General features: G+C 35.2%; 2 protein-coding genes across 2 annotated transcripts; one reads left to right on the top strand and one right to left on the bottom strand.

Annotated features, from left to right (window-relative positions):
• Positions 1-133: 133 nt before the first annotated feature.
• LOC103517663 (palmitoyltransferase ZDHHC18-like) lies at positions 134-49,205 on the bottom strand. The gene is made up of 8 exons (XM_017447537.2): positions 49,187-49,205; positions 4,949-5,044; positions 4,111-4,248; positions 2,953-3,104; positions 2,579-2,651; positions 2,222-2,266; positions 1,474-1,631; positions 134-322 (listed from the first exon to the last, which is right to left on the bottom strand). Exons 1-8 carry the CDS (start codon positions 49,203-49,205, stop codon positions 164-166), a joined length of 840 nt encoding a protein of 279 aa, XP_017303026.1. The 3' UTR covers positions 134-163.
• Positions 49,206-49,235: 30 nt separating this feature from the next.
• LOC103517664 (GS homeobox 1-like) lies at positions 49,236-49,859 on the top strand. The gene has a single exon (XM_008482709.1). It carries the CDS (start codon positions 49,236-49,238, stop codon positions 49,857-49,859), a length of 624 nt encoding a protein of 207 aa, XP_008480931.1.
• The last annotated feature ends 7,080 nt before the right edge of the window (positions 49,860-56,939 follow it).

Here is a 56,939-nt window from a genome sequence, read left to right on the forward strand (position 1 = left end):
TTCTTTTTGAGTAAAACTGAGAAAATAATGAACTATACTCATTATATGGGGTTTTTACAAACATTTTCCCCCAGATGGGAATAAAAAAATGGCAGATAGTTTTGGCCATATATTTTATTTAGAAAAAAAAAGATTGTTTTCAGATGTGAAATGATAACGGTACTCAGTCGAATAGAGAATCTATTGAAAACTTACCACTCATATGTGAAAGCCCTATGGACTCAGCTCCCATAGGATAATGTACAGTAGGCACTGTGACTTGAGAACGGTGGCAATCTCCTGGAGAATTGCTGAACTGAGCTTGACTATTCTCGTGAGTATTCTGAACAGAACGAAACAAAAAAACCAATTCATATTAACATTCCAGCAAAGGTTCACTGGTTCACCCCTGTATGTATTATTATCCCATCAAATACTGCTCAGATAGACTGCTCAGATAAAGGGACTTTTCAGTCCTATTCGGGCAGGGGAACAAAGTATTCTATTCTATAACCAACCACAGAGGTGTAGTGGTTAGCGCGGTGAACTTTGGATCTGGAAGTTGGTGGTTCGAGTCCAAGTCAAGTCATAAGATTCATCTAGGTGTAATAATAACTGGGGAATGATATTTATGACGAGCATTTAACAATGCTCAACACAATCAAAACGCCTTTTTTCTATTAAGGAGCGCGGTAGCGCTTCACTCCGCCGAGTCAAAGCAGTTTGACAGCTCTACTGAGAGATATTATACCCCCTGAAGATGCCGTAACTGGCGAAACCCGGTATGGTAGCGAATAAAATAATATTGTAAAACAAAAAAAGCGATTAACTACAATATAACCTTATTAACTACAATTTGAGAGCGATCTGTTTTTCCTTTTCCTTTCCCCTATTGATTTTAATTTGTTTTACCAAGTGTTGTGTATACCCTTAAAAGTTCTAACTTTTTAAGATATTATACGCCACATTATGTACTAGTCTACTTACCTTATTAACTACAATTTGAGGATAGGAAGGCACTGTGTCCACGCTGTCCAAATTGTTCATTTTCAGCTTACAAGTACCCTGATTATTATTGGCAGAGCGGTGCTTATCACTTAGATGCTTCACAGTCTTGTTTTCTGGTAATACAACACCTCTCCGATCTGGAACGAGAGAAACGAAATCGGTCTTAAATAGAAATTTATCATTACTTTTTTTCTAATTAAGCAAGGTCTTTTTACTGAATTGTTAGTTGGATGTATTATTCTTTAACGCTTTAACCCATCAAATACACGAGACCTTGTTTAGACCACTGGGGTAAAGGGACTTTTCAGTCCTATTCGGGCAGGATAAACAAGGTATATTCTACTCTATTCTACTTGTTTGTTTTTTTTTTTTTTTTTTTTTTTTTCCCCTGTTGATTTCAATTTGTCTTACCAAGTGTTGTGTATACCCTTAAAAGTTCTAACTTTTTAAGATATTATACGCCACATTATATACTAGTCTACTTACCTTATTAACTACAATTTGAGGATAGGAAGGCACTGTGTCCACGCTGTCCAAATTGTTCATTTTCAGCTTACAAGTACCCTGATTATTATTGGCAGAGCGGTGCTTATCACTTAGATGCTTCACAGTCTTGTTTTCTGGTAATACAACACCTCTCCGATCTGGAACGAGAGAAACGAAATCGGTCTTAAATAGAAATTTAACATTACTTTTTTTTTCTAATCAAGCAAGGTCTTTTTACTGGATTGTTAGTTGTATGTATTATTCTTTAACCCATCAAATATACGAAACCTTGTTTAGACTACTGGGGTAAAGGGACTTTTCAGTCCTATTCGGGCAGGATAAACATGGTATATTCTATTCTACTTGTTTGATTTTTTTTCGTTTCAACTGATGTGTATATTTTATTTATAATATCATCAAACTGGAAACATACTACACTATGCCATGGGATATTATATCCTCCGAGGCCGAGTGTGTATCACACTAGGCTAGCACGCCGGAGGTCCCGAGTTGGGGGTGCATTCAGCCTCGTGAGGACAATTGAGTAGCTACTTTAATCGAGTAGCGACTAGTGGTGGCATTACCTGTGCAAAAGATTATCGAAATATGAAAATTGATTGCAAAGGAGGCACTTAGTAATGCTGTGATATCCACAAAAAGTTGTGAAGAGACTTTGCTTTAACACAAATAAATTCACGAAAAGTGCGGATTCGTTCTTGGAACAGGACCGCCGGGAAAGAAGGCTTACCTATTAAACTCATCGGGAGAGGTCCACATAGGACGTGACAACAGTACTATTTATTTCTTCCTTGATATTGGTTCAACAAATGATTTATTTTGATCATGTAAAATGGTGTACCCAAGCACTTACTTATTCATTATTTTGTGGGTACCTTCCTAATTAATTAGGTAGGTATGCTAATGATGTAATTGCAGTGCAATAGTCCTAAACTAAAATGGACGCGGCACATAAGGGATCAGGAAGAGACCGCCTTAACATAATAATAATGATGTAATTAATCATACTAATGGTCCTTTATGTGTAAATCAGTACAAACCCAAAGCAATATTTCCTATTTGATTGATAACAGTGACTGACAACAGTTGGAGCAAGCATTGCCATAGCTGTATGGATTGAAACTAGCCCGACCTCGCCTACTCGTGAAAGAACCTTTGATCTGGAAAGAAAAAAAATAGAAGATTTTACACTTTTGATTATTGAACAAAGCTCAAAAAGTTCATTTTTACAAATAAATTGGTACCTACTCTGTCTAACGTCATCCTAGTTAGCTTAGTTGGTAGCGCGTCTGCCTTGTAAGCGCCGCGGGTTCGATTCCCGCCCGGGGTGAATTTCATATATTGTTCGTTTTATTGCTTTATTTGGATTTTCGAATTAGGAGATGTAGTCCCTTTATCTGAACAGTTTAATATTGCACCTCTATTTATCATACCAAAGACATTTACAGGGAATTAACTTACGTCTTCATTGGTGGTTTGATTAGAGGCAGCCAAATAGGTATGAAAGCCGGCCAAACCCAGCACACTCCACACTGAAGAGAAAGTGACCGCCACTACCAACACGGAAGTGGGAGACTCTCTTACTGCGTCAAACACTAGTCTGCCCTCCGCCACTGAAAAAATAATAATAATAATAAAAAGTTTGTTTATTAGACCCGTCGCATATTAGAAGCGTAGTCCCGCGACTTTTAATAGCGCGTAGTCGCCTCCAAAACCAAACCTATGAAAATGATAGGACTCTCTATCCTAATGGTAGAGGTTGCCCAAGGCAATCATTTTGACCTTTGTTTGTAATTTCTTGTATCTGTGTACATTGAATTATAAATCATAACCAATAAAGAGTCTAAAATCTAATAAATTACGGTTGAATTACTCCCATAAAAACTCTTTAAGACTTCCAAAAAAAATACAGTCGGCCGGGAATCGAACCGGGACTTCCGGTGTGCCAGCCTAGTATGATACCGACGGAGATTACTCAGTTCCAAGACAACTATTTACGGAGAGATTCAAGTCTATGTCTGGGGTTCTGCAAGATTAAGACAATGGAGCAGTTGCAAATGGGTAAAAATTATAAATAAATGTTCGATTCCCATGTAAAAAGTTGGGAAAAATCCAAATCCGAGGTCAAAACTCCGAAAAAATAACTGTAAAAGTTCGAAAATTCAATTTTTATTTTCCGTTCTAATGAAAGAGTTCAAAGATGTGTGACGTCAGACTTTACGGAGTTGTTTTTTTCGTCCGCTAGGTAGCGCCAGTATGCAAGCACGCTTGCGGAGGAGCAGAAAGAAATGCGCAGAAACACATTATTGTGTTGCCTGCGAGGGAGCTTTGCTCGGGACATTTGATGTGACGTCATCGTGTACGGGAGCGTATGCCGTGACGTCAAAGTTCACGATTTACCGGTATTTTTTAAATCGATTTATCTCGGGATCTATAAGTTGTAGGAGAAAAAGAAAAATTCCGTTGGTCCTCATTTTTCCTGCTCTATGACTTTGAAACATCACCCAAGTAAGCGCAACTGATATATTAAGACATGATAATTACTTATGTCTAAGCTTCTATGCATACTCGGTAACTAGAGTCCAAAGACATAAAAGGAAATGTCAAGGCTATACTTACAAATAGACAGATGAGCGACTGAGCAGCAGAAGACAAACACAATGTGGAACGAAAGGGACACTATGAAGGCATAGAAGAACCGATAGTTCCTCTTACCCACACAGTTCCCGACCCACGGACAGTGGTGATCAAAATGATCTGAAACAGCAAAGAAATAGAAGAATGTGTAAGGAAACAATAACAGTGGTGATCAAAATGATCTGAAATATCAAACAAATACAATAAGCAAGGAAATAATAAGAAAGAATAATATATCCTAGCAGTGGCGATAAAAATGATAAGGAGGGGGGTTTGATGCAAAAAAAGACTTATAGGCCATAAGAATGTATTAAACCCCTCAATCACTATAGATATTTTGGTACATTCGCTTCGACATGTCTCCAAACTTGATCTTATTTGTGCAATCTTCACTTGTTTAGACCCAATATTTGAGCAAATATCGCATACCCACTCAAAGATTTCGTGAGTACCAGTACTATAGATATTTTGGTACATCATTCGCTTTGACATGTCTCCAAGCAGTCCAAGCTTGATCTTATTTGTGCAATCTTCACTTGTTTAGACCCAATATTTGAGCAAATATCGCATACCCACTCAAAGATTTCGTGAGTACCAGCCTTACCAAGCCAACTAGGTAGGAGGCCTAAGTAGATTACAATTAGCTGAGTTTCATTTGAGTTCCCTGATCCATGATTCATCATAAACAATGAAGAAAAAAACACTAGGTATAAAAGGAAACTGACTTGACTCGTTTCATTCCTTATCTGCTAATTATTAGCTACATGAAATCTACATCCTTTCACCCTAGACCAGTGAGGAATTCCTCGGTAATACTTACCCACACAGTTATCACAAATACTGCAGTGTGAAGCTCTAGGTGGGCGAAATATTTTACAAGTGAAGCAGTATTTCAGAGAAAGGTCAAATATAGGTTCTTAGGATTTAATTTAATAGTAATAGGACATTTGAATCATGTTTTACACAAACATGTGAAATGACGGCCTCCTGATCCATGATTCATCATAAACAATGAAGAAAAAAACACTGGGTATAAAAGGAAACTGACTTGACTCGTTTTAAGTATTCCTTATCTAGAATTATTAGCTACATGAAATCTACATCCTTTCACCCTAGACCAGTGAGGAATTCCTTGGTAATACTTACCCACACAGTTATCACAAATACTGCAGTGTGAAGCTCTAGGTGGGCGAAATATTTTACAAGTGAAGCAGTATTTCAGGTGAAGAGGGGAGCTTGTTAAAGTTTGAAAGTTGTGAAGAGGTTTTTCTCCTGGACTCAGCTCTCGTGTAGCTAATCCCCCTCTCCCTTTGAATAAGGTAGATATTCAGTCAATTACCATAGAGTGTGTTGTTGAAATGTAGAAGAGTATAATGCTTTCGCTTTGTAATGCCCTCTAATTAGAATAAATTCCCCTCTACACACTTTTCACAACAGAATCGAACGAAAAGAAAAGAGAATCGAAAATTTTTCCTATTTAGAGGCTCCCGCCACGTGGCTATTGATTTTCATTCGTGTTTTATCGAATAATGAAAATTCTATTGGCAGGAAGTGACGTGCAACCAACATCCGCACAGGAACGGCGTTAAAGGTTTCCGTTTAAATTATAAAATCATTTAATGTACGTGTAAACACATTATTGGGAGCTAGTCGTGTATAATCTACACTCGTGAACGGCGAAACTGGGCGACTAGGAACAAAATTCTTGTTTTTTTTTGTTTTTTTTTTGTTTTTTTTTAACATTTTATGTTTTTTTTATGTTTTTTTAAAGAGGTTTGACAGAGGGAACTGTAAATGCTATGGTCTTATCGTTCCGAAATCGAATCTTATTTATATTATTATTATTATTATTTTTTTTTTTTAATTGGATCAAGAAAACAGTTTTGTGGCAGAAAAGGTCAGGCAGCAAGTCAATTTAGAAAATTAATTTATTTTTATTTAATATACGTTTTTCATATTTTCGCCAAAGTCCCATTATGCCAACAGTTTCAAACACAGAAAGTACGCTTTGGTAAGTCACAAGTTTCAAGTCTAGAGAGAACACTTTCCCACGTACAGGGGTGTAGGAAGAGTACAAAGTTCCAAAATTTCCCTCACACCATGGGACTTTTTCTCATAATCCAGGTGTTAAATTCTCAATCGTTGATCTTGAGCACACAGTTAACAAATAGGATATCGTAATCGCACAATGCCAAAAAAAGATCCATGAAATGGACTTCTAATACGAATAGTCAATGTAAGAGGATGATGCTAAGCCCATTTCTTTGTTGCTTTGCTGTAAAACTTAAGAGATGGTTTAGGTTTTATGAGTATGATCTTGTATTGAACAACAAATTGATGACCTTGTAACTGTGGGCCGGTTGTATGGCCCTTTTAAAAATCTCCAGATATCCCTGACAGCTTTCAGAAGTAGCTACTTACCTACAATCTGAATCACATACAGTGGCGTAGCGTGGTCTAACTCCAAGTGTAGGGCGGACACTAATTTCTATCACAATATCTATCTAATAAGAATACAATAATAATTCAAAGTCAATATTTAAGGGTATTCGAGTGGAATTTTTGAGTGTAGGGCCGCCATACACGCCCTACATGGACGCTACGCCACTGATCACATATAGAAATCACGGAACACGGAAATATTTACCTACGTAGTATCTTTTGAAAAATAGGTAATAAGTATGTAACAAACTTGTTGAAATTAAAGTTACGAGTAACCTGTTGAAAATAAATTTAAATCCTTTTGAACTTTCGAATAAAATGCTCGTCACATCCCAAAAGTTTGTTTGGGCCATAACATGAGTATTCCAGTTCCAAAAACTCGAAAAGTGGATATTTTAGTCGACATCAAAGTTGAAGTTTTGTTTGTCCATCTACACTTTTTAAGTGAGCAAAAGAAGTCACAATACATCTTTTTATGATGGACGAAAAAAAAAGAACATAAGTTGAAATATCTCCTAATAACACACTATTTAAGCCACTTGATTGCACATTTTCAAAACACACATTTGGAGAAACCTTAATTTTTAACATTCAGTTGTAAATAAAATTAAATATTAATAGGAGTGTTTAGATCTATTTTCGTGGTACAGTACATGTGTTGACAATAATGTACAGCAACATTTTGCTATCTTGTTCATGATCATAAAAAGGGGGGTCGAAATATAATCAGCTAATGGAAGGGTATGTACTAAGTATATTATAGCTTTTAATCACTTATGAAACTTATAATAGATATTTATCCATAGGGGAATAAAAAAAATATAATAAAATAGACAAATTGAAAAAAAAAAAATGAAAGTAAAAAGTTAACTTGGTGTTAAGGGTTTCATAGACTAACACGGAAAATTATGGTTCATGAATTGCAATAATAGATACCAGAAAAGATAATCCAGAAATAAATTTGCTCTTTGCATCTGATTTGTCTTCTAAATATTATACTGGAAAATAAATTAACAAACTCTGGAGGTTGATGGTTCGAGTTAAAGTCAAGTATGTAGATATGCCAGCAGAGATCGAGAAAAGAGATTTATCACAATAAAAAACTTCGGAGCTGCAAGAGTGACATCCTGGCGATGGCTATAAAATCCAAGTTTTCAATATTTTACTGCATTTTATATTTTCTCTCGTAATTGTCACAATAACTAATATAATTTCTAAACAAATATGGGAGTTAAATTTCCTATAATAATACTGTAACCTGTCACTGTAACAAACACCTAGGATGAAATGTTTGTACCTAGAGTACAAACAGACATAATCCAAGGTATGTAAACACATAAGTACCAGCTGTAAAACCTCTATCAGCCTCAACGATCAACCTCTTTGAGAGATAACGTTTTTGGGCGTTCAAAGGTAACACACGGTTGCGGTATTTTACATGGGCAATTTTGGAAGTGTGTTACATTGCTTAATGCCACCACAAACTGTAAATATGCGGCATAACGAAGGTCAGTGTTGACAGATTGATATACATGTTGCATACAGTCGGTTGAGAAACGAAACGGCATATGAATTCGAACAATAAAAGCAATTGAATTGAATGAAGCACTTTTCAAATACAGGAGAGAAAAATAGGAGTTAGAAAAATCCAACACTGATATACATATATGTAGAAAATAAAGCTGTCACCTTTTTCCCGAATGCCTGCTTCTCACGTTTGGCACACCTAGGAGGAGGAGAATACAGGTCGATAGACTGGTTTGTTTTTGAAGTGCTCACTTCTGCACACTGAAGTGAAGAGCAAAAAGCTCACACACCTACGCAGCTTCGGGTTGAAAAGGCAGAACAAGTGGGCTTTCTATTTCGAAAGCCACAATACATAGGTACCTAAAATATCTATGTAGACACGTGCACGTGAGCCAGAAATATGTAGGCATATTAGGTATGTTGAACAATTAACCACCACATTTACGAACGTAGCCCTCTTTCTCCTCTTCCCTCCCCATCCTCATACTTCTCGGTCTCCTTTTCCTCGTCCTCTCATTTTTTCATAATACGAGAAAATTAAACTGCTGAACAAAAAAATGTTCTGGATTGAAAAACAAAATATTCCGAATGCAAAAACATTTAAATCTTTGGATTTCCCTCTTTCTCCTCCTCCCTTTCCATCCTCATACTTCTCGGTCTCCTTTTCCTCGTCCTCTCATTTTTTCATAGTACGAGAAAACGTTACGAGAAAATTAAACTGCTGAACAAAAAAATGTTCTGGATTGAAAAACAAAATATTCCGAATGCAAAAACATTTAAATCTTTGGATTATGTTTGTCACATTTCACTTCATAATATTATTAGACTTTCCAGACCTAAAAAATTTAGCCTCATGCAATTCTAAGATTAAGTCAAAACTTAGAATTCTCAGACGTCCATCAAGTTCCCAGATAAGAGACACCTATCTCCTGTTATTACTATTTTCATGGAATTTTGTAATAATTTATTATTCGTCCAACTTTAACACTCTTCCAATTTTAGAATTCTCAGACGTCCATCAAGTTCCTAGATAAGAGACACCTATCTCCTGTTATTACTATTTTCATGGAATTTTGTAATAATTTATTATTCGTCCAACTTTAACACTCTTCCAATGTTAATATTCAAGTTTCCATTTTCTTTCTGAAACTTAATTCGGAGCTGCAAGAGTGACATCCTGGCGATGGCTATAAAATCCAAGTTTTCAATATTTTACTGCATTTTATATTTTCTCTCGTAATTTAATTTTACGATACTCTGAAATATGAGACAAGACAAAGTGTTACTGAAGACATAAAACTCAGAGGTGTCTGCAAAGTGTTGGCGTAACCAAACTTCGGCCAATAGGGGCTTCTGTTCAGAGTAACCAAAGTGGGACGAGTCAAACCATTTTCCAGTTTTTCTGGGACGTTCTGGGAAAAGTTTGACACTTTGGTAAGAGAACAGACGAAGCATTAGAAGAAGAAACAAGAGAATAGTGATAAAACAGTACAAAATACAAGAAGAGCTATCTATGTTGGCGTAACCAAACTTCGGCCAATAGGGGCTTCTGTTTAGAGTAACCAAAGTGGGACGAGTCAAACCATTTTCCAATTTTTCTGGGACGTTCTGGGAAAAGTTAGACACTTTGGTAAGAGAACAGACGAAGCATTAGAAGAAGAAACAAGAGAATAGTGATAAAACAGTACAAAATACAAGAAGAGCTATCTACTGCCTCGTTCTTGGTGGTGTAGTCAACACCGTAATCCGGAGGGCGTGGGTTAAATCCCGGCAGAGGCAGGTATAGGATTTTTATAGTCAGCTCCCATGGCGTAGTGGTCACTGCACTCGCCTTGCACGCGGGAGACCCGGGTTCGATTCCCGGCGGGGGGGTCAAGAAATTTGTATCAAGCAAATGATTGACTCCGTGACTGGATGTTGCGGGGCCCACTCAGCCTCGTGAGGATAATGAGTAGCTATGACATATAAATGCGCATAGCGACCGGTGTCAGCGTGGTAGGTAAACATTGGATGTTGGGATTTTTGAGATATTGAGAAAAATCCTACAATGCTGCAGTGAGTACCAAGAGTTGTGATATAATAACACAAAGAAACAAAATAAAAAAAGAGGCAGGTATAGGATTTTATCCTCAACTTCGTTCAGAATTTGACCACAGAAAGAGTAGTAGCCTACTGCTGATTTTAGGGACTCTTTAATCCAACTATCTGAGAAGTATTATTATGATTATCATTACATTTTTTACACGAAAACATACCTATAGGTAACATAGGCCTATCATTTTTCTTTCTTATGATTGGACAGACCTATTAATCTTCTTCAAAAACACTTGAATATTTCCTTTGTAATATGTCTTTGATGTTTCATTTATGAGGGTTAAATGAGCATTCATAGTAAAAAATTAAACATGATGTTAACCCACCAATGCATCATTGGTTCTTTCTTATGATTGGACAGACCTATTAATCTTCTTCAAAAACACTTGAATATTTCCTTTGTAACATGTCTTTGATGTTTCATTTATGAGGGTTAAATGAGCATTCATAGTAAAAAATTAATCATGATGTTAACCCACCAATGCATCATTGGTCTTTGAAGCTAGGGAATTTTTTTATTTATTCTCATTAATAGTTTTAATATTATGTATCATCATTGGTCTTTGAAGCTAGGGAATTTTTTTATTTATTCTCATTAATAGTTTTAATATTATGTATTATTTTGTTGAAAAAAAAAAAACTAAACGTAAACATCCCTGAAGCAATTTTCTTTTATTATACACAGCACTGAGAGAGATAAAAGAAAAATGGTGATAGGGTGCCACTATAGATAGGGTGGAAGAACTCTATTAATGGGTTATTTCCCCTGATTTAGGTTGTTGGAATGCTATATTACAGTGTCAAGCTTGCCGATATAACTAAACGTAAACTTACCTGAAGCAATTTTCTTTTATTATACACAGCACTGAGAGAGATAAAAATGGTGATAGGATGCCACTAGATAGGGTGGAAGAACTCTATTAATGGGTTATTTCCCCTGATTTAGGTTGTTGGAATGCTATATTACAGTGTCAAGCTTGCCGATATTAGGGTTCCGGAACCCAGTCACTCGATTGAGCTTCCGGCACCCTAGTTTTTTTTTCTGAGTGTACAGTCAAACCGACTCACCAAGGGTTAACAAAGGCGAAGTTACACACACTCATAAAATATGCTCACTCATGATTAAGATAGACAGGTCAGAATGACAAATTCTTCTTCGAGGACCTTTGATGAGAATGAATACGGAATTTTGTGTGAAACATTTCGTCATTGAGCATACTTGTAGCTTTTAATAGCGATTTAAACGGAAAAAGAAGACACTGAACATTTGAGGTGACAAAAAAACTTGTCTTTATTGTTCTTCAATAGGTGTAAAAAGTGATATAGGGGCTTGGATCTCGAACACAGGAAGGCGCGGATTCAATGCCCGGTCAATACTCAAATCCTAGGGGTTTTTTTTTTAATTTCACCACAGAATGTCCAATGAATGGCGGTCTGAGCGTGGAAAACCTCAAGACCTAGGTCTCTCAAACGATCTAACAGAACTCGGTCTGAGCCTTTTTTGCCACACACATCAGGCCGAAAAAATTAAATCACTCTCTTGGGGAAGACCTTTTTGAAGCCTTTACTTTCATAGATGTTCCGTTTTGCATGACTACTTTCTCAGACGTCCATGAAGGACCCATCAGGATGTTCTGAGCAGGTTGCCATCTACTGATATTATTGAAAGAATTTTACCTTTCACAGGTTGGACTTATCATTTTTTCCCTCTCTTTTTTCATTTCCAAATGGGGACTAAGAGAGGAAGGTAAAATGGAGAAAACTATACGGAGCGATACCAAATGGGTATTATAGATATCATATTACCTCAATCAAATTGTCCATCCAATGGGTGTACTAAAGCGTAAAATGGGGTACTGTTGAATTCAGGTGTACAAGGTTATGTATTCTTCAACGATTTGAGGTCTGTTTGACAAACTGTTGACAAATTGAAGGGAAAGACAAGGAAAAAAAAGGAGAAAGTGAGAGAAAGAAAGATAGAGAGAGAGAGAGAGAGAAGGAAGAAAGAAAGAGAAATACAGAGGTAATAATCTCAAATAAAATTTTCTTTTTGTCTGTATACATTGCTAAGAATCGTGAAATTTTTATGCCCAAACATAGTCGACCGGCCGTCGATCGACGAGGTGAATCTATGTTGTCGAGACAGTGTGGACGGTTCAGTCGACATCGATCGATGCGTCGACTATGTGTGGAGACACCTTTACTCCTCCTGCATCAGGTAACCCGAACCCAAATAGATATGTCTGTATCTCGTAATATGATGGAAAAAATTCCGTCTGTCTGTAACTGTAAGTAGTGGGATAGCCACGCGTCTTTCGGGTACAGAGGTAGCACAGACATAGAAAGAAGAAGAATAGAAGTAGAATTGGAAGAAGTAGAAGAAGAAGAAAAAGAGGAAGAAGAAGAACGAGAAGAAAAGAAAAAGAAGCAGAAGAAGAAAAGGAAAAAAGATGGAAACTTAAATCCAACTTTTCATTTGTGATAGTTTTTTCATTTTCTTTTTCATATTTTTCTACACAAAGTATCGAGTGTGTATAATAGTGCTCGTATTTCTCTCTCCCTCCTTTTCTTTCTCTTTCTTTTCTCTCTCCTTCCCTCTTTCTCTTCTCTCTCCTTTTCTCTTTCTTCGTCTGTCTATTCTCTTTCCACCTCCCTCCCCCATCTCTCATTCTGTTTTTCCTTTTATGTGTATTTCTCTTTGTTTAATGCATTAAAAGATCAAAGTATTACTCAGGACGACTATTTTTATGACATTGTCCCGCATAGAATATATCGTCTGTCTATTCTCTCTCCACCTCCCTCCCCCATCTCTCATTCTGTTTTTCCTTTCATGTGTATTTCTCTTTGTTTAATGCATTAAAAGATCAAAGTATTACTCAGGACGACTATTTTTATGACATTGTCCCGCATAGAATATAACCTTCGAAAGCGGTCAGCATGCTATGGCAATCCATCTTTTTCTTCGTCGCCTTTTCCCGTGTTCAGACGGGGTCGGTCTGTTTCGTCAGCCTCTCAATCAACGCTATAGTGATTGCTTTTGGGCTGACATTTGGTTTTGGCTACCAAATTTTGACGAGTGGATGAACTTGGCACTCAAACTTTCCTATTTCATCAACAAGGTACCAATAACCAAAAATCTAGCCCTCAAGTACCTAGTTGTACATTTACCATGACTTCGTAATGGTTAAACGAATCATGAAATTCTATCGCAAACATATTAGATAAGTAGTTATTTCATAAAAAGGTAAAAAGAACTAAATCAACAAACAAGATGACATCAATACGAAAAAGAAGTACTACTAAGTAACCACTTTGTCACATTCAGTTTCTTTACCAACACAATCGATTCACCAGTAAAGCTTCCCATTGAATTCCTTATTACGTCTCCAATGCTAATAATACCTATCACAATACTAACAAAAAACCCTAATAGTTTGTGTAAATAAGAAAATATGTCCTCACAATAAAATGAATGGCATTATACATTTATCCTACCAGGTTAAGGTAGAGTTGTCTTCGAGAGAATTAAAGGGTTGAACGAAAGCAAAATAGGTATTTCGCCATGGAAAATTTATCACAACTCCAGATCAGTTTAGACTTCCTATTGCACATCTAGAACTTATTGGGAATATTCCTATCAAATTTCAGCTTTCCAGGTCTTAGGGTTCTTGAGATAGAGCGATCAGTGAGCCTTATTACGTCTCCAATGCTAATAATACCTATCACAATACTAACAAAAAAACCCTAATAATTTGTGTAAATAAGAAAATATGTCCTCACAATAAAATGAATGGCATTATAAATTTATCCTACCAGGTTAAGGTAGAGTTGTCTTCGAGAGAATTAAAGGGTTGAACGAAAGCTAAATAGGTATTTCACCACGGAAAATTTATCACAACTCGAGATCAGTTTAGACTTCATATTGCACATCTAGAACTTATTGGGAATATTCCTATCAAATTTCAGCTTTCCAGGTCTTAGGGTTCTTGAGATAGAGCGATCAGTGAGACTCTCACAGTGTGAGTGATTGAATGGATCGCACTTTTATATAACATAGTAAAGATATTGTAAGTAAATTACTTTACCAATATACCATTTTAGCTATAATAATCCTTAGAATGTTTGTCTTTTCCTGGATCTGTTACATCGAAATGAGATGTTGTAAGCTAGAAGTGTAGAAACCAAAAATAATTTCACTTTCCGTAATATCCAACACTCTCCGTACTAAAAAAGAAAACTTCCAGAAAGTTCAGAGTTTAGAGGTGCTTTACTATTTTGCAAGATATCATCGTTAAATGAAACAAAAGTTAGAAGTATAGGTTGCTAGAATACCCTATATCAAGTAGGTATATCAACAAGAAAAATGTTCTATGAAAAACATTTTATATACTTTTTAGCTTTGAGGGTTTTGTCTCTATGAATGTTGTAAGAGTTGTGGGTATCTTTATAGCCTTTACTTTTTTTCAAGGCCTTTTAACTCCTCATGTTCTAAAGAAAGAGTTGACATAGTTGAATAAAATATTTTTTCTTTTATTTACCTTCAAGGAAAATTTACAAAGGCTTGTGCCTTTTAGCGTTCGAAGTAAAACAATGTCTACACCCAGTGAAATCTTTGTAAAGGCCTTTTAACTCCTCATGTTCTAAAGAAAGAGTTGACATAGTTGAATAAAATATTTTTCTTTTTTATTTACCTTCAAGGAAAATTTACAAAGGCTTGTGCCTTTTAGCGTTCGAAGTAAAACAATGTCTACACCCAGTGAAATCTTTGTGTCATACCAATGCCAAGTAGCATGCTTTTTTTTATTCGTGGTTTTCTGCTGCAAATTAACGCTACTCATGAATAAAGGAGCTATTTAGTGCTAGTCATATTTAAGGAGCTCCTCTGATGAACAGGAGAAAGACGGCACTAATAACTACAATTTATTTCCATGAGAAATTCCATTCCCTAGCTTTTACTGAATAACTTCTTCAGTTAGATAGTTCACAAAACTTCTTACAACAGATCTAAAGGGCTTCCCTTCAATAACAAACACAACTAAATACTCTAATACCTTTGTAAACAATCTCACCAATTTCGCAAGTAAGATGCTCTTATTAGCTTTGAATGTTCTATTTCCATCTTAAACCTCTGATAAATTATATTTAATATTTCTATAGGTAACTGTCATCATAGATGTGATGTTTTAAATTTTACAAGAAATAATGATATATTTCCATAGGAAATAATGAAATTAGAAAGTTGCGATTAGCACATCCACTATTAATTCTTTTTTACTTCAATAGCAAAAGTTCGTGGCGGTGCGTTATTTGCAAGGAATCACAAACGGTGCAGATGACACATCCACTATTAAATATTAATTTCTTCAATTAAAAATTCTGATGTTTAAGATTTTTTAATTTCCATGTGAGAAACAATAAGCTTTTGATACAAAAAGGGAAACGATTCTTCTCTGTTGTTCTTTTTTTTCAATTCTTTTTTACTTTTTACCTTTAATTTTATTACCTATTTTTTAGACCTTTTTTCTTTATAGTATAAAATTAGAAAGTGCTTAATCAAGGGGTTAAAGCTGTTGAATTAGGAGCAATGAATATGTGAAAAATGTGCAACGTGCATCCTGATTTATTATGCAGCATGCAAGACAGAAAATATGCAGCGTCATCAATGTCAGCCCTTTCAATCCTCAGTCAACTTTCTGAGGAGCTTCATCATTAAGTTCTCTTTTTCCTTCTTTTTAGTGGCCTATTCCAGATTCCAGACATCATAAAAATATCAAGATCAATCATTCAAATGCAATTTTACAAAATTAATGGTTTTTCTTTAGTTTTTTAGGTGTAGGTTACCGATCCAGGACTAAAAGGGGCTTGTGTTTTGCACAGTATGACAGTAGATTGTTAGCATCCGATGATTTATTATTAATTGAGCAGAATATTATACGAGTATCCGTTTGAACGAATAATATTTATCCTTCTGTGGTGTAGTGGTCTCGCTTGGTAATCAGGAGGGCGTGGGTTCAAATATTGGATAAAACTAGAATTTGGTCCTCATATTCAGAGACACAATCAATAACCATTTCAAAAACAAATTAGACTAAAAATGAAATTAATAGGATTCATGGCAGAGATTGTTCCTCAAAATCAGTGGATTTGTCCGTTTCCCTTCAATATTTACTTTTATAAATAAATTGGTGGATGTACCAGTTTCACCACAGCAGATTCTTATGTACCTGCGATGCGATGGTTTTAAAAATTGACGACACATTACAACAGGCGCACAACCAATAACCATTTTAATTTTACAACATCATGTTATAGCGGTAAGAACGAACTTTCACTTTTGACAATTTTCTATTTTTCAGAGTCTGTTATTGTTTTTGCAATGAACATTTTCTTAAAAATAGAAAGAAAGCTCGTACGAATAAGATACAATTGTAACCAAGGGAATAATTTCGGAATCTTGTTTTCATTTATTGAATAAGACAATTTTGAGTAGGTATTTTTATATTTTCTATCAAGGTGGATAAGGATCTATCTCTAGGTACTTGTTGTTAGGTATGAGATACAAAACATTGGAAAAGATAAGAATAGATTTGAACAAGAGTAGGTACTTGTAGTTCTAGATTTATTTATAAAGAATTGAATTTAATCTAACTCTGAAATCAAAATATAGTACTTACTTGTATGAAGTTTCTTCATGTTTTCTCTTCCGCTATGTTTCCATTAATATGATCCTTTTGACTCCCGTTGACGTTTTATCACTTCCAAGCTTCGATGGCGAAGAAGAAAAGGAGGAAGAGGAAGGAGAGAAGAAGAATACGAAGAAGAGGAAGAAGAAGAAGAAGAAGAAGAAGAAAAGAAGAATTGTTTGAAGAAAGATTTCTTCGTTTCTAAGTCACTCCAACCGGTAGCATCGGAGTGACCTTTCAGTAAATCCAATCCAAACGTTACTTAGTATTTATTAATGAAATTATAATAATAATGATAAAAAAAATAAAAAAAAATCTGAATACTCTGAATAGGTTCCCCGATATAAAATCAACCTTCGCCACGGTGAACTACTTGTTGTTAGCAAAGTTGCAGGTAAATCACGAAGTTTTGAACTTGTCTATTTTTTTCCGCAATTTTTTTTTCTCCTCATTGTACTGAGTAGTAGTTTGAGGAAGCTCTTCATATGAACAGAGAAAAATGTGGAGAGGAGAAAAGAGTGGAGAAACAGAAACTGGAGAGAGGGAAGAACGTAAAAAAAAAGAAAAAAATCGTACAAACATTTCCTTCTGAACTATGAACTTGTCCTGTATAAAAAATGACATTTTCCTTATTTTGCATTCGTATTTGTGTTGGAATAAATAGAATGTTTTTCCCTTCTCTTCTTCCGCCCTCTTTCCCGATTTCGATGACGCGCCATCTTGGATTTCCTATGGTTTAGATTTCCTATGCTTTTGATTTCCTATGGTTTTGATTTCCTATGGCTAATATTTGTTCAACAATATTTCTCTTCCTTAGATATGTGACATCGCCTGAGTTAATAGCTCATTTTTTGGGAAGAGAGAAAGAGAGATCGTTTGGAGGAAAAGATGAAAATGAAAATCTTCTGAAATGAAGAGAAGGAATTAAAAGAATAAGCTCGGATATACAGCGACTTCGACGGGTGAAAGTGGAAGAGCAAAAGTGGAGAGAAAGGAAGAAGGTTGAGAAAAAAGGAAAAGGATGAGGGTAAAAAGGATTTTCGGGGAAAACCTATTAATTCCGTCATTAAGTCATCAAGCATTTGGCTTGCACAATGGAGATAGCTGCTCAAAATTACCTTGGGATCTTCCGTTCTTCTTCACCATTCTTATGTTCTCCTCTTTCTACTGATTCTTTCTTTCTCTTTTGTGAATATTCTCTTTTTTTCACCTTGTTTTTCTTGTGTCTGAATACCTTCTTTTTCTTTTTCACGTAGATCTTGAATCTTGAAAAGAGCTCAAACTTTTCAGAGAGAGAGAGAGAGAGAGAGAAAGGAGAGAAAAACTTTTTTAATTTGTTGTTTATGCAAGCTGTAGTAGCAGTTCTGTTTTGATTTTTTCTGCTCGTATCTTTTTTCCCCCTTTTCTTCACCTTGTTTTTCTTGTGTCTGAATACCTTCTTTTTCTTTTTCACGTAGATCTTGAATCTTGAAAAGAGCTTAAACTTTTCAGAGAGAGAGAGAGAAAAAAAGAGAGAGAGAGAGAGAGAGAGAAAGGAGAGAAAAAACTTTTTTAATTTGTTGTTTATGCAAGCTGTAGTAGCAGTTCTGTTTTGATTTTTTCTGCTCGTATCTTTTTTCCCCCTTTCTGTATTTCTGGTACTACCCTTTTCTATAATGCGGTAGTTCTTCTTGGAATTAGATTTTTTTCTAGTTTTCTCAGAGATAAAATAATTTGAGAAAACTTTACATTCAAAGAAATTTGATAAATTCTAAATAACGATTTGACTTCTGACTTTGGTAGAGGATAAAATAGGTCAATTGCTAAATTACGGAACACCACGTTTGCAAATGTAAAAGTTTCTTTCCCCACAACAATTTCGCACCTAAACTCAAAAGTTTTGTACGTATATAATATAATTTACCTACGTTGAAAACTTATTTTTTCATACGATCCCTTCCCATATTGCAAAGTTCCATCCATACCCTAAATCGAGTTCATCTTTTAATGTGAATATTCAAACGTACTGATATAACAAGCATGGTATTTAAACCTGTACTAAATGTAGTTAATTGTTAGAGTCTACGAATATGTATACTCGTACCGTAAAATGTTTGACACTTTTTTTTTTTTGTATATTTAATATCTTATTATTTGGCCTTCTTTTGGACTGCTGGAATAAAGACATTCGTGTCCTAGAAGACCAATTTATAGTACTTTCTGTATATTTAATATCTTATTATTTGGCCTTCTTTTGGACTGCTGGAATAAAGACATTCGTGTCCTAGAAGACCAATTTATAGTACTTTGGATGTGTGTTCTTGATAGTTTTTCTATATTTTATTCATCGAATTGTTTTGAAACCAATCTTGAGGGACTTTCTTACTTGGTGCTGTTTTTGCTGATTTTGTTTCAGTTAAGTTTATTATTTTATTACGTGTTCGAGAAAGTTCCAAGGTATGAAAATAAAAATCTGGGTGACCACGATAGACGACAAGTGGGACCCATAAAATGACAATCTTTCGTCAAAATTCACAAGATTTTTTTTTTTTCTTTTTATTCTAAAGAACTGAATGTTTGATACAACTTATAGTTTTGGTGCTTTGCGGTAAACAAAAAAAGGAATAATACATATAGAAAAAGGAGAAAAGGAGGAAGAAGAAGAAGAAGAGGAAGTAGGAGGAGGAGGAGGAGGAGAAGAAGAAGAAGAAGAAAAAGAAGAAGAAGAAGAAGAAGAAGAAGAAGAAGAAGAAGAAGAAAAAGAAGAAGAAGATGATGATGATGATGATGATGATGATGATGATGATGAAGAAGAAAATAATAATATAATGCTCTTGATAATTTTCCACCTCTTGGTTCTCCCTCTCCTCTTCTTCCTCTTTTCCTTATACACACCGAGTGTTTAAACACATCTCTTCTGCCATTTCATACCCGTTTAAAGAAATCGAAAATAGTAATAATGATAATAATAATAAAAATGAGGTCAAGAGGTTTGAGCTATTGTTAAAGGGAGTGTAATAAGTTATTCAAATATTTTGCCCCGTCAGCAAAATATTTTTCGAAAAATGTTTTTCTAACAAAAGCTCGATCTTTTTCGAGCGTTTGGGGGATTGCCTTTTGATAGCTGATGGAATAAGAAAATTATCTACCCACAAAACTTTCTTCGTGAAAGAAGAGAATATACGAGTATTCGTGGTTTTGTGCTGCAAATTAACACTACTCATGAATAAAGGAGCTATTTAGTGCTAGTCATTTTTAAGGAGCTCCTCTGATGAACAGGAGAAAGACGGCACTAATAACTACAACGCGGTCAAACTTTCTTGACTTGGCGGGGCGGAGCGCTACCGCGCTCCTTAATTTATTTCCATAAGAAATTCCATTCCCTAGCTTTTACTGAATAACTTCTTCAGTTAGATAGTTCTCAAAACTTCTTACAACAGATCAAAAGGGCTTCCCTTCAATAACAAACACAACTAAATACTCTAATACCTTTGTAAACAATCTCACCAATTTCGCAACTAAGATGCTCTTATTAGCTTTGAATGTTCTATTTCCATCTTAAACCTCTGATAAATTATATTTAATATTTCTATAGGTAACTGTCATCAGTATTCTTTTTAATAAGCATCCTCTCTTTGTTTCCGTCTGCAAAGGTTTTAATAAATAATACTTATTGAAATGAAATGATGAAACAAATTTTTCAATGTTCTTACTTTAAATTATTATATTGTTGAGAATAAAAATAGAAATAATCAATGTACTGACGCTCGCAATGTTATTTTCTACATTGTAAATGTCTCTTGTAATAATAGTACCTATTGCCATTTTAATGTGAAATGATTTCGTTGCTGTTTTAATTCCATTACAAGTAAAATAGTCGAAGAAAAAAAGTAAAAATAGAAGAAAATCTTCTAATTGAGAGCTCAAAGAGCTGATGTCTAAATAGCTAGGTACCTCACAAAAGGAAATTCTTTGAACCTTCTTAGATTTGTAGCAAATGGAAAATAATAGTTTTAGAGAAATCATCAAGTACAATCTAGAAATTTTCAGAAATCATCGAATTATATCAAGTACAATTGAGAAATTTTCAAGAAACTTCACAGGTATACTTGTAGGTATTATGATATTTGCAATGCTCTCCAATCAAAACAAAATCTACAATTGCATTATAAATATTGTAATGGAAAGGAAAAGTCCGACTGTATTTTAGTTTAGATTTTATCAAAAGAAACTTTATGCCCGTCAAGAACATGAATAAATAAAAACTACATTTTCTTGAAGCTCGAAATGTACTACCCGTCAGAGGTACATTTCATAATCATAGGAAAAAGAAACCAAATCCTAATCAGTTATAAGAAGGTTAGCCTTTTCCTCAAATGTCACACCACTTTAATCGCTGATTACTTTAACCCTTCATACCTTGAACTGATAATTTCATAGTAATGGAAAGGAAAAGTCCGACTGTATTTTAGTTTAGATTTTATCAAAAGAAACTTTATGCCCGTCAAGAACATGAATAAATAAAAACTACATTTTCCTGAAGCTCGAAATGTACTACCCGTCAGAGGTACATTTCATAATCATAGGAAAAAGAAACCAAATGCTAATCAGTTGTAAGAAGGTTAGCCTTTTCCTCAAATGTCACACCACTTTAATCGCTGATTACTTTAACCCTTCATACCTTGAACTGATAATTTCATAGCTGAAACCTATATCTCGATGATCAAATGACTTTACGGTACCTAAAGCATGTCATTTGGAATTCTCACCCATTTCATCTCATTACTTTATTAAACGCAAATCTGTGGGGGGTTAATAATAAATTTTCAAATTATATAATTTTCTTAATCTTCTTCTTTTCAATTTCACCCGAATCCCTCGTTGAATTAAAGAAACCATTTTCTTTAACCTCTTCCGGTCCTTAAGGGGCAAATATCTTGGAGGAAATCTGTGACCTGCAAGCCACTTAAAACTTGGCACTTCTCTTTTCGAAAATATTAAGAGTCACGTCATTGTGACTATCGCATAATGGTCATGCTTTGGGAACAGTGTTTCATCTGTAACTATTTTAGTGGTCGTGTATTTTATTCTTATTGTACCCAATATTACATCATGCACAACCAATAACCATTTTAATTTTACAACATCATGTTATAGCGGTAAGAACGAACTTTCACTTTTGACAATTTTCTATTTTTCAGAGTCTGTTATTGTTTTTGCAATGAACATTTTCTTAAAAATAGAAAGAAAGCTCGTACGAATAAGATACAATTGTAACCAAGGGAATAATTTCGGAATCTTGTTTTCATTTATTGAATAAGACAATTTTGAGTAGGTATTTTTATATTTCAATTTTCGCAAAGGTAATTGCCTTTTGGAAATTTCGAACGCCACTGAAAAGTAAAAGCGAATTTTCAGATCTCATTTTCACGAAATGATAAACCGAAGACTATTGAAATTCCAAGTAATATAGTTCCTACTACAGGTGGTAGATCTTCCTACGGTGTCATAGGTAAAAGATATGCGATAGTTATTGTCCTGATGTTAATGAACCAATACTAATAGAGCTTTGGGAAGGAAATACACAAGTATAGATAAGGTATCAGTCGAGTCTGTACTCGCTATTACATTTTTTTTTCCTTGAATACGATATAGGTGTTAACACTGTAGGTAGAGCTGTTCACTTGTTCACAATTGAAAGCTCCAGAGATGTTACTTTGTAAGTGATAACACTGAATAACCACTAAATGCAACAAATAGTTGTAAGCTCATCCAAGGGGAAAACTAAACAGGGGCAAATATCTTGGAGGAAATCTGTGACCTGCAAGCCACTTAAAACTTGGCACTTCTCTTTTCGAAAATATTATGACGTCACGTCATTGTGACTATCGCTTAATGGTCATGCTTTGGGAACAGTGTTTCATCTGTAACTATTTTAGTGGTCGTGTATTTTATTCTTATTGTACCCAATATTACATCATTACTTTTGTCAAGTTTGAAGATCTTTATCACCAAACCACTTGGTACAAGATCTTGAACATTGTTGGTACAAGATAGGTATTGAATATAGTAGGAATCTAGGAGCTGTTGATTCTTGATCTTGAATATTCTAGGAACACCCAGAAAATTTGGGAATTCCAAACTTGGGGACTGAAGAAGATCTGTCTAAGAAAACTCAACGCTTTCCATTCACATTTTTAAATAGAATTTCCACAGCAATTTTTTATAAAAGTCGCTGAAAAAAATTCTAAACACTCAGGCCACTCGGCCTCAAACCCCTTGAGAAGTTCAACTTCAGGGATTCATTCCACGAAAGGTTCAAGTCCAAGTCAAGTCGTAAAATTTATCTAGGTATTCTAGGTGTAATAATTGGGGAACAATATTTGTGACAAGTATTTAAGTATGCTTAACACAATTAAAAATTCCTCCTTTTTCCCATTATTAATTATTATTGACTGAGTATTCTACTGAATTCTCTGTTTTACCTTTTTCTTTTTTACCATTTATTCCTCCTGAACTCCTGATCGCCTGATGATGGCACTCCATATCTCCCTCCTCCTTCTCATTCTCTTTCTCCTCCTCCTCCTTCTCAACCCTTTTTCAGAATGTTTTCAAGTTCTCATCTATCTTATAATTTCACGTAGGTATATCTTGTTTTTCAATATGGAAGAATGATTTTTTCTCGTACCTACCCCTTTTGTACATGTCTTGTGTCACAATATATTCGCTTCTGAAAACTAAACAAGCACAAATCCACGGATGTATTTCAAAGACTCTTTGAGCGTTTGATTTACTTCTTTTTTGCCTTTGTAGGTCAAAGGATTTAACTTTGTAGTATCCCGAGAAAAATAAAATGCGAGAGCTTCCATTTCTCTCTGACCTGAAGATCCTTCCGAATGGGAACCACAGAGAGTTATTTCTCAAAGTAGCATTCATCCACAATAAATTGTTGTTATTAACTGGAAGCTTGAAGATTCCTCTCTGTCTTTATCAAGTAGAGGATGCAATATGCGGATCCCTGGTTATCCCTTGGGATGAAGTGTGGGATAATTCATAATATCAGAACCGTCAGAAACGAGAAAAAGAAAATTATTAACAATCCAATATTTATACAAGTTGTAGCGTTTCTTTGAGTTTCCCCACTGGTATACTTCGAAACCGATGGACTTTCAAATTTCAGGTTTTAGGTGTCGAAAAAACGAGAAAACCTTTGATCAGGGGTTAAAATGTTGGTGAGAATAGAGGCAAAGTTGCCAGTATGAGTTTCTTCTTCTTTCAAATTTGAAGAGATATGAAGTGACTTTCGGCAACATATTTTCCTTTTTAACTTTTTATACAACCTATGAACATTAAAATCCTCTTTAGCTCAAAACAATCAAAGTTCGCACGTTAATTGCACGCACCAACACAAATTAGGAGGTGTAGTGGTGTAGGGAATTGATCCAATTTGTACACAAGGAACATAAAATGTTCTGAAACGCTGATGAAGAACAAGGCGATAAAGACACTCCTTGTACTTGAGTGTTCTTGTCCGAAAGTAATTGATAGAATGTGTTAGACGAGTTTATTTTGACGGTGAAACTGATGAAAGTAGAAAGCGGGGGGTACACTGAAGCTTCTGCTACTCATTTTAACAAGACAGGATGAAGAAAATTGAGTTTACCCCATAATCCACAATGAAAGCGGAATTGCAAAAGGTATGAATAGAATAATAGAAAGGAAAAAAAACAACAACTGGCTAATCACTGAAGGACCTTGAAAGTGAAATAATAATGCTCTCACAAGCTGTCAAAGGTAACTTTTGAAATAGGGTCAGGGATACGGTTAGGTACACCCACACTTTCTAGGTAGATACAGTTTTTCACTCTGAGTCAAAAAACCATGAGATTTTCTTCATATTTTCCACATGAACACAAAATTCCTTTCTTCCACATTTATTTTACCTTTATAAAGTTTGATGTTGTGGTACCCACTGTTGTTCACTTCATCTTCGCTTATGTTCAATGTTCACAGATGAATTGAGATTAAATCCTTTATTATCTACCATATTCGGATGCACAGATTCACGAATACCTTTTATTTGCTATTTCTCATTCCAATTTTTTTTTCTTCTATTTTCTGTTCCCTTACACCCGTTCCTTTTCTTTTGTTACCAGAAAAATATTTACCAAGTCTGCAGTTTCTATAGTTTTGTTACAAAACTGCCATAATATTTACAGAAGTAAATTTTCATATAAAGATGTTTCTGAATTACACTTTCTAGGTAGATACAGTTTTTCACTCTGGGTCAAAAAACCATGAGATTTTCTTCACATTTTCCACATGAACACAAAATTCCTTTCTTCCACATTTATTTTACCTTTATAAAGTTTGATGTTGTGGTACCCCACTGTTGTTCACTTCATCTTCGCTTATGTTCAATGTTCACAGATGAATTGAGATTAAATCCTTTATTATCTACCATATTCGGATGCACAGATTCACGAATACCTTTTATTTGCTATTTCTCATTCCAATTTTTTTTTCTTCTATTTTCTGTTCCCTTACACCCGTTCCTTTTCTTTTGTTACCAGAAAAATATTTTACCAAGTCTGCAGTTTCTATAGTTTTGTTACAAAACTGCCATAATATTTACAGAAGTAAATTTTCATATAAAGATGTTTCTGAATGCATTCTTTGTGAAAGGGTTTGGCTAAATTTGTTTGACAAGGATGAGTCAGGGAATTGATATCTTAATCTTATTGTTCTAAAAATTTCAAAATCTTTCCTGATAAACTGAAGAATACACACACATGATTCAATTGAAATTGAATTGTTATGAAGGTTGCATAATAGAATCCTTTTTTGTTTGCTGTTTTATTATCAGTGGAATGAATCAAAATCAACGCACTGTACCAACATGGTTCATTTTATGATGTGCTACAAATATTTCTATGCTTATCTCAAAGCTATCTTATACTTGTCAAAATCTTTATAATTGCAATTTTATAAGTGCGTAAACATTATTTACCGATGTCTTGAAATATTTTGTGATGAAAGACTTGATCAGTATCGAAAATTCGATGGTATTTCTTCTTCTTCTTCTTCTTCTTTTTACGAGAATCTTGTCGTGAATGGCCACTACACAGAGACAAGAAAAGAAAAATGAGCTCGAGAACTTCTTCTTCTTCTTCTTCTTTTTACGAGAATCTTGTCGTGAATGGCCACTACACAGAGACAAGAAAAGAAAAATGAGCTCGAGAAAGAAAAACCCCCAGAAGGATATTATGAAGAGAAAGATAAGTAAAGTTAATAATAAAATTTCCTATCCCCTGTAACTGTTACCCCCTCTAATAAATCGCTAATATCTGTGGAATAAAAATGTGAAAAGCAAAAGTGGTTAGTCTATTTCAGTGGTTACCAACCTTGTTTTCGCCACACTCTCTTTCCAACAAACATTTTCGTTGCATCCTGGCAAACCAATATTTGCACTAACCCATTCCCCTAACCACGTAAATAGTGAAGGAGGCACTTCTATAGCAATGCTGTGATTGCCCCAAAAGTTGTGAAGAATCTCTCTGCTTTAGCTCAATGACCACATGTTTTTTTTTTATTATTATTAATTCAAAATGAACCCACGACTCCCTAGTTGGGAATCACTTGTCTATCCTGTCTTCTATGTCTCCCTCTCTTGTTTCCTCCCTCCCACGTCCCTTTTCATTTTTCTTTCACATATTATTACGCTCCCTCCTAACCCCCCCCAACCTCATTTTTCCGTTAGTTATTACTTTTTATTTTAGACCCCCCAGCGCAAGAGAAAATGCTGTCCGTGATGAAAAATTAACCATTATTTTCTGGTTTCAAAATACAGACGGCGAGTTTGAAATTCATCTACGTTGTTGTGGAAGTGGCGTTCTTTCTACTGGTTATTTTATCCTGATAATAGAATATACTTACTCGTATCCACCGCGTTTATACTACCAGCATAGGACTGGAAAGTCCCTTTACTCTCGCATTCTAAACAAGGTCTGATATACGCGGTTTGGTCAACTTAGTCTTGCGTTTTAACTATGTGCAAAAACTCTCAAATAATAAATTACATGAGGTAGCGTGCTTTTTACAAGATGTTTATCCTACACCAGTGATTTTCTTAAGTCCATACTTTCGTAGAACGAGACCCAGATGTCATGAATGGATGAATTTTCCAGAGTGTTCTTCAAATTTTAGGAGCTCTTCAAAACAGACATCTCACATTTATAATTGGAACGTAAATTCTAGTAACTTATCAACTTACATGACAAGAAATATAAGAGCTCGTTTTCATCTCCCAAAATAAACTTTTTTCAGTGCCGGACTTGTGGTGTGTATTGCATAGGAATTCGTGATTTCAACGGTAGGCCTATATTCTTCAAAGTGGAATTTGAGAAGAGCAAACAGCTGATTTTAATTTCAAAGCAGACAAATTATGTACAAGTATGACAGGGACTGATAAATAAAGCTTTGAAGAGTTTAAAGTTCTAAAAAAGTACGAGAACTTGTAATGATAGATAGGTATAGTCCGTATTTACGAGCATTTAGTAATTTATTTTAGTTCACTCTGTCAAATCCTGAAATCCAAACGCAGAGTAGTTTATTTTAGAATGTGAAAAGTTCTTGATAAAAAGCGCCAACGACCGACCGGCCCCCACTGGTTTTCTGAATTTATAACAAGCCCGATAATACTTCTGATGTTGAAAATGAAATTGATACTAATCAAAAGTTTTGAATTCATATCTCTCTTACTTTTAAACTCGCATCCACTGTGGGGATTGTATGTTTGTATTGTGTGACTCCTTGAAACTTCAACAAACACCCATACGTTTTGTAAAAGATAGATAGAGGTGTACATATTTTCCTTTCCGATTATCGTAAAAAACAGAACTAGTTCCCTTGAATTTTTCCTCTTTGAGCGTAATAGCTCGACCACATTAGCTGCCACGGGACTCTTTTAAATGGCTCGTATGTTTGTATTGTGTGACTCCTTGAAACTTCAACAAACACCCATGCGTTTTGTAAAAGATATATAGAGGTGTACATATTTTCCTTTCCGATTATTGTAAAAAACAGAACTAGTTCCCTTGAATTTTTCCTCTTTGAGCGTAATAGCTCGACCACATTAGCTGCCACGGGACTCTTTTAAATGGTTTTCTGAAAGAGGCTATTCACGACGAAAGGAAATTCTTTGAACCTTCTTAGATTTGTAGCAAATGGAAAATAATAGTTTTAGAGAAATCATCAAGTACAATCTAGAAATTTTCAGAAATCATCGAATTATATCAAGTACAATTGAGAAATTTTCAAGAAACTTCACAGGTATACTTGTAGGTATTATGATATTTGCAATGCTCTCCAATCAAAACAAAATCTACAATTGCATTATAAATATTGTAATGGAAAGGAAAAGTCCGACTGTATTTTAGTTTAGATTTTATCAAAAGAAACTTTATGCCCGTCAAGAACATGAATAAATAAAAACTACATTTTCCTGAAGCTCGAAATGTACTACCCGTCAGAGGTACATTTCATAATCATAGGAAAAAGAAACCAAATGCTAATCAGTTGTAAGAAGGTTAGCCTTTTCCTCAAATGTCACACCACTTTAATCGCTGATTACTTTAACCCTTCATACCTTGAACTGATAATTTCATAGCTGAAACCTATATCTCGATGATCAAATGACTTTACGGTACCTAAAGTAGGTATGTCATTTGGAATTCTTACCCATTTCATCTCATTACTTTATTAAACGCAAATCTGTGGGGGGTTAATAATAAATTTTCAAATTATATAATTTTCTTAATCTTCTTCTTTTCAATTTCACCCGAATCCCTCGTTGAATTAAAGAAACCATTTTCTTTAACCTCTTCCGGTCCTTCAGGGGCAAATATCTTGGAGGAAATCTGTGACCTGCAAGCCACTTAAAACTTGGCACTTCTCTTTTCGAAAATATTATGACGTCACGTCATTGTGACTATCGCTTAATGGTCATGCTTTGGGAACAGTGTTTCATCTGTAACTATTTTAGTGGTCGTGTATTTTATTCTTATTGTACCCAATATTACATCATTACTTTTGTCAAGTTTGAAGATCTTTATCACCAAACCACTTGGTACAAGATCTTGAACATTGTTGGTACAAGATAGGTATTGAATATAGTAGGAATCTAGGAGCTGTTGATTCTTGATCTTGAATATTCTAGGAACACCCAGAAAATTTGGGAATTCCAAACTTGGGGACTGAAGAAGATCTGTCTAAGAAAACTCAACGCTTTCCATTCACATTTTTAAATAGAATTTCCACAGCAATTTTTTATAAAAGTCGCTGAAAAAAATTCTAAACACTCAGGCCACTCGGCCTCAAACCCCTTGAGAAGTTCAACTTCAGGGATTCATTCCACGAAAGGTTCAAGTCCAAGTCAAGTCGTAAAATTTATCTAGGTATTCTAGGTGTAATAATTGGGGAACAATATTTGTGACAAGTATTTAAGTATGCTTAACACAATTAAAAATTCCTCCTTTTTCCCAATATCAATTATTATTGACTGAGTATTCTACTGAATTCTCTGTTTTACCTTTTTCTTTTTTACCATTTATTCCTCCTGAACTCCTGATCGCCTGATGATGGCACTCCATATCTCCCTCCTCCTTCTCATTCTCTTTCTCCTCCTCCTCCTCCTCCTCCTTCTCAATCCTTTTTCAGAATGTTTTCAAGTTCTCATCTATCTTATAATTTCACGTATATCTTGTTTTTCAATATGGAAGAATGATTTTTTCTCGTACCTACCCCTTTTGTACATGTCTTGTGTCACAATATATTCGCTTCTGGAATTTTGGAATAATGAGAAAATTTGAACACTGGTGTCTGATGAGCGTATTGATTTGTAGTCAGAGAGCTCGGGGTTCGAATGCCAGAAATAATAATTTCTGATTAGACTTTTGAATGGAAGGTAATCATCAAGTGAGATTAGTAAGGTATATTTTCTGATCCTAACCCTAAGAGCTCCAGAAATCATGATAAACTTTCTTTTTCACTTAACCCCCTAAAAATAATGCAATTAATGATCAATTAAAATATTTATTGGTTAGTAGCCATAAGGCTGGTTTGCTGATGCAGCACGCCATGTTTCTCCGTTCTTGGCCTTCCTTTTGAGATACATAGTATTATAGATTGTTATGTTCATGTTATCCATTATTTTTTGTTTGTTGTAGTCAAGTCGCCTTCAATAATTCCTTCAATAAAAAGACAATTACATATACGTAGGTATACTATTTTACCAAATTATAACAGTAGGGGTAAATATTTCTCAAAATGCGAAGTCAAAGTGTGAATTTCCTTTCTGGAACAGCCCCTCGAAAACGTCATGAGTCCCATTTTCAGACTGAAAGGGCGCAAGTGACTTATAAATAAGCTCCCAGTCTCCCAAGAGGAATAATATAAATTGAAAATTTTAAACACAAAATTAGTCTTTGCTTCTTTTTTTTTTCAGTCTTTTTATATTATTTTCCACAAAAGTCTTCTTGAGCTATCTCTCTTTCCCTCTCGTGTTCCTCTCTCTCTCGCCTCCTTTCCCCCTCCATATATTCCAGAATCTCTCTCTCTCTCTCTCTCTCTCTATTTCCCATCTCTTTTTCCTAATCCCATTAAATGCACATTAGCGGGCGGTGCAGTCGCTTTTCATTTAAATTTCAAAGTGCTTATGTGTGTAATGTGAAAGCAACTCATAGGATATTCTAGTATGTAAAATGAGAACTGACAGGGAACTTGCCAGACGGTCTAGTGGCAAAAAAAAAAAGTAGGTAGGCAGGTATATTAGACGTACCTACATAATAATTCATCATTTTTTGGACAAATTTACGGTACCAACTCAAATAAGTAAATTTACGGTACCAACTCAAATAAGTAAATTTACCGTACTAACTCAAAGAACTTGTGAATTTCAAGTAGGTCTAGAGAGTCCAAGGCAAAATAAACCATTATTTTGTAACAAAGCCTACACCACCAGGCAGTGAAAATTAGTGATTTAGTGGACATGTGTGTTCTATATTAACAAAATTACATTATAGCAGAAAGGAAAACTTTCGAACTATTCCGCTACCTTATTAAGATAAAGCTTACAAAGTCTTGTTGTTAACACTATTCGATTCAAAATTCTCTGGATTAAATTTTCCGCTGAATAGGTTTAACGTCGACAACATCCTTTTTGGAATAAATTTTGTTTTTGTTTGCCTGACTCTATTTTTAGCACTTTTGGCTTCGAACCCTTTCCTTCACTCCCACAACTCGAAAAATATTAAAATTTAAATTTTTCTTATGCCGCCTCAACTTTGGATTCATGTCAAAGAATGAAACATCACATTTTTAGCTTCATAGCGCGGCAGATGATGTTAATTTTCTTTATAAAAACTCTTTCTTGTTAAAGTTTTACGTAAACACTTTTACGTTGTTTTGTTAAAGTCCTCAACTTTGGAATCATGTCAAAGAATGAAACATCACATTTTTAGCTTTATAGCGCGGCAGATGATGTTAATTTTCTTTATAAAAACTCTTTCTTGTTAAAGTTTTACGTAAACACTTTTACGTTGTTTTGTTAAAGTTTTATTGCGCTTTTTTTAATTTTAATGCTAATGTCGAGTTTTGTGTCTTTTTCAGGTAATGGGCAGGAAAAGTGGTATGTGTGGGTAAAGTGGACCACAGGGCCTCCGGGGGTCGGACCAGGCCCAAAAGCTAATAAGAAACTCGAACATTTCCGACAACATCTTGTCTGGCCTGACAACAACAGAAATCAATTTTAATGCTAATGTCGAGTTTTGTGTCTTTTTCAGGTAATGGGCAGGAAAAGTGGTATGTGTGGTTAAAGTGGACCACAGAGCCTCCGAGGGTCGGACCAGGCCCAAAAGCTAAAAAGAAACTCGAACAATTCCGACAACATCTTGTCTGGCCTGACAACAACAGAAATGACAACATTTCTGGCAAATTTCATCTGACAAACCGTTCGAGAATCGAGATTTATTTTGAAGAAACAGACAGACAAACGAAATGCAAAATTTTCGAGGTATAACATAGAACTCACTTTATTTCTTCAAAGAAGACTTCTATAGTATTCTCACTGACTCTTTTCATAGGAAAGGCTAAGAGTTTAGAGAAATTCGCTCCAGAAGTCTAGAGTCCAGAGTCTTATTTTTCTCTTTATCCTATCTCATTTTCTCTTTATCTCTTATGAGATGAACAACGCTTGCCAGAAGAAATAAAAGTCATAGGTACGTCTTGGAAAAAATATACTTCCTTAATTCCTCTATTTCTAAAAAAAAAAAAAATAAAAAAAAAAATATTCACGACGAAAGGAAATTCTTTGAACCTTCTTAGATTTGTAGCAAATGGAAAATAATAGTTTTGAAGAAATCATCAAGTACAATCTAGAAATTTTCAGAAATCATCAAATTATATCAAGTACAAGTGAGAAATTTTCAAGAAACTTCGCAGGTATACTTGTAGGTATTATGATATTTGCAATGCTCTCCAATCAAAACAAAATCTACAATTGCATTATAAATATTGTAATGGAAAGACCTAAACACCGGTGAAACAATGTGCCTACATGGAATGAAAAAAGAGTTTAGGATTGAAAGAACTTTTTGCAGAAAGCAAATAAACGAATCCAAGGTAGATTCACAAAAGAATCCACCCACTCTGCCCACTCATACCACAACAGAGTCATTGTAGCAAAATGTACACAATAAAGGTGAGAAACAATTAGATAGAGAGAGAGAGAGAGAGAGAGAGAGAGAGAGAGAGAGAGAGAGAGAGAGAGAGAGAGAGAGAGAGAGAGAGATAGCTAAAGCCCTAAACACCGGTGAAACAATGTGCCTACATGGAATGAAAAAAAGAGTTTAGGATTGAAAGAACTTTTTGCAGAAAGCAAATAGACGAATCCAAGGTAGATTCACAAAAGAATCCACCCACTCTGCCCACTCATACCACAACAGAGTCATTGTAGCAAAATGTACACAATAAGAGGGAGAGAGAAAGAAAGAGAAAGAGTGGAGTACTTGAAAATAATAAAGTTGTGGCACATACAAAAAGTTGACTTTCAGTGGATGTACCAGTTTCACCACTCAACTGAAGAACAGCAGTGAGATTGTTTTGTTAAATCCTCAAACGATTGCCAAAAATTTCGCAAACTTTTCTCAAGGTCTAACGAAAGTTCATGTGAACAAAGACTACGTAGGTAGATTTTATGGTAAGCGTTATCGCGGATCTTCAGCCTTCAACCTCGAAAAAACAAATTGTTTAACAACTGTTACCGCAAAAGATAGAGGTCCGAAAGTTTTCTCTTAATTTTGTTTTCCAAATCGTGAAGAGAAAACTAAGAACATTGGAAATTAAAGTAATTCATTGGAGCAACATAAACCTTGTCCTCTTCAGTAGCATTTCCACCGTTTGTTTCTTCTTCCTCCTCCTTCTTCTTTCACCATCTCCTCCTCCTCTTCTTCTTTCACCATCTCCTCCTCTTCTTCTTCTTCTTCTCCTCCTCTTCTTCTTCTTCTTCTCCTTTTCTTCTTCTTCCTTCTTCTTCTCCTCCTCCTTTTCTTCTTCTTCTTCTCCTCCTTTTCTTCTCCTTCCTTCTTCTTCTCCTCCTTTTCTTCTTCTTCCTTCTTCTTCTTTTTCCTCCTCCTTTTCTTCTTCTTCTTCCTCCTCCTCTTCTTCTTCTTCTTCTTCTCCTCCTTTTCTTCTTCTTCTTCTTCTTCTCCTCCTTTTCTTCTTCTTCCTTCTTCTTCTTTTTCCTCCTCCTTTTCTTCTCCTTCCTTCTTCTTCTCCTCCTTTTCTTCTTCTTCCTTCTTCTTCTTTTTCCTCCTCCTTTTCTTCTTCTTCTTCTTCCTCCTCCTCCGAGTCCTCTTCTTCTTCTTTACTGAGTGCATCATTCCGAATTTCCGATCGAGTGAAATTGATCCGAGTGCACAAACTTTTTACTAACAATACATGTTTTTGATGACGTCGAGAAAAATATCAATCTCTTTTTCCACTATAAAAGTTACGACTTCGGTATCCACTTGTAAATAATTTAAAACGAGAAACTTAAATCGAGTTTATTGAGGAAATCTGTGAAATAAATTGATACTTCCGTTTTTTATTGACGCTGCAAATTTTTTAATTGGTGTTTTTACAGCTAACCAGTAATGGTGAATTTTTTTGCCCAGAAATCCCAGAGCTGCTGGAAATAAATCCAAGATATCAGACATTTTTAGCTGTTCCAATACGTTTTGCACATTTTACGCTGGTCATTAGGACAAAAAAATGTCCAATATTGTGGACACTGGGCCTTTGGAGGTAATTTTCCTTTTTTTTGGACAAAATTGCTGATTCCAGACGCCTTTTCCGAGCCCGGCTTGCTGAAGCCTCTCCTGACGGTGAGCACCTTGATGGAAAAACTTGTTAACTTTGACTGCTCGTGTGTTATGGGGGGAAATCAGGAAACATATGCATCGTCTATGTTTTATTAGATTCTGAATAGTAAGTATGTGGGTAAACACGTGAATACACGTTAGAGTGCCTATAGAAAAGCTATTACAGTTAACACTTTAAGGAAAGTACTCGTGATAGATAAATTTAATAGAAAAGATAATATGATAGAAAATACATTCATAATGGTGTAGATATAGACTTGTTTATAGGTACCTGCAACCAGGACAAATAATAATAACTCAAATGTATAAATTGTCATCCGTATCAATTATACCGATAGTCATAAGTAGGCTTGCCAAACGTCCCGAATTGGCCGGGACAGTCCCGAATTTCAGGGGGTGTCCCGGCGTCCCGTTCAGTTTTTCATTTTGGGGCGTTTTGTCCCGAATTTCCGTTTCTGTCCCAGAAAAAATTCGGGACGCGTTTTTTAACTTTAAAATTAGGTACCTACCTCTATAAATCAGAATTTGTTCTTAACTTGTTTAAATGTGTCATGCTTTCATCAGTTTGCTCTTCCACTTCTTTGCTAAACCTTTATAAACGAGAAAATGTTGTATTAAACAGCCTTAAACGAAAAAATGAGCTGGTCCCTTGAATTCTCGTTTATCCAGGTTCGACTGTATTTTGCTTATCTGTTTTTAATAATAGGTATGTTACCTATCACCTATCGTACCTATATACATATCGTACCTATGTGATTTCGCGATTATGCTCGCGGATTTGGCGATTATGTTCGCGGATTTCGCGATTATATTCGCGGATTTCGCGATTATTGCTGATTCCAGACGCCTTTTCCGAGCCCGGCTTGCTGAAGCCTCTCCTGACGGTGAGCACCTTGATGGAAAAACTTGTTAACTTTGACTGCTCGTGTGTTATGGGGGGAAATCAGGAAACATATGCATCGTCTATGTTTTATTAGATTCTGAATAGTAAGTATGTGGGTAAACACGTGAATACACGTTAGAGTGCCTATAGAAAAGCTATTACAGTTAACACTTTAAGGAAAGTACTCGTGATAGATAAATTTAATAGAAAAGATAGTATGATAGAAAATACATTCATAATGGTGTAGATATAGGTGACTTGTTTATAGGTACCTACAATCAGGACAAAAATAATATAAAAAAAAGCCCATTTTTTTACTTGATGTAGAAAGTAGGTAGAATATTGTAACGTTATACCTATATACTTGGGGACTTTCTATTTATTTATATACATTTTTCGCTAGGTATACGTTCTCTTACATTTATCTTTCGTTGCAATATTTCCAACAAAGATCAAACCCGAGTAGATGATGGTAATCAAGTAATCATAAACAATCAGGACATCTTCATTCAGAAATAAGATGAGCATAATTTGATCTAAATGACAGATAAAATAAAATATTAGATCAGTTATTAAAAAAATGAAGATATGAGATCAAAAATCGGTACATGAAAGCAACAAAGGGTAACTGTAGGTACATAGATATTTAATAAGATAATGGAAGGTAGAAGGTATGTTTCTAAACATGTTTAATATTAATAAAAAATATTAACTATGTATCAACAATGTAGATACTGGGTTTCAACCATTCTTACACGATCGAAATAACAATGAAGCTTTTGTAAGCCTTTCAAAATGGTTTTACAATTACTCTAATAAAATTAAAATAATGCGAAACAGCGAAACTAGACAATATGAAATCCAGAAGGCTTGTTACGTTAACCCTTTGTGTGTCTTCACTTCAATTTTCCCCTTTCGGTGCTTAACTTTTCCGTTCTGGATGTTCAAGATCAACATGTCTACTGATGATTTTGAATTAATTGATGTTGATGTAGAAAAGTTTGGCAGAGGTCTTTCGAAACCTTTCGAAATGGATTTGAGATCCCACCTACCTTCTTCTCAAACTGTGCCTACGTCAGATGGAAAGAATTTAGGTATATGAGTAGAATCCTATACAACGGCTTTAAAGCCAAAATTTTAGGTGAGATGAATAAAAGTTTGACAATATTTCTCGAGACGCTGGCCAGAAAATGTTCATTATTGTTCCAGCAGAATATAAAGGGTTAATATGACTGTCTAAATAGATTTACAACAGTTTACAACGGGCTTGTTACGTTAACCCTTTGTGTGTCTTCACTTCAATTCTCTCCCTCTTTCGTTGCTTGACTTCTCCGTTCTGGAAGTTCAAGATCAACATGTCTACTGATGATTTTGAATTAATTGATGTTGATGTAGAAAAGTTTGACAGAGGTCTTTCGAAATGGATTTGAGATCCCACATTCCTTCTTCTCAAACTGTGCCTACGTCAGATGGAAAGAATTTAGGTATATGAGTAGAATCCTATACAAAGGCTTTAAAGCCAAAATTTTAGGTGAGCTGAATAAAAGTTTGACAATATTTCTCGAGATAACGATCGGTTGCCCTTTGTACATTTGGTGGTTTATGGACGCTGGCCAGAAAATGTTCATTATTGTTCCAGCAGAATATAAAGGGTTAATATGACTGTCTAAATAGATTTACAACAGTTTACAACAAATTATTTCAACCCTAATCAACGATTTAGTAACCACCCCTCTTTGAAGTCCTTTATAAAATAATAATAAATAGACATTTAGGGAGGAGAAATCTCGAATTCTTAATAAAAAACAAATAGTAGGGTCTATTTACAACAATAGTTCTGAAAAGGGGGTTGGACAAAATAAAAATGTGTGTTATGAGGTTAGAGCCTTTGAGTTTGAGGATCACTCGAAAAAATCAACCCCTATTTAACAAATCATTCTGATTTTAGATTTTGAGCTGAGAACGAGTGCTGTGTGGTGGTTAAGTAATAAATTTGTGTCTATAATTGACCTTTGACATCAAAGTTCAACCCCTAGTTAACAAATCATTCTGATTTTGGATTTTGAGCTGAGAACGAGTGCTGTGTGGTGGTTAAGTAATAAATTTGTGTCTATAATTGACCTTTGACATCAAAGTGTAGCACCTGGGATTTTTTGTGATTTTATTTTATTTTTTATTTTAAAATAAATATTGTACTTTTACAGGCAAAAGGAATAAATTTAGACGTGTTGATTAAAAAAATCTTTACTTAATATCTAAACACATAATCTGAAAACTTAATCAATTCTGACAAATTAATTGCTTCAAAAAAGACAGTAATTATATAACCAACAATCTATCACTTTTTCATAAACTTCCTGTTCAAAATAAATGAAGCATTAAACTATAATGACAGTCTCAATACTTCTATAAAATTACAAAATAAACATTTTTGATTTTTTTTTTTTTTTTTTTTTTTTTTTTTTTTTTTTCAAAAACCCCAAAAAATGTCTCTTCAGCAAATGCATTCGCACAAGCGGTATCAAAACTACAAGAATAACAATGATTACAAATACAATAGCTCACCTAGTTCTACAAGTCATTTAGGTAAGTATCTTCTATTTATATTATTTTATTGATAAAGAGTAAGACATAATAGTTACTAGCATTTTGGAACTTTCAAAATTTCTGAAAATTTCTCCTTCCACTATTTCATCTCATCTTCTTTTTCCACCTTTCTACTACCTTACTACCGGTATCCACTCATAAAACTGTTACTACGCTTTGGACATCATCAATATTCTTTACAAGAAAACTTCATCAAAACGAATTCGTCTACTATAAATCTACTATCAGACGGAATACTAGAAATTCATGTGTGTGTAACATCGTGTTCCTGCGAGTTGACCTATTTTTTGAAAAGATTAATAGCTTACATTCCCCCGATGCTAAAATCGGAAACACTACACACGAGTATCGGACCGATGGTCAGGAATACATTAAAAGTCAGTAAAAAAGTAAGCTTACCGTCAGGGTAAATCAAGTTTTTTATTTCCATTTGAAAAATAAATTGTAAGCATGTTATCATTTACTTTTTTTCTCTCCATTTTGCGGAAAATGTGCCGGGGTAATAAAAGATTTAAGCAATAAAAAATTTATAGACCCTCCCCCCCCCACTTCATCCTTGACTTCTACTCCATTAAGTCGTCATAAAGTTGAATGGAAAATGTCGATAAATTACACAAGTAATGAATGCACTCCGAAGATATCCACTTTTAAAACAGAACCACCGTATAGTGCTTGGTATAGGTACCTACTCTTCATTTCTACAGTGTTGGTTCTTCATTTATCTACAGTGTTAAAACTTCCATTTTTTGGTGGATGTGCCAGTTTGCCAGGTAGTGAAATAACTTGGAGCCCCCCAGCTTGAGACATGGAGAAATGTATGCCCAATGGACAACAGGAAGTTTTAAATTGAGAAATAAATTAAAGAATACCTACCTATTAAAGGTCCTAATTATACCATCTACACGTAATTTGTACATAGAAGAAATTTAGAGAGAGAGAGACAGACAGAGAGAGAGAGAGAGAGAAGGATGGTTAGAAAAAGAGGATAAAGTTAAAGAGTCAAGTTAGTCTAAAGCTGTTTTGAACTTAAGAAAGTGAGAAAACTTCCATTTTTTGGTGGATGTGCCAGTTTGCCAGGTAGTGAAATAACTTGGAGCCCCTATTAAAGGTCCTCATAGAAGAAATTTAGAGAGAGAGAGAAAGAGAGAGAGAGAAGGATGGTTAGAAAAAGAGGATAAAGTTAAAGAGTCAAGTTAGTCTAAAGCTGTTTTGAACTTAAGAAAGTGAGAAATATTGTCGAGTCTCTTAGCTCGATGTCATTTATGATTTTCGGAAGTCTGTACATAAACATTAAACATTTTGTCGTAAAAGCAGACGTTGAAAGCTTTTGCGATAAACAGTTCTCTAATGCGTTGTAAAAAAACATGCGGGGGCCACGTCAGCATAAAAGTTTTGACAAAAAATGTTTTATTATGCACAATCACGAAGAGTTTTTTGTGTCTGCCGTTGTTAGATTTATGTTGCGAGGCAAATGGTTTTGTAAAGACCAGACTGTTGGAACTTTAACAACGCTTTGTTGAAATATGATGAACTGTTAGACGAAACTATAATCTACAGCAGGGGTTTCCAACTTATATGTGTATGCGGGCCACATTTGTACATAGAGGAGCATTGAAGGAACCCCCCCCCCCCCCCCCCCCACTTTTCATATTTGGAAGCTTTTGCGATAAACAGTTCTCTAATGCGTTGTAAAAAAACATGCGGGGGCCACGTCAGCATAAAAGTTTTGACAAAAAATGTTTTATTATGCACAATCACGAAGAGTTTTTTGTGTCTGCCAGCATTAAAGAGGGTCAGTTTCCAGGTAAGTTTGTACAAATCCCAAAAAGCTTCGCGGGTCACGAAAATGGTCTAGCGGGCCACATGTGGTTCGCGGGCCGCTAGTTGGAAACCCTTTTTTTCGATTGTAGTCTAAAATGATAATAGCCTAAAGTAGGTTAAAAGGAGCTGTTATTATTATTTATTTATTTTTTAACTTATGCCTCCAACGAGAGAAAACTGATAGGTAGGTACATGAAAATATACGTGCATGAAGCACTTACATAGGTAGGTACTTATAATAGAATCTACGCGTGAAAAACAATGTAAATCGAGCAAACAGCATTACGCTTGTTGTTGTAACGAACAAAATACCTTTCCATTATTAAAAGGCAAAATATTTATTTTCATTTAAATGCCTCCTATTTTACACTGTACTAGACATGCTTCAGCGGGCAGACGTAAGCTTGAAGTGTAATAATACCAAAGTAGTTTGCTACGGAAAAAGTAACAGTAAAAAATTACAACTGTAAGTACGGAAAATAAAAGTAGATGAACTTGGCAAAAGAGGAAAACTAAACAAGAAAGAAAGATGAGAAGGAAAAAAAATATAAAGATGTTTTTAAAAAGAAGATGTAATCTTGACAAATTATGGCTGACTGTTTGAAACAATATCATGGGGTAACAGTTCATTTAAATGCCTCCTATTTTACACTGTACTAGACATGCTTCAGCGGGCGACGTAAGCTTGAAGTGTAATAATACCAAAGTAGTTTGCTACGGAAAAAGTAACAGTAAAAAATTACAACTGTAAGTGCGGAAAATAAAAGTAGATGAACTTGGCAAAAGAGGAAAACTAAACAAGAAGAAAGATGAGAAGGAAAAAAAAATATAAAGATGTTTTTAAAAAGAAGATGTAATCTTGACAAATTATGGCTGACTGTTTGAAACAATATCATGGGGTAACAGTACAGGGTATTTTCTCAGCTTTTGACACCACATGCGGGTCAAAAGTCAAAATCAACATAAAATACTTTTTCGTAAAGGGGTTTTTTTCTGAAAATAGAATGAAAATTTTGCTGATGTGTGGGTTCTTTGGCCTCAAGATAAGACGAAGCTGGGAAGCTCCATTTTTCTTTTTTTCCATCTCATGTCTGGTTGTCAAAGATGGAGTAGAATAAGGAATTTACTTACCTATCTATATTTTACTTACTACACTTGCTCGAAGGGAAAATAATAGTAAAAGAAGGGAAATAATAGTAAAAGAACTTAACATGAGAAACAAGTGAGAAATGAGAAATAACTAAGTACCTAGGCTCAGAAAAAGAAAAAAAAAATCGAAATTTTTTATTGAAAACTTAAAAAGTTCCAATCTTGTGAACACTATTCTTTAGTTTTTCAAATGTCCTCGCTAAAAGTAATATTTATCCTACATATTTAGATAATGCTATTTTATAATTTTATATCACCAAAATATATCCAGAGTCACTCTAGGACCCTATATTCCCAGAGTAAAGCAAGATAAATACTAATAATATCCCTAGACAGAAGAGTGAGGGCAGGAAAAGATTACTAAATATACTTCAAGATTGTTCCTTGAGATTAATGTAAGGAAAAAAAAAACTTGAACCTAGTCTCTGTTTTTCTGTTTCCTTGGAAAACAAAAAATGCTGAAAGATAGGTTGGAATAGCAGTATGTATTGTCAAATTCTCAAACAATGTTGAGGGTTAAGGATAAAATTTCATACTTCGACTGGGATTGAACCTACGCTCTCCTGACTACCAGGGCGACTGTCTTGATTACTACACCAACCCATATTACCTGTAACTATATTCCTGGAGCGTCTGGCTCTGGCTGGGAGACCTTAAATGGGAAGCAGACCAGTGTCTTACTATGGGAATATAAATAGGGATCACAGCAGCCAAAGTCCAAACCCTAACCAGCTTGGTTAGCTGGAGGTGACAAGGGCTTTATCATGCCTCAAAGGAAAAGCACAGGTTCTCATGATGGTTGACTGCGGTTCGGGACAGGCCGCTGTAACTATATTCCTGGAGCGTCTGATGGCTCTGACTGGGAGACCTTAAATGGGAAGCAGACCAGTGTCTTACTATGGGAATATGAATAGGGATCACAGCCGCCAAAGTCCAAACCCTAACCAGCCTGGTTAGCTGGAGGTGACAAGGGCTTTATCATGCCTCAAAGGAAAAGCACAGGTTCTCATGATGGTTGACTGCGGTTCGGGACAGGCCAAGTAATCTTGGCTAGAGACCATCAACCCCCCTCGATGCAGCTATACCGCTACAACAACAACAACGCAGGAAAAACTATTCCTGGAAATGACAAGCTCTAGAATGGTACATAATCTCAAGTTGTAAATTCACGTTTTATCTAGGCACTATTACCTAAGTATATTACGGCGACTTTTTTACGTAGACAAATGAGGCATTTTGTTCCTTACACTGAGATATCCTCTGTCTTTTATCTTACTTGAAACTCAAAGGTCAAAGTTCACATGCTGTCGATGCAAGCATACCTAGAGACTAGAGAAGACAAATGGCAGTGCTTGAGAAAAGACGTAGAAAAAAAAAGAGGAAAAAATTGCGAATGTCTGAGAAAGTCTTGTTGAATTTGGTTCAACAAGGGCCGAAGTCATAGACATGAGAGAAGCTCTAGTAATGTGATATTTGGTACCTACCTAAAGGTTATGGTAATGTATGAAGGTAAAGGATTATTGTGTTCATAATAGTGGATGTGCAAAAATCCCCTTTTTCCCCTTTTTTCTCGCTGTTATTTTAATACTGCAAGTCAAAATTAGATATCCAATCTTCTTCTTCTTCTTCTTCTTCTTCTTCTTCTTCTTCTTCTTCTTCTTCTTCTTCTTCTTCTTCTGAATACTGAAGAAAAATTCTTATCCAAATTGGATGTTATTGTTTTCACTGAAACACAACTGAATACTGAAGAAGCTGAGCTGTATAATTTTAAAAACTTTAATCAAGTCTCCTATTGTAAAAGTTCAAAGAAAGGTGGAGGTATTATTGTTTATATTCGAAAAGAATTTCTTATAGAAGAGATGATTTATCAGTTTGAAGATGCTGAAAATATTAATTTGAAACTAACCAATGTGAATTCTAAGCAAGAGTTAAAGTTGATAGCGATCTACCGCTCTCCTAATCCTTTTTACGTAGGAATGGACATTTTCTTAATAATAATAATAATAATAATATTTTCCCAATGGCAACTCCTCCATTGTCTTCTCATTACCTTGTTGAAAAATGGATTTTAAATTCACTTCTCATGAGAGCCCTCGGTCATCATAAGGAGTTAAAATTAATTTTCACTCTCCTCTTTCCTTTTTATTTTTTAATCTCGCTATCAATTTTCATTATTTGTTGTTTTTCTCCTCTCCTTCTCTTTCTTCTCTATTCTTTACGTTCCATTACCATCATGTTAGTGTAGAAAACTGAAGCAAGAGTACCTAGTAAAATAATGCCTATGAAGACATCATGATGCTAACATGTGAAGACTTGATGTTATAACAGTACATATTGACGAGTATATTAAAGTGTCTTTCCTTTATCTTTTTTAATCCCGCTATCAATTTTCATTATTTGTTGTTTTTCTCCTCTCCTTCTCTTTCTTCTCTATTCTTTTCCATTACCATCATGTTTGTGTAGAAAACTGAAGCAAGAGTAGTAAAATAATGCCTATGAAGACATCATGATGCTAACATGTGAAGACTTGATGTTATAACAGTACATATTGACGAGTATATTAAAGTATAATATAGCTGTATTAAAGACAATGTATCTAGAATTTCCGGAAGGATTTTCAGCTTTTATCCATTATGTCGTATAGGTACAATGGATAGTTTCTGTATTCATTCACTCTTGAGATTACCACTCAGCTTATAAGTACCTACTACCTAACTACATGTTATATTAGGTATTAATTTTTCCTATCCTAGATGCATTATGTTATAGAGATAGTAGCGCTCTTTGTTGTAGCTATTGAATAATTTAATAGAAAATAAAATCTGTATTCATACACTCTTGAGATTACCACTCAGCTTATAAGTACCTACTACATGTTATTAATTTTTCCTATCCTAGATGCATTATGTTATAGAGATAGTAGCGCTCTTTGTTGTAGCTATTGAATAATTTAATAGAAAATAAATAATAAGTATTATTATAATATTTTCGATTACAGAGAAAATGATTTATATGTACAGTCGGTGAATTTTGATTATTTCTGGAACCTTGAACTTGAGTTATCCCGAAATTCTTCCGTCCAAATTCTGAGGTGATATAACATCAGTTCGTGATATAAAACGTACTGGAAGAAAATACAAAATGTTTGAAGGATAGCCAAGTGTTAGGTGCAAGCATGAAATAAATTACAACAGATACAAGAGGAGACAAATAAATTGGAAAACGAAGAAATGGAAAGAGAATACCCAGAAAGAAGAGAGTCCGTTGATTTGAGATTGAGTTTTATCCCATTTTCCTTTACTCGTATTTTGTTCTCCATTCTCCTATTACAGAACAGTTTGTCTGTTTTACATTTTACTTTCCCCAGTGGCCTATAAACAGATTCTGTAAAGCCCATAACCCATAATGTATTGATTCGTATACCATTAACGCTCTTCTCCCAACTCTATCCTAAAGGTCGAACTTCGTTTTTAATGTACTTTTCCGTCGGAAATACACCCGCAAACCCAAGTATAACTCATATATCACAAACTGCATATTGATTAGGGTAATGGATTTATGTGTAGCTTTCGCTGGTAATTATTTATGGTTTGCTTATTATAAATTGTTTCATTGAGCAAAAACTTGGATTTTACGATTCCAAGTTTTTATTTTCCACATATTTAGAAGAGAGTCCGTTGATTTGAGATTGAGTTTTATCCCATTTTCCTTTACTCGTATTTTGTTCTCCATTCTCCTATTACAGAACAGTTTGTCTGTTTTACATTCTACTTTCCCCAGTGGCCTATAAACAGATTCTGTAAAGCCCATAACCCATAATGTATTGATTCGTATCCCATCAACGCTCTTCTCCCAACTCTATCCTAAAGGTCGAACTTCGTTTTTAATGTACTTTTCCGTCGGAAATACACCCGCAAACCCAAGTACAACTCATATATCACAAACTGCATATTGATTAGGGTAATGGATTTATGTGTAGCTTTCGCTGGTACCTAATTATTTATGGTTTGCTTATTATAAATTGTTTCATTGAGCAAAAACTTGGATTTTACGATTCCAAGTTTTTATTTTCCACATATTTTACGAGTCATACTCGTATAGCAAAATGGAAAGCAAACTTTAGAAATAAATATCATAAACCTTTAAATTTCATCCATTTTTCATTTGCATAAAGTTAGAGTACCTATGCATTGTGGAATTTTAAGTTGAGGTGATGTCCTCTCCTTGATTTTTTTGCATGAGGTAGGCGGATATGCTTGGTGCATGTCAAACACTTATCCATGTGTTACCAAACATGTCATGAATATTTTAAAAGAATCATATTGTACAGTATTATAGAAATGCATTGTGGAATTTTAAGTTGAGGTGATGTCCTCTCCTTGATTTTTTTTGCATGAGGTAGGTGGTTATGCTTGGTGCATGTCAAACACTTATCCATGTGTTACCAAACATGTCATGAATATTTTAAAAGAATCATATTGTACAGTATTATAGATTATAGTCATCTGTACATTAGAGAGAGGGTAATGTAGGTACTATAGGAAAATATGGGTAAATTTTAATTTCAGACAGATAGGTATCCTCTATGAGCCTATCTCATTGTTCGAGTGTCGTAAATAACCAGCAAAAGTTCCTAGGAAATCAGACTTAACCTTTTGCGGACAGATTCATGTGTCACATGAAATCATGGTTCCGCCATTATGGTAGGAGAAATATAACTTAAATCTGGCGACGCAAAAGTTCCTAGGAAATCAGACTTAATTTATTCCGAACAGAAAAAAAAAGACAATCTTTACAAAGCTGTTCAATCTTCCACCCACCGCACTGTAACGAAATTTTCCCAGAACAAAAACCCAACATAAACAAACATAAGTACGAAAAGAAAAGGCGCAATCATTCTAGCTGAACATTTTGCCGAACAGAAAAAAAGACAATCTTTACAAAGCTGTTCAATCTTCCACCCACCGCACAGTAACGAAATTTTCCCAGAACAAAAACCCAACATAAACAAACATAAGTACGAAAAGAAAAGGCGCAATCATTCTAGCTGAACATTTTGCATAGATTGTCCTCCTAACTCGGAATAATAGATAAGATTAAAATATATTAAATTAAATGAACTCCATCAAGATTACAGCGTAAACTCTACAAGTTTAGGATCTTTCTTGTTATCATCATCCTTTTCTTTTTACTGTTTTGTTTTACTACTATTCTTGCCTTCCTTTAATTGTCCTCCTAACTCGGAATAATAGATAAGATTAAAATATATTAAATTAAATGAACTCCATCAAGATTACAACGTAAACTCTACAAGTTTAGGATCTTTCTTGTTATCATCATCCTTTTCTTTTTACTGTTTTGTTTTACTACTATTCTTGCCTTCCTTTCCATTATCTTTCTCACCCCTTTAACTCTGCTCTTAGGAATTTTATGCTTTCTATAAAATCACTGCTAAAGAGAAGATGTATTTATAGAACGTTTCCCGCACACCTTTTTTCCGCCAATCTACTAAATCAGTATAAACCCAAGTAAACGCAGGATTTTTTATTGCATTGAAAACGAGTTTTATTCTTCTCGAAATCGGAAAGAATGAATAAACAAACATATAAAGATAAATAAGTAAACAAGAGATAAGTAAATAGACTTTCTTCAAGAGAAAAAAAAGCTATAAGCACTCTCTCTTTCATAAAAGTGTTAACACTGTTACTTCGTTTTTTTCCTCTTTTACACCCAAAATAATATAATGAGCAAAATGGGTGTGAAAACATAGTATTCTCATGTGTCACTTGAAGTTGTAACTTGTGTGGTTTTCGATAGAGTTCGAAGTTTCATGCCTATGAAAACTGTGGTAATTTATTATGAGCCTTTATGTCCCTTGGGTGGTGAAGCTAAGGGTAGATAAGTGGCGGACAGTTATACACCCTGGGTATTTTGAGGGAATCTGAAATTTTCAATACCGAATTATCTGTAGCAAAACGAACCAAAATTGAAGGTAAGACAATATTGAACTCACAAGGCTGAGTGCAGCAACCCTGAATTCGATGAGCCTTTATGTCCCTTGGGTGGTGAAGCTAAGGGTAGATAAGTGGCGGACAGTTATACACCCTGGCTATTTTGAGGGAATCTGAAATTTTTAATACCGAATTATCTGTAGCAAAACGAACCAAAATTGAAGGTAAGACAATATTGAACTCACAAGGCTGAGTGCAGCAACCCTGAATTCAAGCATGTATACGTATTACGTAAAGGAATTTGTCTCTGCCGGGAATCGAAGGTGGAACCCCCGACAAGCCTCATGTGATAGCAACCTTTCCTCCACTGTGTTATGGAAGTTGCTGAATTTATCATCTTTAATATTATCAAATAATATTATATGACACTGCTACTCCATATTTGTATTAATTAGTCCCTTCAACTTTTGTAAAACCCTATTGCGAAACTTTTTTCTATAATCAAGGTTTAAAAGTTTCCTTTTGGTTTCTGGAAACATGGTATTCCCAAAATAGAAGAAAAGTTTTGTTTGCTTTTTCTTGTGCTTTTAGTTTTAAGTTGTTATAGAATTTAAACTTCCCGAATTTTATTATAAAATGTAACCCCCCCCTCTTGTTAACCCGTGATGGTCAGAAAAAGCCGATTGAAGATTCTCATTATTTTTCTTATAAATGACCAAGAGGACTTTGGGGTTTGAAGAGGTTGAAATAATGAAAAGTTGTATCGAAGAAACCTTACCTCTAATTCAGACGATTATGGTTGAAGGTCAGAAAGTTTTCCGAAGGTAAAAAAATCGAAACTGTGGTGGAAATTTTGTACAAGAGAGAAAATTATTTTGTCGTCTACTTCCCGTTACTGCAGTATTTAACTTGTGTTTAGATAAAGTATAAAGAACTTAGAAGACGTAGAAGAAGGTATTATTGACCCTTATGGGTTACCTATAAATAAATCCTAAATAATTGACCATAAATACAATACCCCCCTCTTGTTAACCCGTGATGGTCAGAGAGAGCCGATTGAAGATTCTCATTATTTTTCTTATAAATGACCAAGAGGACTTTGGGGTTTGAAGAGGTTGAAATAATGAAAAGTTGTATCGAAGAAACCTTACCTCTAATTCAGACGATTATGGTTGAAGGTCAGAAAGTTTTCCGAAGGTAAAAAAATCGAAACTGTGGTGGAAATTTTGTACAAGAGAGAAAATTATTTTGTCGTCTACTTCCCGTTACTGCAGTATTTAACTTGTGTTTAGATAAAGTAAAAAGAACTTAGAAGACGTAGAAGAAGGTATTATTGACCCTTATGGGTTACCTATAAATAAATCCTAAATAATTGACCATAAATACAATAGGTACCAAGAAAGTTACTAAAGAAATACCGCTAACCTTGTTAGTAGTTGTTCCCTATTTTTAGCCCTTGTGGTATAAGAAAATTTTACATTCGAAACTGTGGTGGAAATTTTGTACAAGAGAGAAAATTATTTTGTCGTCTGCTTCCCGTCACTGCAGTATTTAACTTGTGTTTAGATAAAGTAAAAAGAACTTAGAAGACGTAGAAGAAGGTATTATTGACCCTTATGGGTTACCTATAAATAAATCCTAAATAATTGACCATAAATACAATAGGTACCAAGAAAGTTACTAAAGAAATACCGCTAACCTTGTTAGTAGTTGTTCCCTATTTTTAGCCCTTGTGGTATAAGAAAATTTTACATGAAAAGTGCAAATTGTGAAATACAAAATATCTTTTTGTGAAACAGATTGCAATATTAAACAAAAAGTTCAAAATTCGAAAATTATTGACATGTTTCACAAAGGGTCGTTTTAGAGAAATGCTCGTAAATGGGCAAAAAAATTCACCATTACTGGTTAGCTGTAAAAACACCAATTAAAAAATTAGGTATTAAACAGACTGCAATATTAAACAAAAAGTTCAAAATTCGAAAATTATTGACATGTTTCACAAATCACAAAGGGTCGTTTTAGAGAAATGCTCGTAAATGGGCAAAAAAATTCACCATTACTGGTTAGCTGTAAAAACACCAATTAAAAAATTTGCAGCGTCAATAAAAAACGGAAGTATCAATTTCACAGATTTCCTCAATAAACTCGATTTAAGTTTCTCGTTTTAAAGTATTTACAAGTGGATACCGAAGTCGTAACTTTTATAGTGGGAAAAGAGATTGATATTTTTCTCGACGTCATCAAAAACATGTATTGTTAGTAAAAAGTTTGTGCACTCGGATCAATTTCACTCGATCGGGAGTCTAATAAATAGAAAACTAAAGGAAGAAACAAAAGTAATATCTGATTGCTTTTGCCAACCAGGTAATGGCTTTCTTGATCGATATTTTTCTGAAAACTACTTTCGCTTATTCAGAACTCCCGTTGGCCATTTATTCCTCATTATGCCTATTCAGGTACTTCTTGAAAATTGAACTCCTTGCGTTTATTCGCACTTACTGATATCGATTGTCTTCATTTGTTGCAGATATTTCCCCACCAACACACCATGAGAATACAACCAAGAGGAAACACCATACAACAAGTAATGAAGAGTTCATTTCTGATACAAGGCAACAAGAACCCACTCCAAAGAGTTCCAAACATGATAGGGATCGTGACAGTGACAGTGGTAGCGAGTACAGTGGCAGTTGTAAACGTATCCGAACGGCTTTCACTTCCACCCAACTGTTGGAATCATACAACAAGTAATGAAGAGCTCATTTCTGATACAAGGCAACAAGAACCCACTCCAAAGAGTGCCAAACACGATAGGGATCGTGACAGTGACAGTGGTAGCGAGTACAGTGGCAGTTGTAAACGTATCCGAACGGCATTCACTTCCACCCAACTGTTGGAATTAGAACGGGAGTTCTCCAACAGCATGTACCTGTCAAGACTGAGACGGATTGAGATAGCAACCTGTTTGAAACTGTCCGAGAAACAGGTGAAAATCTGGTTCCAAAACAGACGAGTCAAATACAAGAAGGAGGAAACAGGTGGTTCGCCTGGGCCACATGTTTATCAGATGGGTGCTAGTCATGTTTGTAATGGATCGGCAGACAACTGTTGCTGTTTGAGATTGTGCAAAAAACGCGATTCAGAGGGTGAAATGGACATTAAAAAAGAATGAGGAATACTAATAGTTTTTCCTGTAACTGCTGTTTGAGATTGTGCAAAAGACGCGATTCAGAGGGTGAAATGGACATTAAAAAAGAATGAGGAATACTAATAGTTTTTCCTGTAAATATTTGTGTAGTAATATGTGCAGTCCTTTATACATATTCTTAACCAAACAGGTACCTACCTGTAGTAAATAGATCGCGGTTTAATGTGGCTACATTTTGGTGTAGCCTTGGGGTGCGACACCTGTGTTGATTTTTCTCAATAAAGAAGAAGAAGAAGAAGAGGACTCGGAGGAGGAGGAAGAAGAAGAGGAAGGAAAAAGAAGGAGAAGAGATGGAGGAGGAGGAGAAGAAGAAAAAGAAGAAGGAAGAAGAAGAAGAAAAGGAGGAGGAGGAGAAGAAGAAGGAAGAAGAAGAAAAGGAGGAGAAGAAGAAGAAAAGGAGGAGGAGAAGAAGAAGAAGAAGAAGGAAGAGGAAGAAAAGGAGGAGGAGAAGAAGAAGGAAGAAGAAGAAGAATAGAAGAAGAAGAAGAAGAAGAGGAGGAGGAGATGGTGAAAGGAGAAGGAGGAGGAAGAAGAAACAAACGGTGGAAATGCTACTGAAGAGGACAAGGTTTATGTTGCTCCAATGAATTACTTTAATTTCCATTTCCTGTAAATATTTGTGTAGTAATATGTGCAGTCCTTTATACATATTCTTAACCAAACAGGTACCTACCTGTAGTAAATAGATCGCGGTTTAATGTGGCTACATTTTGGTGTAGCCTTGGGGTGCGACATCTGTGTTGATTTTTCCGCATCCCCAAACAGGTACCTACCTAGTGATAGTAAATAAAATATTTTATATGTCTAAATTCTAATAATATAATTATGTGTCTTTGAATTGAAATAAAATAGACGAGAGTGATAGTAAATAAAATATTTTATATGTCTAAATTCTAATAATATAATTATGTGTCTTTGAATTGAAATAAAATAGACGAGAGAAAGAAATAATAGAAAGGAAAATAAATGAGACAAGAGCTCTGAGGATTGCCAGTCACACGAAGCTTTGAGAAAAAAAAGAGCCTAGGAAACACTCCATTTCAATTCTAATGCTTTTTTCTTTCTTTCATAAAATTTCAAATTCAATCAAAATAAAATCTTAAAAACTTTATGAACCATAAATTTTGTCTTCTCCTCGTGGAATTGATTTTCTCTCCTTAACTCCTCGTCTTTCTTAGCCATTAAATTTATTAATATTCCTATAGGTACAAGACAAAAGAAAATGAAAGTTTTCTTATACTAAGTTTCGATCGTAAGTTCTCCGCATAGGGTGCTGAATAAACTTGTTGAACATTCAGGGGAAAAAATGCTGAAAGTTTGAAGGAAAGTGGATTGAAAATAAATTAGATACGGTCCTAGACAGTTGCTGAAATATCAATATTGGATACACGTGCTTCAAATTCTACAACCCTGTCCATCCGCATGAAGGTTGAGTAGGTGCCCAAGTACAGTACATGAGTGCATGATGTACCTTACGTAAGTCCGTGCATTCTTAAAAATTTTCTTCTCTTCAAAATGTTCAAGACATTTTATTTATCCAGTCTAGAATGTACATCAAAATGTTCGTCAGTACTCCATTCCACGATTGTATGGACTGGTAAAAGTTACACGTGTAAAAGTAATAATAATTTACACAAGGTAGGGTACTTTTTTTAGAAGATGGCTGCCCTACACTAGTGATTTTCACCGGTCCATACGTTCCTGGAACGTAGCATAGGCAACCTTTAGGCAAAACGTTCCACGATTGTATGGACTGGTAAAAGTTACACGTGTAAAAGTAATAATAATTTACACAAGGTAGGGTACTTTTTTTTAGAAGATGGCTGCCCTACACTAGTGATTTTCACCGGTCCATACGTTCCTGGAACGTAGCATAGGCAACCTTTAGGCAAAACGAGGAAACAACAACTGCATTGCCCTAACTTCTGGAAAGCCTGGAATGGAACATTGGAACAGTAACACTTTACACATTTTATACCTACACCTAATAAACCCCCAAAAAAAAAGAACAAAAAGAAAACATTCTGAAACCTGCAGTTCCATTTACGGCTGAGAAATTCATATTAATTTTAATTTATTGTGTTGATTTTTTTTTCTTTTTTTTACATTTCAATGAAATGCGAAATCGAATATGTGAGGTTGTAATGGAGAAAATAGGCAAAAGATTTGGCGTGGGGACCTTTTTATAATGATTTATGAGTGAGACATACAACATGAAAACATACATTATAATAAAGGTAGACAGAAGACGAATTACCTATGCGCAAATAAGCACCCAAAAGTTTTCTCTGAGAGAAGAATAATAAATTGTAGCTATGAAACTCAGGCTGGCTACTGACGCTCAGACAGACCGAGATTGGAAGCTTTTCCGCCACACACAGGTCTGTCAGACGATCTGAGCGTGAATGGCCTGCATAGTCCGATTCTACTAGGACTAGGGTAAGTGTACCATTTATTCGCGCACCTAAAAAACGTACCATTTATTGGCCCACCTGTACCATACGCCCCATAAGTCTGAACTGGACGAACTTTTCCAAGATCCAATTTCATCAAAAGAAAGGGCTTAAAGACTGCTATCAAACCAGTGCTATTCAAGACATCCTGAAACAAAGGTACCTAGTTCCCTTTTTCCTTAAATTTTCCTTGAAATATTACCACATTGCATGGCTATTGTGAAGCGAGAAATGTTATATGCAAAGTTCTCTGATCAGGTTGACCAGAAAGATTTCGTCATTCTTGTATAAGGAGTCCACATTACATGGCTATTGTGAAGCGAGAAATGTTATATGCAAAGTTCTCTGATCAGGTTGACCAGAAAGATTTCGTCATTCTTGTATAAGGAGTCGATGTTCATGTTAGCCATTATTTGTTTGTTGTAGTCAAGTCGGCTTCAATCATGCCTTCAATAAAAAGACAATTACCTACATATACGTACCTAGGTACTATTTTACCAAATTATAACAGTAGGGGTAAAAATTTCTCAAAATGCGAAGTCAAAGTGTGAATTTCCTTTCTGGAACAGCCCCTCGAAAACGTCACGAGTCCAATTTTCAGACTGAAAGGGCGCAAGTGACTTATAAATAAGCTCCCAGTCTCCCAAGAGGAATAATATAAATTGAAAATTTTAAACACAAAATTAGTCTTTGCTTCTTTTTTTTCAGTCTTTTTATATTATTTTCCACAAAAGTCTTCTTGAGCTATCTCTCTTTCCCTCTCGTGTTCCTCTCTCTCTCGCCTCTCAAAGTGTGTGCAAAACGCCATTTGTGACGAGAATTCAAGCTTAAAACATAGTTGAAATTCCTTTTCTTATGTTACTGATAAATGGACAGCATTAAGCAGGAAATTGTACGTACCTTAAATTCTGCCAGGAGAGGTTTAAAATGTCCTTATATCTTGGAATAGTCCTAGTAGAAACGGACTATGCAGGCCATTCACGCTCAGATCTCTGACAGACTTGTGTGTGGCGGAAAAGCTTCCAATCTCGGTCTGTCTGAGCGTGAGTAGCCAGCCTGAGTTTCATAGCTACAATTTATTATTCTTCTCTCAGAGAAAACTTTTGGGTGCTTATTTGCGCATAGGTAATTCGTATATAACATTTCTCGCTTCACAATAGCCATGCAATGTAGTAATATTTCAAGGAAAATTTAAGGAAAAAGGCAAATGCCTTTGTTTCAGGATGTCTATATATTTGGATTATGATTTATCAAAGTGTGCAGTACTTTCCCTTGCTGATGGATTCTGTTTAGACAAAATGGGGTTCTCATTTTAATTATAGCTTCTTAGGCTTTTAATTTCTCGGCGGAAAATCCAGACTAAAACTGATGCTCTTCAAAGCCAATGAACTTTGAGTTAAATTTGAGATGACGTTTTTGATTTCTCGTCAAAGTCATCAATCACAAACTTTTTCCAGTGTAGGTAAACATTGTTTTATGGCTGTTTAGACAGCTTCCTTTCCGTGTCGAAAAGGCTGCTGTGGTTTTAGTTATACATAGAAAAATAATGGGATGTCTAAGCTGGACGTTTTTCCTTTCTTGTCCTATAATCAGGTATGTCGTGTAATGGGATAATTTTTTGAAGATACCACCAAAGTTGGGTTCTTCTTTCTCTTAATGGGATAATATATGAACTCACAGCTTTTGTAAATCTGAGTGTGTGGACTCTTTACAGGTGCTGCCGGTGAATTTTGGAGAAACTGAGGAGGTTGAAATATACCAATGAGGGTGCTTTTAGGTTCCATCAAGGCCCGGGGATAGCAGCTTAACTTCATACACAAAAAGCCTACTCCGAGGCTTAGGTGTAGGGGCAAACAGCCCTGAAGGATGGATTAAGCTTCTACGAATCTATCTAGGTTCTTCTTAGGGCATGGGAAAATCTGCTAAGTAAGCATCATGTCTTAAGGGAATTGAAAATCTTACTAACCATCATGTCAAGAGGGTATAAAAAAAGTAGAACTTTGAAAATTCATTCACACAGAACTTTTCATCTCTGTGGATGGTGTTGATGTCATGACATTGGTACGTAAGTAAAAGAAGAAGAAGAAGAAGGAGAGCAAGAAGAAAACTTGAACATAAAGGAAAGGTGGGAAGTAGAGTGTGTTACCTAGATACCCTCTAATTATACGGAATTATGCTCTCTTTTTTTTCTCTCTCTTTCATAAAAGTGTTAACACTGTTACTTCGTTTTTTTCCTCTTTTACACCCAAAATAATATAATGAGCAAAATGAATCCGTCTGAGAAGGAAGAGAAGAAGGAGGAGGAGGAAGAAGAGGAGAAGAAGGAGGAGGAAGAAGAGGAGGAGAAGGAGGGAGAGAAGGAGGAGGAGGAAGAAGAGGAGAAGAAGGAGGGAGAGGAGGAGGAAGAAGAGGAGAAGGAGGGAGAGAAGGAGGAGGAAGAAGAGGCAGGAGAAGCAGACCAAAGGAATCAAAGGGGAAAGAAGCAAAAAAAAAAAAAAAAATGAAGGCATAAAATAATATAAATGGTAGGTAGGTACTTACCTAAATGACTTGTAGAACTAGGTGAGCTATTGTATTTGTAATCATTGTTATTCTTGTAGTTTTGATACCGCTTGTGCGAATGCATTTGCTGAAGAGACAAGCCATGGTTGGATGACTGGATAGGCACAGGTTTGACTATGTTATTTTTGTTCACAAAATTATTTAAATAAAATCTACTAGGATCGTAAAATAAATGACTATTATTTATATTTTTATGAAATAAATGATCTCTATTGTAAATATCGTTTAGTTTATTTTTATACAATAAGTGGTTTTGAGCGTGTAATGAAAATAAATAGGGATAAGGAAACAAATGTGAAGGGAATCGATCATTCTGATCGTTCTTTGACGTTTCTTCTTCAAGATGTTCATCTTCAATGTCATCTGAACATTGTTTTTGATCTGGAAGGAAGAGAAGAAGGAGGAGGAGGAGGGGAAGAAGGAGGGAGAGAAGGAGGAGGAAGAAGGAGGGAGAGAAGGAGGAGGAAGAAAAGGAGAAGAAGGAGGGAGAGGAGGAGGAAGAAGAGGAGAAGAAGGAGGAGGAAGAAGAGGAGAAGAAGGAGGGAGAGAAGGAGGAAGAAGAGGAGAAGGAGGAGGGAGAGGAGGAAGAGGAAGAAGAGAAGAAGGAGGAGGAAGAAGAGGAGAAGAAGGAGGGAGAGGAGGAGAAATAAGAGGCAGGAGAAGCAGACCAAAGGAATCAAAGGGGAAAGAAGCAAAATAAATCAAGGCAAGAGGGAGAGAAGGAGGATTGGAGGATGAGTGAAAGTAAGAGGAAAGAAATAAGGAGGGGGAAAAGAAGAAGGATGAGTAAGAGTAGAGGGAGAAATGAGAAGGGAAGGGAAAAGTGGAAGAAAGAGGACCAAGTGGAAAAAATTTCATGACAGAAGAGTTATAAAGGGAAGGTCACGGTGGAAATTGCAGGATGCATACTGGAACGTGTTTTTTCCCCCTTTCTCTTTTGCGCTGATTTTTATTATTAACTTTCAAATACCTTTCTTTATGGTATTTAATTGGTAAGAAGGGAAAAGTGGAAGAAAGAGGACCAAGTGGAAAAAATCTCATGACAGAAGAGTTATAAAGGGAAGGTCACGGTGGAAATTGCAGGATGCACACTGGAACGTGTTTTTTCCCCCTTTCTCTTTTGCGCTGATTTTTATTATTAACTTTCAAATACCTTTCTTTATGGTATTTAATTGGTAAATATTGAATATCTAATTTTATGTCTGGTGGGGGACGTTAAACAGGGAGTAGACCAGCTTACAGCTTAGTCTCGCTGGGGGACTATAAACAGGGAGTATACCACTCTTAAAATTTCTAGCCAAAACCAAATGTCAGCGCAAAGCGATCACCCTAGTTAGGGCTGATTGAGAGGCTGACGAAAAACGCCGACCCCGTCTGTACACGGGAAAAGGTGAAGAAAAAGAAGAAGAAGAAGAAGAAGAAGAAGAAGAAGAAGAAGAAGAAGAAGAAGAAGAAGAAGAAGAAGAAAATTGAATATCTAATTTTGACTTGCAGTATTAAAATAACACACAGAGAAAAAAGGGGAAAAGGGGGATTTTTGCACATCCACTATTATGAACACAATAATCCTTTACCTTCATACATGTTTACCATAACCTTTAGGACAGTGGTTCCCAACCTTTTTTAGACAAATACCCCTTTTCAAGCTCAAATTTAGCCATTACCCCCCCCCCTAAAAAAGTATGACTTGACTTGGACTTGAACCTATCGTGGAATGAATCCCTGAAGTTGAACTTCTCAAGGGGTTTGAGGCCGAGTGGCCTGAGTGTTTAGAATTTTTTCAGCGACTTTTATAAAAAAAATTGCTGTGGAAATTCTATTTAAAAATGTGAATGGAAAGCGTTGAGTTTTCTCAGACAGATCTTCTTCAGTCCCCAAGTTTGGAATTCCCAAATTTTCTGGGTGTTCCTAGAATATTCAAGATCAAGAATAAACAGCTCCTAGCTCCTAGATGTTCAAGATCTTGTACCAAGTGGTTTGGTGATAAAGATCTTCAAACTTGACAAAAGTAATGATGTAATATTGGGTA

The sequence above is a fragment of the Diaphorina citri genome, unplaced genomic scaffold, assembly GCF_000475195.1.
Source record: "Diaphorina citri unplaced genomic scaffold, Diaci psyllid genome assembly version 1.1 scaffold1921, whole genome shotgun sequence".
NCBI lineage: Eukaryota > Metazoa > Arthropoda > Insecta > Hemiptera > Psyllidae > Diaphorina > Diaphorina citri.

What these genes read in the sequence shown, in the direction of transcription:
- LOC103517663 (XM_017447537.2), bottom strand. An exon ending in TCTCCCGATGAGTTTAATAG is followed by an intron (nt 1,632 to 2,221) that starts GTAAGCCTTCTT and finishes CTCTCGTTCCAG; the next exon opens with ATCGGAGAGGTGTTGTATTA. An exon ending in CTCAAATTGTAGTTAATAAG is followed by an intron (nt 323 to 1,473) that starts GTAAGTAGACTA and finishes CGTTCTGTTCAG; the next exon opens with AATACTCACGAGAATAGTCA.
- LOC103517664 (XM_008482709.1), top strand. Translation starts at nt 49,236, where the DNA reads ATGAGAATACAACCAAGAGGAAACACCATACAACAAGTAATGAAGAGT.